The 72,089-nt window shown below is 38.7% G+C and overlaps 1 protein-coding gene across 1 annotated transcript; it reads left to right on the top strand.

Moving 5' to 3' along the window:
• The first annotated feature begins 13,418 nt into the window (after positions 1-13,418).
• On the top strand, positions 13,419-59,519 carry ITGB1 (integrin subunit beta 1). Its single transcript, XM_044228851.1, has 16 exons — positions 13,419-13,536; positions 31,363-31,429; positions 33,891-33,976; positions 36,407-36,629; positions 38,218-38,388; positions 38,945-39,183; positions 41,934-42,089; positions 42,850-42,945; positions 43,200-43,289; positions 46,359-46,499; positions 46,664-46,863; positions 48,634-48,872; positions 49,096-49,318; positions 49,940-50,172; positions 52,093-52,259; positions 58,295-59,519. Exons 2-16 carry the CDS (start codon positions 31,363-31,365, stop codon positions 58,358-58,360), a joined length of 2,397 nt encoding a protein of 798 aa, XP_044084786.1. The 5' UTR covers positions 13,419-13,536; the 3' UTR covers positions 58,361-59,519.
• The last annotated feature ends 12,570 nt before the right edge of the window (positions 59,520-72,089 follow it).

Genomic DNA, 72,089 nt, shown 5'->3' on the forward strand with positions numbered 1-72,089 from the left:
AACAATTTGAACTCTACATTTATTAACATACACAAAAGCAGAGCCAATATTATGAATAAAATATGTACCACCTCAGTTCAATAATTACTAATCTCTCATACTTATTTCATCCATCTTTTTCTTTTTTTCTTTATTTTAAAACAAATCCCTGAGATATCCTAGTATTTCACCATTTTTTCATGTCGCATCACTCTTAAATATTTCTCTAAAATACAAGAATATGTTCTTACATAATCACAACACCCGTATCATGCCACCAAAAGAAATCTTAATTTCTTAAAATAGTCCTCAGTCCATATTCAAACTTCCCCCAATCATCTCATAAATATCCTTCTATACTTTGTTCAAATCAGGATCTAATTAAGTTCCACTCTGCGTTTGATACTCATGCCTCTTAAATCCCTTCTCTTCTTCAGGTTTTCTTTCCAGGATCTTCACTTACAAAAGTGAGGTCAGTCGTTCTGTCGATTATCCCACATTCTGGCTTTTCGATGCTTTCTTACGGTGTCATTTCAATCGTTCTCTTCCTGTACTTTCTAGGAACTGAAGGCAAGATCTAAATGGGATGAGATTCTGCTTCATTTTCTTTGTCTTCCTTCTTTTCTGCATAAATCTTGTTCAGGTAGTGCTTTGTACTTCACAGCGCATCACATCAAGGAGCAGGTGTCTGGCTGATAACTGTTAGGGCCACGAAGATGGACCTCAAGTTCAGATGAAAGCACTCTGCCCTTCTATTGTGTAGCTCTCCATCAAACTTCACCCTGATGGTTCTTGGAAGACTCAATTATTTCCATAGAGATCGCCAAGTAGTAATTTCTACTTTTATCTTTCCTCTTGTCTGTTCTACTTTTATCATTCTTTTGGCTGTAATTCTTCTTTTTTTTTTTAATTTTTATTTATTTATTTGACAGAGAGAGACACAGCGAGAGCGGGGACACAAGCAGGGGGAGTGGGAGAGGGGAAGCAAGCTTCCTGCCAAGCAAGGAGCCTGATGTGGGGCTCGACCCCAGGACCCTGGGATCATGACCTGAGCCAAAGGCAGACGCTTAACGATTGAGCAACCCAGGTGCCCCTGTATTCTTCTTTAAAAAAGAGTTTTGCATAATCAAATGCATCAATTTAGATACTTTCCCAATTAATCGAAACAGGAAAAGCAAGATAAATGCTGAACTCTTCCCTAATTACCAGTTTCCAACCCAAGAAGTGAGTTCTGGCCATCTCCAGTGGTGATAAAAGATGGTTTCTTGGGGCACCTGGGTGGCTCAGTGGGTTAAGCCGCTGCCTTCGGCTCGGGTCATGATCAGGGTCCAGGGATCGAGTTCCATATCGGGCTCTCTGCTCAGCAGGGAGCCTGCTTCCCTTCCTCTCTCTCTCTGCCTGCCTCTCTGCCTACTTGTGATATCTCTCTCTCTCTCTCTCTCTGTCAAATAAATAAATAAATAAATCTTTAAAAAAAAAAGATGGTTTCTTTTTTTCTTTTCCTTTTTAAAAAAACTGTTGTTTGTTCATTTTTTAAATTTAACTTTCCTGTTTTATCTTTCTTGAAAATCATGAATTTATAAACTTTTATAAATTCAATGTGTTTGAATAAAGTGTAGTCACTTTTCCTTTTAGATATTCAAGCTGTCCCATCTTGGACAGTTGGAAGGATCTTTTCTTCTGGCTATGTCCTTTTGATATAACCTAATTAACCATTGATGGTTTCTTTGGTTTCTGGTGCATGTGCATGCACACACACACACAGTCCCAATACATCTCATATATTTCCTATTTCAGGCTTGTAATCACTCACTTTCCTATCATTTTCCAATTAGAGAACTAGTGGGGAATTTCCAGTAGACTACAATTTGGACACCAGAAGTATTCATTGCTTCTAAGTTATTACTGTTTCTAGGTCTTTCCAGTGTATTGAACTGGGAGATATACCTTTTTTTAAAAAAATTGTGGCAAAATACACGTAAAATGGACCATTTTAACTGTTTTTAAGTGTATAGTTCAACCATATTAAGCACATTCACATTGTTGCATAACCAATCTCCAGAACACTCTTTCTCTTGCAAAACTGAAACTCTATACTCATTTGTGGTTGTTTACAACTCTCCATTCTCCCAGCATCCTAGCCTCTGGCAACCACATTTCTACTTTCTGCCTCATAAATCTGACTACTCTAGGTACATCCAAAAAGTGGAATCATACAATAGTTGTCTCTTTTGTGACTGGCTTATTTTATTTAGCATGATATTCCTCAGGTTCTCTATGTTTAGTATGTGTCAGAATTCCCTTCTTAAGAGTGAATAACATTCCCACTGTATTATATACCATATTTTGTATATTGAATCATTCACCAATGGACGGTTGTGATGCTTCCCCATTTGCCTGTTGTGATAATGCTGCTTTTAACATAGGTGTACAAATGTCTTTTGGAGACTCTGCTGTCAGTTCCTTTAGGTATGTAGGTATACCCAGAAGTGGAATTGCTGAATCGTGGTAATTCTATTTTCCATAGTTTTAGGAACTGCCATCTTTTTCCATAGCACCATTTTACATTCCTGTCAATAGTCACAAAGTTTCCAAATTCTTCACATCCTTGCCAAAACTTTTCTTTTCCCGTTTTAATAGCAGACATTCCAGTGGCATCTCATTGTGGTCTTGATTTACATTTCCCCAATGATTATGACATTGAACATTTTTTCATATATTTTTTGGCCATTTGTATAACTTCTTTGAAGAAATGTCTGTTTGAGTTCTTTGCCCATTTTTTATTGGTTTGTTTTTATTGTTGTTGAGTTGTGGAAGTTCTTTATATATTCCAGATATTATTCCCTTATTAGATATATGATTTACAAATATTTTCTTTCATTCTATAGGTTGCTTTTTATTCCACTGATTGCATCCTTTGATGCATATAAGTTTTTAATATTGAAGTATATTTTTTTACTCTTATTGCCTATGGTTTTTGGTTTTTCTTTGGTTTTTGTCCAAACAGTACTTGCCAAATCCAATGTCATGAAGCTTTCCCCCTAAGTTTTTTTCTTAGAATTTTATAGTTTTGGGTCTTATGTTTATGGGTCTTTGATCCATTTATTTTTTTTATTTTTTTTATTTTTTTTTTAAGATTTTATTCATTTATTTGACAGAGAGAGATTACAAGTAGGCAGAGAGGCAGGCAGAAAGAGAGAGGAGGCAGGCTCCCTGCTGAGCAGAGAGCCCGATGCGGGACTCGATCCCAGGACCCTGAGATCATGACCCGAGCTGAAGGCAGCGGCTTAACCCACTGAGCCACCCAGACGCCCTCTTTGATCCATTTTGAGGGGTTTTTGTTTATTGGGTTTTTTTCTTAGTTCTTTTTTTTTTTTTTTCAAGATTTTATTTATTTATTTAAGAGAGAGAGTGCGAGCTGGGGTTGGGGGGATAAAGGGAGAGGGAGAGGAGAAAGTAGACTCTGCACTGAGCACAGAGGCTGATATGGGGCTTGATCCCAAGACTCTGAGATCTGACCTGAGCTGAAACCAAGAGTCGGACAATTAACAGCTGAGCCACCCAGGAACCCCTTGAATTATTTTTCTATACAGTGTAAAGTAAGGATCCAACTTCATTCTTTTGCATGTGGATACCCAATTTTCCAAATACTGTTTGTTGAAGATACTGTTCCATTCTCCAAGAAGAGTCTTGGCAACTTTGTCAAAAATTATTTGACCATGTATGTTAGGACTTAGGGGCTCTCTAGTCTGTTCCATTGGTCTGTATGTCTGTCTCTATGCCAGTACCACATTGTTTTGATTACTACAGCTTTGAAATCAGGAAGTTTGAGACCTCCAACTTTGTTCTCTTTTTCAAGGTTGTTTTGGCTATTCAGAGTCCCTTGAGATTCAATATGATTTTAGGATGAATTTTTCTCTATTCATAAGAAATGCCATTGGGGTTTTGATAGAGATTGCTTTGAATCTACAGATTGTTTTGCATTGACATCTTAGCAATATTATGTCTTGCACTCCATGAACATGGGATGTTTTTAAATTTATTTGTGTCTTGCTTAATTTCTTTCAGCAATCTTTTATAGTTGTGAGTGTATAAGTCTTTCACCTCCTTGATTAAGTTTACTCTTAAGTAGTTCATTTTTTTTTTAATGGTACCATAAATGGAATTGATTTCTTAATTTCCTTTTTTGGATTGATGTATGCACTACAGCTGATTTTTGTGTATTAATTTTGTATTCCACAACTTTGCTGAAATTTTTTGTAGCTCTAACAGGTTTTGCATGTGTGTGTATGTGTGTGTGTGTGTGTGTGTGTGTGTGTGTATAGGTAATCCTTAGAGTTGTCTACAAATTGGATCATGTCTTCTTCAAACAATCATAATTTCACTTCTTTCATTTGTTTCAGATGCATTTGTTTCTTTCTCTTGCTTAATTACACTGTCTAGGACTTCCAATTCTGTGTTGAATGAAGTGGTGGAAATGGGTATCCTTATCTTGTGATCTTAGAGGAAAAGCTTTGTCTTTCACCATTGAGTATGATGTTGGCTGTGGGTTTTTCATAAATTGCCTTCATTTTGAGGTAATTTCCTTCCATTCCTAGTTTGCTACATGTTTTTATGAATTAAATGAAATGTTTTAAAGAGCAAGATTAAGAATAAAAGCTACACTAAATAATTGTTTTCTGAGATGTTACTTTAATGTTACTTTGTAATCTTCGCAAGGTATTGAAATAACCATCATATTTGTTGTTAAGTAAATAGTGAACAAATATTTACTTATTCATTCAATAACTATTGTTTTCTCTCCCTCATGAGTCAGGTACTTCTGGAAACTGGGCGAGGCAGACAAATTAGCTGCTCTCATGGAGTTTGCACTTCAGTGGAGAAAGTTAGAAAATAAACAAAGAGAAAATGGGTAGAAAAATATCAGATAGTAATTGGCGCCTTGCATAGAATTTAAATATGGTAATGTGATGGAGAGGATCTGGGGAAATATTTTAGATTGGAAGGTAGGGAAGACCTTCTAAAGAGGTCATAGTGAAGCTAAGATCTGATCGGTAAGAAGGAAGTAGACATATGAAGAACAAGCATTTCAGGGAGAGAGAATGACAAGGACAAAAACTCCAAGATAGGGAAACACCTAGTGAAGTCATGGAAAAGAGCAAAGATCAACATGATTAAAGCAGAGTGGGCAAAGGGGAGATGGATTAGATGAGGTCAAAGAAGAGGGGTGGTTATTTTACCCTAATTGTAAAGAGAAGCAGTATAATCATATATGTAAAGCTCTGTGTTAGATACATAAATACTTGAATATTGATATGCTCACTCCCCTTAAGAAAGGTAGAATCTTTAAAGTCTCTAAAAAAAAAAAAATAACTGACCAAATTTGGAATGATGTGCTTGAACAATCTTAGCTACACTTGTATGCTTATTTACATTGATATATAACCATCAGAATCTCATGTCACCCTTTCTTTTTAGATATATTTATTTATATATATTCATTATGTGTTAAACTATTTATATAAATATAATATAGTCATATATATTAAATTATTTGTATTTTTATATATAAGTGAAGAGATAGACAAGAAGTAACATAGAGGGAGGTGAAAGGTCACCTTTTTTTTTAATTGAAAATGCTGGTATTAGAGAACATGGCTAATGACAGACTTACCTGCCTAGCCACAGTGGAGGTGTAACAGGGCGGACAATGTGTCTATAAAATTACACAAGGGATCAGAGATAGCAAAGTGCAATGAACAAACATCTGGATCCAGAGCCAGACTGCCTGGGCTCCAATCTCAGTGCTGTAACTTCCTAGTTTTTCAATATAACCTTTCAATTCTGTTTCTTCACTGCTAAAATGTGGAAACCACTACTACTACTACTACTACTTCATAGTGGGGATTATGCCATAATATGTTCTGCAACTTGTTCATGATGCACCCATTATATATAACCGAGATCTTTCCATAGCCATACACTCAGGTCCAATGCATTATTGTTTAAAGTTGCTGGTTGTTATATTCCATGGATGCATTAGAATTTATTTAATCAGTTTCCCCTGGATGTCATATACCTGGAGTCATATGGGATGATACCTTTTTAGACTGGCTTCTTTCTCTTAGTAATATGCATATAAATTTCCTCCATGTCTTTTCATGGCTTAATAGCTCATTTTTTTTTTTCTTTTTTAGCATTGAATAATATTGCAACATCCAGAAGTACAGTTTATTTATCCATAATTCACCTATTGAGGACATCTTCATTACTTCCAGCTTTTAGCAATTATGAATGGAGCTACTATAAATATTTCTGTGCAGATTTTTGTCTTGACACAGTTTTTACCTCCTCTGGGTAGCTACCGAGGAATGTGATTGTTGGATCATATGTTAAGAGTATGTGTAGCTTTGTAGGAACCTGCCAACCTGTTTTTCTAAAGTGCCCATACCACCTTGCATTCCCACTAGCAGTGAAAGAGAGTTCTTGTTCCATTGCCTTGCCAGTGCTTGGTGTCATCAGTGTTGGGATTTTGGCTATTCTAATAGGTGTAGAGTTGGGTCTCATGGTTGTGATTTGCAATTTCCCAATGACCTATGATGTGGAACATCTTTTCATTTGCTTATTTGCCTTCTATATATCTCCCTGGGTTAGATATCTGTTAAGGTTTTTGGCCTATTTTTACTTAGGTTGTTTGTATTTTCACTGTTAAGTTTTAAGAGTTTTTTATATGTTCTGGATAACAGTCCTTTATCAGATATGTCTTTTTTTTTTTTAAGATTTTTATTTATTTATTTAACAGACAGAGATCACAAGTAGGCAGAGAGGCAGACAGAGAGAGAAGAGGAAGCAGGCTCCTTGCCGAGCAGAGAGCCCGATGGGGCCTCAATCCCAAGACCCTGAGATCATAACCTGAGCTGAAGGCAGAGGCTTTAACCCACTGAGCCACCCAGGCGCCCCAGATATGTCTCTTGTATATATTTTTCTCCCTACTGGTGAAACTGAAGTATCTCATTTCCATAGCCGCTGAGCTGATTGTACAAGAAAAACAGTTTGGTTGACATTTTAGGCATGTGGCAGCCATAAGCAGTTCTAAATAGGGAATTCTTGTGATCATAGAGCAAAAGCCTATGACATCAGCCAACAACAATGCAGAAATCCTAAAGTAGAAAAACCACAGGACTTGTTCTTCTGAATGCTATATGGAAAATATCCCTAGGAAATAGAATTAAAATTTGTTTAGGAATTGTTCTCAGTCTAATTAAAAATATACATTTTTTAAAAAGATTTTATTTATTTATTTGACAGACAGAGATCACAAGTAGGCAGAGAGGCAGGCGGAGACAGAGAGAGGGGGAAGCAGGCTCCTTGCTGAGCAGAGGCAGAGAGCCCAGGACCCTGGGATCATGACCTGGCTGAAGGCAGAGGCTTTAACCCACTGAGCCACTCAGGAGCCCTGACATTTTTTTTACCAAGAAAATTTTTAGATATAAGTGAAGGCACTTAAATCCCAGTGTGTAAATTGGAGATTTGAAATAAACAGCTCTAGGGGCTCCTGGGTGGCTCAGTTAGTTCAACATCTGCCTTCAGTCTTAGGTCATGGTCCTGGAGTTCTGGGATTGAGGGGCAGAACCCTGAATTGGGCTTCCAGTCAGCGGGAAGCCTGCTTCTCCTTCTCCCTCTGCTGTCCACACACATTCTCTCTCTCTCAAATAAATAAAATCTTTTTTAAAAATTAAAATTAAAAAAAAAATAAAAAGTTCTAGTTTCTCTTTGAAGTTTATTTTACCTTGAAAATGAAACACATACACTCTAGTTGTGAGGTTTGATTACAAATTATTGTACTTTTTCTGTTTTACTTCCTACAGTTTAGATAGCATTGCAGTGAATATCTTGTTATAACAAAATATTGGACCTTTATTTGATGTTTAAAAATATGTTTTAGGGGCACCCGGGTGGTTCAGTTATTAAGCATCTGCCTTTGGCTCGGGTCATGATCCCAGCGTCCTGGGATTGAGCCCCACATCGGGCTCCCTGCTTGGCAGGAAGCCTGCTTCTCCCTCTCCCACTTCCCCTGCCTGTGTTCCTTTCTCGCTGTATCTCTGTGTCAAATAAATAAATAAAATCTTAAAAAAAAAAAAGTTTTAGATAAGACTAATCAGTATTCAACTCAAAAATCCAGGGCAACAACAGAAAGTTCTTGTTTAAGCTCTTGGTCTATAAAAGGGACTGATCATATCTGGGCTTAAAATACTGATTCTTAATGTTTTGGGATTACGATTCCATTAAAACCAGAAATACCTGCAAAAATACAGATCAATATGTATAAGGGAAATCCTGTCTACAACTTTAGGGGTTCATGTATTTGCGGTTTCCCATACAGAAGTGCACAAGCCTATCTCTGGCGGTTTGTTATGGGGGTTCATCTGGAGGAGGAGGGCACTTTTACTACCCAAACAAACATACCTTCTGCCTAAACTGGCCTTCCCCACTCCCTAATGAATCCAGCCTAAATCAAGCTACTCTTAACCCAAACTAGCAAATTTTCTCAATACTCGAAAGAAGTTAAGTGAGAAAAAGAGATAATGTTTTCTAATCACTTGCCATAGCTCATGGGTAGCACCATCATTTCCCGAACTGAATGACCCTGGTTCCCAAAAATAACTCCAGGGCTATTCAACTGCTTATACTTGGCATAGTCTTCATTCTTATTTGGGAAAGCACATTCCCTTCTCCAGCTGAAGAAACTCAGTGTCTGAAAAGAGCTGCCTAAAAACACTTCTCCCTCTGGGTTCTTAAAAATGTTCAGCATCTGAATGCTGGCAGGGAGAGCTCACACCCAGTGGAGGCCATACTCTGTGGACTGAGCAACAGAAAAATGGGGATGCTATATATGGAAAACAGGAAGCAGAACTCTTTGAGGCAGCCTCACTTATAAGTGACCCTTATTTAAAGCCATAATCTAGCAACTGTTATCTAGAAAAGGGAAAGACTTATTAGCTTAGCCTGAGTTATAAGGGACACAGTGCAAATCAGGCCAGACCGTTCTGACATTTTCTACCTTACTTTTAAATAAGCAAAAGAGTGAAGTTCCAACTAAAGCCCTAGGACAAGCTAGTCAAATACATGGACACATACGATGTATACAGAGTTGGTAGCTGCCTTGCAGCAAACTGAATTTTTCACGGTGGCTCTGGCAATTAGGGTATTGAGGGTTGTTCATGAAATCAAAGTCTCCAAGCCAAAAAAACAAGTTGCAAAATAAAAGCACTTCCAGTTTCTCTGCATTATAGAATTATTTGCATGGTATTTGTCTATTTGGAGACAGAAAAAGAAGGAACTGGAAGGTCTGTCTCACTCTTTCTTGTTTTTCTAAAAGTCAGTTAATTCCCAGGGCCACTGCTATTTCTTTAACCAAAACACACAGATTCACATTTTAATAGAGGGATTTTAGTTTCTTTTTTTCTTTTCTTAGAAAAAGTTTCTTTTCTTAGGAAAGAAGGAGGGTTATTTATGATTAAGAAGCTCTTCATAAGATTCATAAGATTTATGATTAAGAAGCTCTTCTACATTAGTATTATAAGACATCCATCAGTGACTTTTATTCCTTCTCTCCCTGTCTGCTCATCTTTGTCCCTTTTTTAATATTTAAAGAGGAATTATCTTCTAATTCACTGGAGGTGGCAGGTGAGGAAAACATATCTAGGTCTCTCTGCAGAAATAGTTCTTAGAAAAGTTGCTGTTGACTTAGCCACTGTCAATCAATTTGTTCCAAAACCCATCACATACATTTATAATGATATTTAAAACACAAGTCTTGGGAAGCCTGAGTGGCTCAGTCAGTTAAGCATCTGCCTTCAGTTCCTGTCATGATCCCAGGGTCCTGCAATCTAGCCCCGTGCTGGCTTTCCCTCCTCTCCCCCCACCCCACGCTCACTTTCACTATCTCTGTCTCTCTCTTTCTCTCTCAAATAAATAAACAAATAAAATCTTAAAAATAAATAAAACACAAGTCTTGTTGACCGACCAGCCTACTTTTCAAAGATTTTCCTCAATTAAAACTCCACTGGGGCATTTTCATTATTAGGAACTCCTTCATTTAGCACACTCGTCCCCACAGTTTTTCCCCATCATTGATGTTAGAATTGGTTTTCACCTGTAAATCTGGAACTTGATTTTTAATGTGTCCCCATGGATTCCCTATGAGTTTGTACAATTATTTCCTCATTCCTTATTATCTGGACGCTCTTATGCATTGGATGACCATAGAATCTACCATTCATATCCGGATGTAATTTTGGGAATGCTATTAATAATTATGGATGCTATTAATAATTATGCTTGGACAACAAACTCTGGGTATCTTGGGCATACCAGGACAGATAGTCTCCCTGCTTATTTAAAAGCGGTCTGGTGTGGATTGTGCCAGAGTGTGCCAGTCAACAGCCAACACCAAGAAACATTTGGTCTTAGGTATACTCCTGTTCTTACGATGCAAGTATTTATCCTTTGTTCTAACCACACAGGATCCTCTGATGCTTATTGCAGTTTGAAAATGATTTATAACTAAAAAAAAAAAGATTTATAACTGAACACGTACTAAACTATTTGCCCATAAATGTTTATACTGTTTAAGGTTGTTTCCACTGCCAAAGATTGAAAAGCCTTCAAGTAATCATGGGGTGATTTGTGGCTTACTGAACAGGGTCATGTTGAGAGGGTAAGTCCCAAGACTGCTCAAAGTGCGAAAGAAACACAGCTATCCACTCTTGAAGCCAAAATCGACTTACTCACTCCCCATCTTGGATTTCATAATCATGGGATTAAATATAACCTGCTAGATCTAAAGGTCAGTAATCAAACTGTGATCCCACTGTTTAAAAGAGATAATTGAGCTCCTAAGCACCTTTAGTTTGTTTTGTGCCTCACTAAATATTAGTGGTTCCTTTCATTTTGTAAGCCTATCCTTTAATCATACATGGAAGTAGGGATTAAAGGTAGATTGAAGGGAAGCTTTGTATCCAACTGTCTTTGCCGGAGAGCAACATTGAAACTTCGCTTTGGAAAACAGTAGGTGAATAAAGATAATAAAGATACATGGCTTTCCTTTTAAGATTTATTTATTCTAGAGGGAGAGAGAGAGGGGTAGGTGAAGAGAAGAGGGTGTAGGAGGGAGAAACCCAAGCACACCTGACACTGAGTGCGGAGCCCAACATGGGGCTCAATCTCATGACCCTGACATCAGGACCTGAGCTGAAACCAAGAGTCGGATCCTTAACCCAACTGTGCCACCCAGGTGTCCCGAATAGAGAGGTACATTTCAAGGAACATATAGTAGTATGGTGACAAAACTAAAGGAAATTATCAGACATAACAACTTATGAGATGGAAGAAGACAACTGATAACTGGGAGACAGTATAGGTACAATGTAATTTGTTTGAAAGTTATGGTACTAATAGATATCCTATCATGATACGATCTAGCAGTGTGACTTACACTATTCCTACTTACTAGGACTTCCTGTTCAGCATAGTAAAACAGACCAATCCTTTTTTTTTAAGTAGTCATAAATTTCATAGTTAGCCAACTATTCATGAATAGTTATATGAAATCACCTGTACAGCATACTCCTGACCAATTACTGTTTTTCTCAGATAACATTTTTTTAAAAATTTCTCTTTTTTTCAAGGCTCACTACTCACTCTTCAGTTTAGCCAAATGTTCTAACCTGGCCCCAAGGGAGCAAAAGGACCTTTTATGCATTTATCAAATATTAGCTGAGCCCTTACCATGTGCCCTGGAACAGTGTTTGATACTGGGATTAGAGAGATGATTCAACTGCCCTTGAACTAATTTAGTTTAGGGTTGTACAAATCTAAACCTCATAATATTGTTTTGGCAAAGATTGCCTCCTCAAATCACACATAGGGAAAAAAATTCTGGTAAATGTAGAGCAAATCAATTCTGTTTTATCTTTGAACTTCAGTCTCCCATGTTGAGACCAGGCTACTTCTGATTAATTTTGAACAGTGGTGTAACCAACAATCCAAGAATCCCAGATTCTTTAAATCCAAGAATGTTGAGGTCTTGTGGCAGCTTTACTATTGGAATAGTAATACAGAAACATCATTTACCCTCAAGTCCTCCATTAAGTGGGAAAAATCATGTTCATTTCTTCTTTAATTGCTTTAGAGATTATCTAACAGATTTGTTTTTCTGATGAGCAAAATGCAAACTTTCCATAGGCAAGATTATTTTATTTTCTCTTATTTAAAATTGGCAGCCAAATGGGCATCTCAGCTTCTAATTTCCTCCACGTGAAACACTACTTCTCGGTTTCACAAATCTTATTTGAACTCTATTCCCAGCAGGGTGCTGCAAGCTGGCCAGGTGGCAGGGCACAACATTTTCTGTTCAGGGCATGGCAGCTTGCCAGCAGCATATTCTGAATTACTGGGTTTCAGTATGATGTTGGGTGGTACAAGTTTCAATCCTCTTATCAAAATGTGTCCAGCCTGTCTCATAATGAATGTTTCCCTTCTCTTTCAACTGTTCCTTCTCCCGTACTCATCTCCACCTACTTAAAAAAAAAAAAAAAAAAAAAAAAGAGAGAGAGAAACAGACACTCCATTCTTATGGAAGAAACTTTTCCTCCTATCGCTGTTCCCCATAAATGGACCTCCAGATTAATCCAACAAAAGCAGATCCCTCACTCACCAGTTTTTTTTTTTCTCTAAAACTTTCCTAAAAACCCATCTTCCTTGGCATCGCCCTCCTTCCTGTCTTCACCACTTCATAGACTCAAGTCAAGCAAACGATCGCTCCAGAACACAGGGTTAACTTTAGCGAATTCCCTTCCGGAAGTGAAACGTTTTGGGCCCCACGAAGCCCTGTAGGGTAGGTGGCTGTCTCGGCTCCCGGGACAATCCCGGGCTAAAGGGACCTTTGGGTGTGGCTTTGGGGAAGAAGAATGTAAGCCCGGAAAGGAGACCGGCCCCAGGTTCCCTGCGGCCCATCCAGTCTTCCCTCACGGGGGCCTGAGAGCTTGCCGGGGCCGTGCGGAGCCCTGCGGCTCACGCCGACGCTTCCGTCCCTTGGCAGGAAAGGAAACTGAGGCACGGCAAAGGCCGGCCCAGTCCCACGCCCCGCCCCCCGCGACTCCCCCAGGCCCTCTCGCCCCACTCCTTTGTCCAGGCCTCGGTCTTCCTGCCTCCTCCTCCGCCCCGCCGCCACCTCCTCGCCTCCGGCGCGGCTGACGCGTCCAGGCAGGAATGCGTTTCCGGAGGGAGAGCGCGGCGGCAGCGGCCTGAGGAGCAGGATCGGCCGCGCGGAGGAGGCGGTGCCGCGGGGGTCGTTTCCTGCCGGGAGGCGGCTCCGGGCCGCCGAGTCTCCTCCTCCCACCCCCGAGGAGGAGGAGGAGGAGGAGGAGCTGCCGCAGCAGCCCGCCGCGCCCGAGAGCCTGGAGGCCGCGCCTGCCCACGGGAGAGAGCGAGCGGGAGCCGCGGAGCAGCAGGCCCGGACCGAGCGCACCGGGGCCTGGACGCCGCCCGGAGAAAGTAGGCGCCTTGGGGGGGCGGGGCGGGCGGCGGCCGCGGGGCTCCGGAGTGCCGCGGGACCTCGGGCGGTCAGCCGCGGGCCCGGCCCCGCGTGCGGGGAACGTCGGGGCCGGGTGGGCCGCCGGGGCCGGGGCGTGGGTGGGGGCGGAATGCTTGCCCTGGGGCGGCAGAGGAAGTCCGGGCGGGCGGCCGCGCTCCCGGCTTCTCCCGCGGCCCCTCTTGCCCTCCCCAGGCGCGGGCGGCCCGAAGGCGCGGAGCCAGCCCCGCCGCGTTGCGAGGGGGGAGGGCCGCGGGCCTGGGCGCTGTCACGTCGGGGCCGGGGTCGGCGGGGGACCCGGGCGCGCGAGCAGCCCCTCGGACACCTGCCATTCGCAGCGAGCCTTCCCGGCTGGTGGCCTGGGCTCCGCGGCGCGAGCTGACCCCGCGCGGCGCCCAGGTTTTCGTCCTCGCCTCCGCCGCGCGCAGGTGAGAAGGCTAGTGGAGGCCTCCCCGGGACTCGACGCTATAGGACTTTGAACGAAGCTTGACGGTTTCCCTTTGTTTCCATTCCTGTCGCCGGCTGCTTTTCTCTGAGCGCTGTGGAGTTGAGCAATTCGCTTCCAACTTCCAGAAGTTGGGCCCAGCCTTCAGGGCCTGTGGCCTGGGACGAATTGTAGGGTGGGCCCTGACAAAAGTTAGCACCGTGGAGCCGCTAGGCAAGGAAGGCGCGGTGTTGGCATATGTGTGTGTGTGTGTGTGTGTGTGTGTGTGTGTGTGTATTCCCCCCCCCCCCACTTAATGTTTATGAGGCTGCACTTGAGTGTGAGGTCCCTCAGCACTGCGAGTCCCAGGCGCTCCGCAAGATTCAGTGCCCGACCCGCTCCTGGTGCCATCTTACTACGTGTCAATTCTTGGGCTTCCTAACAAGTTGTGGTTTTAAGAACACTAGTATTTTATGCCGAAGTCATTTTTACTTCACCAGATTTGTGCTTGGGAGTCGAAATCTTGCACAGTAAACTACCCTCTTGAGGCTTCCATTTCCTCATCTGTAAAATGGGAACAAGAATATCCACACTAATAATAAAAGTAGCTATTATAGTAAGGGCAGTGTGGGCTATGCTTAGCTCTAGGCACTTTACCTGTATTTTCTCATTTTATCCTGGAACCGATACAATGAGGTAGGTGCCATTTTTATCCCTATTTTACAAATGAAGAAACTGAGGCACAGGAAGCCTAAGTAATTTGCCTGTGATCGTCCAGCTAGCGAGTAGAGAACCCATGGGGTCTAGCGGCTGAGCCCAGGTTTGAACCTTCCATAACTACAGTATACTTGTGAAAATCCAATGTAATACATAAAACAGTTCAGAGTCGAGTAGGTGTTCAATAAATATGACTTCTTTTCATCTCTTCTTGATATATTAAAAAGATTTTTAGAAAAAATCTCAGGATGTAATTGATAACATCATTAGCAAGCTTTCTTTGGGGCTCAGTCCACATAGATATTATGTGGGTAGAATTACTGGGTGGTTATTTTTTGTTGTTTTGATGGTGCAAAAATAATGTGAAATGAATTTTGATTAGGCATCATTTTTAATGTATACCCTTAGGTTATATTAATAGACCACATTTAGAAATGATTAAGAAATTTTAGATGAAGTTTAGCTTATTCTATATTTGGGGACATCTACATCCAGAGGGGATAGGACACAAGAATTCCACTACAGTGTTCATATTTTTAAATAGTTTTTGTTCATTGATCAATATTAAATGAGTGACTTAAGATAATGAAGTGATACACAGGAAATGGCAGAAACAAATCAGTAGTTTGGAGACAGGTCTCTGAGGAAAGAGCCATTAATTTATCCTAAAATTCGGTATAAAATGGAAGATGTTCTGAGAATGTTAGCTAAAAAGACAGGGGATGTGGTTAATACTTCTGTAAATACAAAGCAAGTCAGCTCCAAATTAAGGCATCTGTTGGCTTCACACACCTGAAATATTGTTTTTGTAATGTTAACGCTTTTTAAAAGAATGCTAAATTCTATATTATGACTATTTTATGTTATTATAATACCCTCAATAATCTGTATATGAAAAAGTATAGAATCAACAATATTGAAAACTGCTACATTTAGTAGTTTTAACAATCATGTAGTTTTCCCTTAACTTTCTAGTCAGTATAATTAAAATCTGGCCCCAGTTTCCATCACTGAATGAAAATGGAGTTCTTTATTGTTAACCTAACTCCGGGAGCTTCTCTGGGGACATCTGGTCACTTTGTAATAGAATTAATCAGTTTAATGTGCTAGTTTTAATGGGATGCTTGCCACATAATAGCTTTATTGTTCGGATTCTTGCCAAATAAATAGTGGCGTACAGCATGGGGGGAGTAGTATAATAGTCTACCTCAGAAAAATATTTTTCTTTAATATTCGGTTGGTGCACTGGTCTGCTCTTAACTACACTCCTGGAAAGATGAGATGAAACATCTTCTGCCTGTTCAAAGTTGCAGAACTTCTTAGTGCTGAGATTTTCAGTTTCTGAATGTGTAACAAGCCGAAAGTGTCTGAGGATTTATATGGACTCTTGTTAAATTTAGAAGATTTCCCCACTATGCATGGAAAGTTAGGATGCATTAGGTTGTAGGTAGAACTCTATAGGACTGTATTGTGCAAATGTGTAAATGTCTCTTGTATTAGCAGGTCTGTTCTAACTTTGGTTGTATATTTTTGTCTTTTTTTGTTGCAGTGGGAGTCTTGGGGAAGGGCGATGGGTTGACAGGGATAGGAGTAAGGAAGAGTACATTAGTCTTCAGCATCCTGAAATGGTAGCAGTATTTATGGATATAGAAAGCTGAAAAAATACTATGGTATGTACTTGGGTTAAAGGAGGTGCAGTCCACAAAACCCAGAAGATTAGCAACCTTAGTGGGTAGGTGAAAAAAATGTGGTATCTCTTCTTTAGGAGCCGTGTGCAAAAGGAGCCAAACTGTACTCTTAAATTTCTCTTCTTCACAGGGATGGCTAATTGTAAGATTTACAGAGTTAGGTTTATAAAATAATATAGAGTGAGTTTTTAGAAGTCAGCTACCTTTAAACTTAATTTTTGGTTTGTGGACTTTGATGGTAACGTTAACTGTATTTAGCAATATGCTAAATTGTGTATATCATCTTGAAATATGTGTGTATGAGTAAAAAGAAATGGCTTCAAATATCCATGCTACATACCTAAATAAACACCCCCCCCCATATAGATGTATATGTATATATGTTTTACTGACTGGACTAGTGTCATTATACATCTCTAAAGTACAGGTTCCTAGACCCCAGGGATGTATAAAATGACTGAAATATAGGAAGAAAATACAAGGCTTAATATCATATATACATATATATACACACACACATATATATACATATACATACATATATATACACATATATATACATTTTTAATCTTATTTAAAGCTTAAAATTTTTCTTATTTTTAATATCTTACTATATTGCTATAAAAATACATGTATTTTAACTTATAAATAAACATAAACTTTGGGTATATATTAGCTCAGAAATTTTTTCAATGATACAAGTGAGTGATCAAAAAGCTTTGGAAATCATTGGTGTAGGGGGTGCTGTGGGTGTGGATCCAAGCACTACTGTATTCAGGAGGGAGAACTGATGAGACTTGATGTCTCAAGTAAGAGAGGCAAAAGATACCCAGAGTGACACAGGTTTCTGGTTAGGTGGTGTCATTTCCCAGGACAGGCAGTATGATCGCAACGGGGTGGGGTACTGGTTGACTCGAAGGAAGGGAAATGATGTATTTATTTATAACGCCGAGTGTTTTTTAAAAGTGACATTGGTAGAGATGTCCAGGAGCTCAGTTGAATACACAGATAATGAGCTCAGAACAAGAAGCCTGGTTGGGAGATTCAGATTCTGGGATTCTTAATCTGTAAGTGCTAGTTGAAGCTCTGGGCTGCTGCTGAAAACACCAAAGGAGAGTATGCAGAATGAAAGGGGGCCAGGCAGAAAGCCTGGGAACACTTATAAACAGTCTAGGGCTGGTTGGAGGAAAAGGAATCCAGGAAAGCATTTCCTGCCCCCGTTTCTTTGAATTACTAATTCCTTTGTGTGACAGTCTAGTGAGTGACTTGGGTCTTTGGGAGTTTTTTCTGTGATTGACATGTTTGAGGTAAAGACAAAAAGACTTACTAGTCATTTTAGACTCATCATTAGAAGAGCCGTTTGATGTACTTAAAGGCTTTGTGATTGGGAGGTGGTAAACCTGGGTTTCGGTGTAAGCTGTGCAGCTGAGTTCCTCTGTGACCTTGGCTGGAATACTTTGCCTTCTGGGGCTTTGGTTTCTGCCCCTACACCATCAAGAAGTGGTCTGTAGGTTTCCTTCTGTCATTCTGTGAGTTCAAGGATAGCTACCACTCACCCCAGGCAGTGTGGAGCGCCCCTCTTCTCCCACGAGCATCCATTTTCTTGTGTCACCAGAGAGGAGGGGTGCTGTGGCAGATTATTGCTTTAAGAAAACCTGCCCGCGTTGACCAGCCACATCTATTATTGTGAGCTCTCGTCCGATGTAACTCTGCTGTGTGTTACCTTTTAATCCGTCAGTGTACTGAGTGCCAGTTATTTGAAAAATGCTGTGCTCAGTGGTTGTAGATCAAGCGGTTGACAGGGTCTTTGCTGTTGAGTATGTCATCTAGTTAGGACAAGTTGTGTTTAATCTAGGAAAACATAACAAGTACCAAAGAATATTTTACAGAAGGTACTATACCAGATAATTTTCTGTAGTACATTTTGAGAAAAAGATCAGCCTTTGGCTTAAGTGGTTTTGGAATGCTTTATAAAGGAGCCTGGAATGGTATGAACAAAGATATGCACAATAGATGGGTGACTTATTCCAAGGACAGTATAAGTAGAAGACAGAATTCAGTCTAATTTAGCAAATACTGTTTGACAACTCGACGTGTGTGTGCTCATGCACACATGTGTACGTGTGCACACAACTATCTGTTGAAGGCCTGGATTTTGTCCTCCCTCTAGTCTTGACGTGGTTCACAGACATGAGTACAATTAGTTATGATAGAAGTTTGTATTATTGAGCATCACCGAAACTGAGGGTTTGTCATTTACTATCCTAGACACTCAAGAAGATGTTTTAGTACCGTAAAGAAAGGAGTAGTTAATTCTGCTTATTGTGGTTGGTAAAGAGATGAAGAAGAAGAAGAAAAGTTAGCATTTTTATTTTATGGTAGGGAATGTAGTTTCAGTGGATGAGGAAGGTATTTACATGAAAAATTTATTAGGAACATTCAGTGTATAAATGTTTACTGGGTGAATATATGAGTAAACTTTCTTACTCATTGTGAAACTCAGAATAGTAATTTAGTGGTGCTCAAATATTTTATAGTTAATGTATGATTTTTTTCATATTATTATAGTGCTTCTCAGGAGGGGGTTATGGTAGGGCATACTTCATTGCTGGAGGAGGAGGTTTTAGTTTGAAAAAGTACATTGTTATATTAAGGAAAAAAAACCAAAAAATAGAATAGGGAATAGATTTGTACTTGTTAAAGGAGCACGGGTTTAAAATGATTGAAAACCGTTTATTAAGTAGTCACTCAGGTTCTTACCATTGGAAGCCTGTGACTAGTGAATGAGTTGGAAAGCAGGAAGCAAATTCAGTAATTAAGTAAAGTGTGACCAACAGATCACCATAAAAATATGTATTGCTAAGAGCTTTTACATTGATGATCATATTTTACTTTTACAACAGTTCTGAGGTAGGTATTATTTCCAGCTTTGTGCTGACTACAATGAGAAATTTGTTTCTCCCTATGTTTAGTTTTTAAAACATTTGTTATATATTTAAAATAGACCTAGCACTGTGCTTATTCCACTCTACAGGGCAGAGAGGAGATGTGGCAAAAGGTATAGTCAAATGTTATTAAGCTTTTGATCAAGTAAGAATTTTGGAGTGATCCACCTAAAAGTAGGTAAAATCACACAATTTGGGAACATACTTTACAGTTCTCCTTAATTAAAATAATGTAGAACAGATGGTAAACAAGTGCTTTTTTGATACCATTACCAGGATGGTTAACGTGTTTTGCTAGCTCCATTTACAATTATCTTTATAAACTTAACCCAAAGTAAAATTTCTCAAACAAAACCATTACTAACCTACTCTTTTCTCCATTCAGGGAAGGGCAAAATCTGTAGCTGTAGCAGGTATAGAGAAGAACAGCTCACTAGGCTGGTTTGAAAAATACCAGTTGCTAGGTAATGTCCAGCGCAAGGGAGCTTGGAAAAATTAATTTCAGGCAACTTTCCATGCTCATTTTGAATCAGGCTTTAAAATATTATGTATGGCTTGATAGTTTTGTTTCAAATGTCTTCTTGTATTTTAAGTCTGTCCTTTAGATTTGAGTTTATTAATGCCCCCTCACTGAGTTTTTAGTTTAATACTTTTTTTAAAAAAAAAAAAACCAGGTTAGCAGTTTATTATAAAAGGATGTATTTCATAAACAGCCAGATGGAGGGGATGCATAGGGCAGCCACCGGAAGTGCCACTCTCCCCAAATCTCCTCAGTTCACTGGCTGGAAAGCTCCCAATTCTTTTTTTTCCTCCCATTTTTCATGTAGGTTCTCCTTTTTGAGGGGTGGTGGTCGTATACCAATTACCTGCTTATGAGATCACTGTTGGCTCCATCGTGTTTCTGACTGGCCTGAATTACTTTGAGTTCTGTGTGTTTTTTCTCGTTGTGTTGTGTTGTTCCTTTTCCTGGTATTTATGAGTTCTGTAAAGGATTTCAACTTAAGTTTCCTCCCTGAGTTCTGTACGCTTTTCCTCTAGTTCTATGATCTTACTGTTTTTGACTGATCCCTGTGAGACCTATTTGAGATTTTCTAAATTCCTTCAAGAGTATAATACATTCATCTCAGTTTTCTCCTATTTGCAGATAAGATTCTTCACTTCCTTTCATTTTTTCTTCTGTAGAAGTTTTTCCTAATTAAGTTCTGCACCCTCCCCCCCAACCGATTTATCTTTGAGGCGTTTTATGTGCCAACATGCAGTATATCCGTTCTTTATCTTTCCTGTGCACTTGTGGGCTGGATGGTGGGTGACGGTGATTGATCTTCCATATTCATGTTTCCTTGGAGAAGGTGGGTAGACCAGTTCCTAGTGATGAATTTTGCTTCAGTCTGTTATTGTCATTTTCTTAAAGTATCTAGTCCTGTTATGGGCTGTTCTCAGGTTTCAGATTGTTTTGTGAGCCTGTTGCTTTGGAGCAGCTTAATCTTTGCCTTTGAGTTCATTAGCTTCAGGTGGAGGTTGCTGTTGGGTAAGAAAGAGTTGGTGCTCTTAAAAAGCACGTTTTTTTCTTCTGGCAGGAGTAGTGAATTGTTGAAAGGTTTCTAGTTCAGACTGCTGTTCTAGAGGTTGTATGTATCTTTGCCTTGGAGAACTTGGCCACTTTCTTATTTCCTCTTGTTTCTTCTTCTTCTTCCTTTCTAAGTTTTGTTAATCATTAATTCTGCCTTCATATTTGGGTCATAAACACTTTCATGGTCACCAGCGCATACCTCTTCCTGCCAGAGAGAGGGAAATAAAATGCTGAGTTCTAATTGTTTTCCTCTAGGGGAAAGATGCTCTTGCCCTAGAGGAATGCATCCCCACACTCACCCTCAAATTTGATGGATTAGAGATAAGTGGGATTTCTGAGCACCTTCCATTTGGGCTCCCCCATCTGACTGCCCTCTGTATGGGGAGAAGTGGGAAATGCTGCATGTAAATTCTCTGAGGCTTTCAGTTTGGTTCTGTGTTGTTTTTATGCTCTGTATTGATTTTTTTTTTTTAAAGATTTTATTATGTATTTGAGAGAGAATGAGTGAGAGAGAGCATGAGGGAGGAGAAGGTCAGAGGGAGAAGCAGACTCCCCAAGGAGCTGGGAGCCCAATGCGGGACTCGATCCTAGAAGTTCGGGATCATGACCTGAGCCGAAGGCAGTTGCTCAACCAACTGAGCTACCCAGGCGCCTTGTATTGATTTTTAAATGTTATTCTTTTATAGGACCGTTTTTTTCCCTTTTAAGAGCAGATAAAGAAAATAATGATGGTGGGACAGGCTTGGGATAAATACAGCTGTGTTATATTTTTAGGAGAGATTTATGATATACCTCAATGTAGTTATCCTAATCTTTTCTACTTTTAGGTGAAAAGATTTTAAAATGTGATGACATAAAAAAGGAAGCAAATTCTGTTGTCTAAAAGAGAGTATTTGAAAGGTAAAAACCATTAACCTTTTTTATTAGAAACCTACTTCTATTGAAAGCTTGAGCTCAGACCTAGGTTCATATCCCAGCTTTGTCACTTAATCTGGCTTTGTCTGCACAGTAGATTTGCGATAGGTATTTGCTGACTTAAATTTAATAAGTTGTGTTAAAATATACCGTTTTGCAAGGATTCGATAGGAAGAAATTTTTTGTGGATGACTTCTTTTTATACTGGTTGGGTTTTGGGGACCTTATTTTAAAACTTGAAATAAATTTAACTCACCACATCTTTTAAAGTAATTTTTCTCTAAACTGTAATTGTTCAATTTCTACAAATACAGTACTTTAAAGTTTGTAAAGATTTTATCTGTAAATGTAAAAGGAAATGCCATGTGAGTTACTTGTGGCAGTGTTAAAAATATTAAATACGTGTGTATTTAGAAGTTTGAATAGGACATAAAACCACACTTTGGTGAATAAAGGTGGGTTTAGAGTGGAGATTAAAATAATTCTGTACAGTTTTTGACAATGGGAACAATGCACACAGTTCAGGCTGTTAACCACTAAAACGAAATTGTTTGGAGGAGGTGCTTAAGATGATTTATTGTTTAAGGAATGAATTATGACCCTGTAGGTAAACTTGAATATGGTAAAAAGTAATACTAGGGTAAAACGCCTCTGTAGAAATCGAGGCACAAAACCTATGGGTACACTCAATATTGTACTCAGTATTGAAGCTAAATTAACTTTTCTTGGCCTCCATTCAGTTTGAAGGACTAAGAAATAAACTCACAGAACATTATAAACCCTTTCTACTTTTATGCTGTGAGTCTATTCTCACACTGGAAGGATGTTCTTTTTTTTTTTTTAAATAGTGACTTGAATAGGCCTTCAAAAAATTAGAGTTTAATGAAGCACAGACCAGGTGATAGCTTGTATGTAATTCAGATGGTCTCATTTCCCTTCCACCAGTGTGACCCTGGAGAGGTTATTTTACCTCTCTGTAATTTGGTTTCCTCATCTATAAGCCAAAGGTAATATCATTCCTAACCGCACAGATAATTATTTTTATCATTATTGCTACTATTGTAGTCATTTGAAAGTGTTGAAATAAAAATGAGATAACTTTTTGTTACAAATGACCCTAAATCCTCAAAACTCAGTGTATTGTGTTATATTTGTCTGTGCCCACTGTATGCCTACCCTGGATCTTTAAGCATACCACTCTTCCTCTTTTTCTTTGTAGTCTTCAGTGGGCAGCCACCCATGGCTGGAATCCCACTGGTACACAGTATTGGGATTCACCTTTTTACTAGTGAGAGGTCTTTTCAGTGAAGTTTCCTTTCTTTTAGCCTCTCCTCTTTACTTCCCCTAGCAGAAGAAGCCTCGAGTCATTCTCCTATATTTCTATTAGGTATGTCATCTCCTACCGTGATCTCTTTTTTTAAGGTAGTCTCTGATACTCATGTTCAGAATTATCTGTATTTTGTCTAATGTAGTAATAGAAAACACTGAGATTCTGCTGTTCTTATTATTTTACATACAAATTGTTAGAAAGAACATTAATTAGAATAATCCTTCCTAGACGTAGAACCTAAAATAAGACTCTAATTATATTATTAATATAATTGGTGTCTAATATGATAGCATCTCATTAAACCTTATTGTCATACAGTATAATGACGTTTTGATACTGTATCCAGATAAGTTTCTGAGTGGCTATAACAATGAATGTTAATCTTGTTTACAGTTATTTTATTTCTAACGCATATCCTTTCTTCTAGATCTTGTTTCTCCCCGAAGTGCATGAATCCAAAATTTTCTGGTTACGATTATAGTTGAAAAAAAGCAAAACCTTCAAATTAAGTTACTTCAGTGATTTGCATCCAGGCATTCTGGCTCCAAGTTGGTGCCCTTGGCTCTATGCTACCATGTTATGGTATACTGCTTGCCCTCCTTAAGCTTCCTGTTTTTGTTTTTTTGGGATACCTTGGAATATTTTTAGTCATCTTTATCTTTTTTTTTTTTTTAAGATTTTATTTATTTATTTGACAGACAGAGATTACAAGTAGGCAGAGAGGCAGGCAGAGAGAGGAGGAAGCAGGTTCCCTGCTGAGCAGAGAGCCCGATGTGGGGCTTGATCCCAGGACCCTGGGATCATGACCTGAGCCGAAGGCAGAGGCTTTAACCCACTGAGCCACCCAGGCGCCCCAGTCATCTTTATCTTTAGTGTATTTATTAAATAGTAAGATAATGTGCTCAATATAGAGAGAACACCGAGCACTGACTTCTAGGGGAGATGGCAATTCATAAGACAAGTCAGCCTCATGCATCTGTAGTCGATGGATAAGCGCTCCTTGTATCTTAAACACTAAATTTTGAAAACAAAGATTGTTTATATTTGATTTAGTGTATGTATCTGACTTAAATCACCTCCCCAGTTCTTGCCATCATTAGGAGTCTTCAAGAATACAGGCAGGTAATACCTCTCATATTCTGGTCTAGCAGTTTTCTTGACTTTTTCAACTCTGGTTGCCTTCGAGCACTGCGCTAGAGACCTCTGCTGTCCTTCGCACGTCCTCCTGGCCTCTTCTCTGATTCCCGCCACTGCCGCTGGGAGCAGTTAGTGTTATGACTCACTTTGGCTAACTGCATCTTGCCTCAGGCTCCTCCTGGGCATTCTCTTGGGTGATGGTGAGGCGAGAAGCTGGTGCAGACTTCTGGGCAGTTGCCCCGTAGTTCTTGGAAGTGTGGGGGAAGTGAGTGACCCTCGGGCAGACTTTCCTGTGGGGACTGGAATTAGTAAATGTACTTCTCCACATTGACCCTTCTCTGGACAGACTCTCTGGGCACTTCTCAAAACTTCTCAGCCAGGTCAAGCCCCCAGGCACCCCCATGGCAAAGAAGTCTCCTGAATTGACAGTCATGGTTCACTCTCTTCAGTATCTCTGTCTTTCCCTGGGTTCACCTTTGTATAAAAATCGCCTTCAGGCCTGTTTTTGTCTCAGCCTCTGCTTTCAGAAGGAACTCTGACTCAAGTAATTGCCCATAGCTTATCCTCGCTTAGAACTTTTTACCTGTCTCTGCAATGTTAAATCTGTTCTTCCTTTTTGGCTCTGCCCTCCCCTGTGTGCAGGAGCCCCTTTTTCTCTCACCTACCTCTCCTGATCTCTAGTCCTTTGCCTTTGTCCTCTTCTGTGCTGTTAGCACAGCCTGTCCTCCTCCCCGCCCACCCGCACTTGCCTTGGAAACCAATGGATTAATTCAGTGAGTTCCAGTGGGAGTCTGAGGATCTGTGGGAGGTGTCTCAGCGATTTGAGCTACAGAACTGATAAAAAATGTTGTGCTTTTGTGCTAATAATTATGGTTATAAGCGGCCAACATCTGGATTATCTGGTTGACTACCTTGTAACTGAGTTGTCATTATTTTGGTGCCGAGTTTTATTTGTATGTGTAAGTTAATCTTGGTTCATAATGTATAAGAGCCAGGACCATGAAGCATTTTACGTCTGGTTTTAAGTTGGCTGTATATACCTAAATTAATTGAAAATTGGTATTACTAGGGTGTCTATAGTAACTGTTTTCTATTTAAAGAGAGTCTGCAAAATAATTCTGAGAAACTCTTCTTTGCTGGGCTTCTGAGTAATGTTGGAAAAAAACATCATACAGTTTAATATAGTTCAGCAAAAATTTCTGAACATTGACTTTGTGCCAAGTGGTTCTGGTGCTTGCTGTCTCAGAACAAGACACACCAAGGCCCTGTCTTCTTGAAGCCTGGAACCCATCAGGAAAGATGGGGGTGAACAAGTCATTCCCAGTCAGAGGAGTGGTGCCTTTGTTAAGTCCGGGCCCTGAGTGCTGCTCTGCAATGCCGCCACCTGTACCCAGGACCTCCCCGCTGGAACCCTACCTCCTCCCCGCCCTGCAGTCATCCTGGCTCTGTGTTCAGAACTAACCTAGGCTGTTTCGGCCTGCACCGACTGAGAGAAGCACCTCTCTTCAGGCTCACGCACTCCCTTGCGGGCTGGATGCAGTCCTCTCTGCTCCGAGGATGCCCCGGGCTCCATCAAGGTACCCTCTCCTGGGTCCTCACCTCGTGAGCTCGCCTCTTTTCCCGAGTATTCTTTCCTTCACGGCCTCCTACTTTCATAGTTTCAGTTGCTGCCTCTGTGGCAGCCGTTCTGGGGTAATCTGTCATCTCTAACCCTGACTTATCTCCTGAGATCAAGACCTATGTCTTACCTTCCTGTAGGTAACCTTCCTAGAAGTCCCTCAAGCATCTCACCTTCCTGGGTTCTAAAACAGAGGCATTATATGCTCCTCTGACATCATTCTCCTTCTGCCTTCTTTGTTTGAAAGGGGTGATTCCTTTTCCAAGCTGTGCTGCCTCCTAATCCCACAGTTGTCTTCTCATCCTCGTCCGTTGCTGCTCTGTGCCTTCGGTGTTTGCTGAGCCCCGGCAGGGAAAGCAGGCCTTGTTTTGCAGCTCTTAGCTTGATGCTCATCCTCTGCCTTGCAGAGTTCTGTCATGTCTGTATCGTGTGCTACCCTGGCCCATTTGTTCCCCTGGTTTCCTTGCTATTTACAAAGTAGAATCTAAACCCTTTGAGCAGGGGTGGCCTTGAAGGCTCTCTGTGACCCAACTCCTCCTACTTTGCTTACAATTTTAGTCTCAGAAATGCTTAAGTATGTTAAGATTCTTTTCAGCCTTCATGATTTTAAGATTCTTAAAATTTATTTTAAGATTATAATGTAATTTTTACTTACCATAGAAAATTACAGGGACAGGGGCGCCTGGGTGGCTCAGTGGGTTAAAGCCTCTGCCTTTGGCTCAGGTCATGATCCCAGGGTCCTGGGATGGAGCCCTGCATCCGGCTCTCTGCTCAGCAGGGAGCCTGCTTCCTCCTCTCTCTCTGCCCGCCTCTCTGTCTACTTGTGATCTCTGTCTGTCAAATAAATAAATAAAATCTTTAAAAAAAAAAAAAAGAAAAAAGAAAATTACAGGGAGAAAATAATCATCCCACAGACCAGCTTAAACTATAACGTGTGTGTGTGTATAATATAGATACATTTTTTTAAAAAGATTTTATTTATTTATTTATTTGACAGAGAGAGAGATCACAAGTAGACAGAGAGGCAGGCAGAGTGGGCGGTGGGGGGGGGGAGCAGGCTCCCCGCTGAGCAGAGAGCCCCATGTGGGGCTCAATCCCAGGACCCTGGGATCATGACCTGAGCCGAAGGCAGAGGCTTTAACCCACTGAGCCACCCAGGCGCCCCATACATACATATTTTTAAAAGTATTTACTTATTTGACAGAAAGGAGACAGTGAGGGAGCACAAGCAGGCGGAGGGGGTGAGGGAGTGGGAGAAGCAGGCTTTCCACTGAGCCACGAGCTTAACGTGTAGCTCCATCCCAGGAGCCTGAGATCATGACCTGAGGCAAAGGCAGACGCCCGACCGACTGAGCCACCCAACGCCCTTAAATATATTTTTTCTAACCTTTTTTTCTGTGCAGATAAAGTGAGACAGTCCCAGTTGGGTTGGGGGTGGGAGTGGGGGTCACCAAGCATGTATGTTTAGAAATGAGATTGGAAAGAAGTTACTGTAATTCTTCCTAGGACTCCACGGCTTTGCATTTTACAAACCTCTTGCCTGGAACATTTCTCTTCATCTGCCTGCCTGTTTTGCCAAATCCATGAAGCCACTGAACTTGGCCAGGCCGATTTTGGTGTCCTCAGTGCACTTTTTCCTTATTTTCATTACAGAAACCATCACATCATATTGTAATCATTTGTATTTTTGCCTGAATGGAAAATTCCTTGAGACTGATTTTTGTTTCTCCAGATTGGGCACAGAACCTGACAAAGTTGGCTGAGGAAGGACTTCCAGAGAGGTGGGGGAGAAACCAGGAAAGCCTGAGAGAACAGAGTGGGTTAAGAAAGAATGGTGAAATGGATTAAGTGCTGTGTGTAGATTCTGTGCATGGGAAATGGATGTATCTCTCCAGGCGACCTATTGTAGGCAGTCACGGCATTTTTGCCTGAATGAATGAATGCAGAGAGTAGTGGAAGGCCTGGAATGTTATTTTTTTTGCACGAGCAGGAGCAGTTTCACATGCATGGTAGGAAGTGGACGTCAATTACAGCCAGTTGGGGAGGGAGTAGGAGATTACAAAGTGGAGAATAGTGTAGATAACTACAACAGTGTAGACAACCTTTGAAGATAGGATCAGGATAATGCCTTGGAGGCATCTCTCTCTGCCAGCCCCTCAGGTTCTTCGAGGAATGCCCATGGTAGGAAACTGCTAAGCTGGGGAATCAGAGAAGAACAGATTCTGCCTACTGAGCCTGTGGGTTTTAGGTGCCCGGATAGATCTGGCATCCAGGTAGATCTGAAGCACATGTTGCCTAGATCACGCTTGGAGAAGAGCTGCCATAGGAGGAAAGGCTGCAGGGAGCTCTTGGTGCATCCTTCTTCCCGCCCCACATGCAGGAGGAATGTCCAGTACCTTCAGGGACTGTCCCCGTTGTCTTGGAGGCTGCTGTCTCCTGTGCCGCGTCTTCTGCACAGCCTGCTGTCCTCTCCTCAGCCACTGCTAACCCAGTTTTTTCCCAGCCTCGTCCTCGCTGCTCTTTATTCTTCTTTGCTGTCTTCTTCTGTCTCCAGTGGCCTCTCTGCTTCCCAGAGGGAAAGCCTGGCCTTTTATAGGCGTCACCAGCCAATGACGGTGCCTGTCTGTCTCTTGCCAGTGTGCTGACCAGTCCTAGGAGAGTTGACAAGTATCTTTGAACTGTTCTTAGCGGCCGTCCTGTTCTTTCAGCTGCTCTTCCACACTAAAGCCTTGTTTTGCCTGCCTCTGGGTTTGGGGCCTTCCAGAGCAAGGGAGTTTCAGAAGGCTAATCTTCGACTTGTCAAGGTTTACAGGAGGAGGAGAAGACGGGGCATTTAAAGTCTGTTTTAAAGGTGGGTGGCCTAAGGTTGTGAGGCTGCCTGAAACAGTGCTGCTCTTATCTCCTAACTCTGTCTTCATGGTAATTCTCTGAGTTGTGTAATATTTTAAAACGTTTTTCAGAGCAGTCTAGGGCCCTTGAAGTAGCCCGAGGAGTGTCCTGAAGAACCGTACCAGCCCATATATGGGACGAATATTTATTCTGTTTTTTTGTGTGTGAAACTGCCCGGATGATTAATTCATCACAGTCTTCATGTTCCAGGACCTTTTTGTCATAACTTTGGAATTGGTAATGTTATTTGAATTGCTTAGAATTTGAGTCTAATGGATTTATTGCATATAAACCTGTTGGAGAGGCCATACAAGGCAAACTGTAGGCATGTCCCACTTCTGTGACACTCTGCACAGTTACGGTCTTTTGGGTGCAGTTATAAGTGGTGCGTAAACAAAACTGTAGGCTTGCTGCATAGCGGGACTTGCTGCTCTGAGCAAGTGTAGAGCGTGTGGTTACGTAAGTTTTTCTCACTCCCCTTCTCGGGGAAGCCCCCAGAGAAAGCTTTAACATTTGACAGCAGAAGAGGCACAGGAATCTGGGGTGCTCTGAGCACAGCTTTGAAGCACTCTTTGGGAGTTGTGGGAATGGCATCTTAGAATGGAAGTTTTTTTTTTTTATGGTTTTTTTTTTTTTTTTTTGACAGAGAGCACAGGCAGGCAGAGCAACAGGGAGAGGGAGAAGCAGGCTCCCCGCTGAGCAAGGAGCCTGATGTGGGTCTCGATCCATCGCAGAATCCTGGGCTCATGATCTGAGTGGGAAGGAAGCCACTAAACCACTGAGCCACCCATGCGTCCCTGTCTTCCTCTTCTTCTTTTTTTTTTTTCTAAATTTAGTGAGAGAGCAGTGGGGAAGGGCAGAGGGAGAGTGACCGCAGATTCCCTGCTGAGCATGGAGCCCCACCCATGCAGGGCTGAATCCCGGGACCCTGAGATCAGGACCTGAGCTGAAATTGTCAGATTCTTCAGTGACTGAGCCACCCGGGCACCCCCACCATTGTCTTTATATTATTATGCATATAAGTCTCTGTCATCTCTAGGACTCCTTGGTTACTTTATATGTTCATGTACTGTTATTTTCACATACTTGTCATCTAAATATGTACTTTGCATTCAAAATTATTCTAACAACCTTTTGTTGTTACTACATTTTATTTGTATGACTCTACTAGTCCCATCTGGTTGATGCAGTTAGCTGTTTTCTTGTTACTGGGTAGAAGACATTTGTGTTTATGCCTGTTGTAAATAAATGAGTTGTGTGTGTCTATCACCTTTTACATTTTTAACTATTTCCTTAGGATGAATAATAGCTAGATTGCGAGGTCAGAAGGTAGAAACATTTTTTTTTATCGCTTTTGATACGGGTTAAATTATTTCCCAAAAAATTATACCAGTTTATAGAGCCATCTCTGGTTTCTGTCAGCTATCTGCAGTAGTTTTGTTGGGTTAAAACTCCTCCCCCGCCTTTTTCTCTTGCTGGTTTACCTCGTATTGCTTTAATTTATATGTCTTTGATAACTAGTAAGCTAACTTTTGGGGATTTTACCATATTTCTCTTTGTTTTTATGTGTTCTTGTGGGGGAGGCAGATATTTATACGTGACTGGCTGCTAGTCCAAGAACAGTAAACAGTGAAAGGATAGGGTTCGTGAGCTGTGGCTGGAGCCGTAGCTGAAGTAAGTATAGATCAATATTGTGAAAAACTGATTCACAGGAAATTGTCCTATACCTAATGCTGCAGGTTGGGGTGATTCTCGATAATAGACAGATTACTTAATTTTTCTTTAGAGATTCTAGAAGACAACTCAAACCCCTGTCAGTCTTTTTAGGCGTGTCGGTCTTTTTAGGCTCCCCTCCTGTACTTTTTCTTTTTCCTTCTTTCTTTCTTTTCTTTTTAGTCTAGTTTGTAGATCTAGAGATGACAGGGAATTGAACTAAATATTTTACTAATCTCATGCATAGACGCTATTTTATTAAAAAAAGATAACTAATTACAGGAGCTCAACCTCAAAAATTAAGTCAGGCCTTGGGCAGGATGTTGGCCTTAGCCCGAGGAGAAATAGACATTATTGAAAAGTTGTAAGCAGGGGGTTGAGCCATCTGGATTTTGACAAGTTCACTCAGACTGACCTGCAGTATTTAATGTGACTGCAGCATCTGGATATGGCTGTTACCTCCTGGGAGCCACAGGAGGTAATAGACATAGCGATTCCATGGCACAAAGACTGTTTACAGGCTCTTATAGTGTTTGGGAATACGTGACACGTTTTGAGCATTGTTAATTAGACATTAAAATCTATTTGATATGGAGAAAGGTGAGAATGGATTCTAGGGATCTGGTGTGGACATTAATTTAATGTAATTGACAGGTGAGGTAACTGGGGAGGGGAGGGGGAGGATGAAAGAGTTATAGAGAGGGATTGGAGAAGAAATGGTTTGAGAGGGATTATATTTATAAAATCAACAGAAGATAAGGTGAGTAGGAATGTTTTGTGTTTAATGTATTACTGTTTTTTGTTATTTTCTTAATATTTAGCAATGTACATTTTGTATTTCAGATGAATTTACAGCTGATTTTCTGGATTGGGCTGATTGGTTCAGTTTGCTGTGTGTTTGGCCAAGCAGGTAAAAAAAAAAAAGTTTTCAGTTGTCTTTTCATTTTAGTGTTTTGTATTACTTTTTGACCAATTAGATTCTTGAGCAAGTCTAAACTGCAAAATACTGCTCCTTCTGAAAGCTGTGCCAAGGGCCGAATTTCACTTGGGGTAAAGGTTCTTAGAGTGGCCTGAGAGACCCTTCAACATCCAGCCCCTCACTGCTGCCACCCAGAACAGCGACAGGGCAACAGGGCGGGCCGGCTAAGGAAATGCTGAAGTGGTAGAAATACAGAACACAACAGAAAGGTCTTTTGAGACTGTAATAGAGTGTTGAAGTGAGCATAGAGAAAGCAAAGGTGTGTAACACATTTAGAAGAAAATAAAGTGAGTGTGTAAAATGGTGGATTATAAATAAACCCATTATTATCTAAAAAACTGAAACCAGGAACAACTCACTTTCTAGAAGATGTTCTTACTCTTGATCAAAAAGTCTTGCAAAGGGGTGCCTGGGTGGCTCAGTCATTAAGTGTCTGCCTTCGGCTCAGGTCAGAATCACAGGGTCCTGGGATCACCGGCATTGGGCTCCTTGCTCAGTGGGAAGCCTGCTTCTCCTCCCACTCCCCCTGCGTGTGTTCCCTCTCTTGCTATATCTCTCTCTGTCAAATAAGTATAAAATCTTTAAAGAAAAAGTCTTGCCAAATGTTGGCGTGATCTAGAAGAGGAATGAAACAAAGCCAAAAAATATATTTAATCCTCTTACAAACCATGGTGCATCCACATCTGGAATAATGGATTTGCAGTTCTCTTCTCCAAATTTCAGAAAATACATTGCATAGAACACTTATTTAATCTTAGAATAAGAAGGACTTAACTACATGGAAAAGTGAAGAAAAACCTTAAAGGAAATTATTGATAAAGTTGATGATCTAAAACCAACAACATAAAAACCCAAAGTGTCTGGATGTCAGAATACCGTCAACAAGATGAGAAACTAAGCAGAGGTTTAATTTGATTAGCATGTGTTGATATCCAGTAAAAATAGATGAACATGATAAAAAAAATTTGCTAAAGATACAAACAAAATGTATAAAAGATATGGTCAGTAAAATCTGATAAAAATGAAACTTAAATAACTGACAATAGAATTGATATTCTAACTTATTCATTAAATGAGCAAAAGATTTTTTATATTAAAAAAGTACTTTGTGTTTGTCGAAGGTTTGGTGAAAATGGTATTTGTATACTGCTTGTAGGATTATAAATTTGAATATTTCTTCTGGATAGAAATTAGTGTATACTGAGAATATTAAAAACATGAATACTCTCCAACTCAAGTATTCTCCTTTTTAGTTTGTGCTAAGGAAAGGATCAGAGTTTTCCACTGTGAGAATGGTCCTCAGAAGGGTGCATGTATGTGCACATATGTATATACATGTATTTGGAATGTTCATGCGTGCATTGTGAGCAAATGTGTGGAAACCACGCATGCATACAATGGAAACAATCTAAATTTGTCCAACATCAAATAGGACACATTAAGATAATGAAATATATAATCATCAAGAGCCATTTTTTAAAGAATTTGTAATGAAACACTTAGGATTAAGTATAAAAATAGTATGCAAAATGTATATTCTCAATTTATTTAAATAATGTCTATATGTGTACTTTCTTGCTATTTTTTTTTTTAAATCTACATAGAAAAAGGACTGGAAAGAAATATACAAAAATGTTAGCAGTAGTTATCCCTTAGTGAGTAGATGATGGGTGATTTTGAGTTTGTTCTTTCTGCTTTTATGTATTTTGCAAATTTTCTTATTTTGAATATATGTTAGATTTATAATCAGAGCAGACACATTGGAGACAGTCCATGTTAGTGCTTTTACCACATGAAAGGCATGCTGATCCTTAGGTGGATTCAAAGAAATGTGAGACATTCTTACCACATAGAGCCTGAAAAATCATGGGATTGTGGACTGGATGAATATGGGCTCTTTAAGTATTTACCTTCTTAAAAATGAAGGGAAATCTTTTGCAGATGCTTTTGTGGGTATGGGTGTGGTAGTATGACTTAAAGGAAATAGTATTTTACGCAATTGTAAGAAAACTCCAGATAGTTATGACTGTCCAACATAGTAGATCCTAAAATTATGCCTTTGAAGAAAGGAAGAGTGTATAGATTACTAGTACCAGTACCTAGCCTTTGCTATAGAAGACAAGAAAGCTAACTATCTTTTCATGGCTCTCTATGCCAAGGTAATATAACATCACCTCTTTGGGGTAGGTCTGGATCAGTGTATTAACAATTTTTAAACGTTATTAATATAATGTAATACATATTTATAATATATAATGTGTAACAATACATGACATATGTTGTGTTATTCATACTTAAGGTTTATATGTGTTGTATTTTGTCATTTTAATCATTTTTTATTGTTTTCTTTCTTGAAACTTCAAGTAAAGTTGTCTATTCTTCGTCCTAACAGATGAAAATAGATGTTTAAAAGCAAATGCCAAATCATGTGGAGAATGTATACAAGCAGGGCCAAATTGTGGATGGTGTACAAATTCAGTAAGTAAAATTGTTCAAGGCCTTTCCATTTATTCTCTAGTCATTTACTATGATCCAATATTGTATCCTTGGGAAATGTTAGATAAGAATTTTCACTGAATGTTTATTGAGTAGGTATCAACTATGTGATGGTGTAGAGGTGTGCTGTTTAATTCAGTAGCCGCTAGGCCCATGTCGCAGTCGGGCACTTGAAACGTGTTCCACGTTGGTCCAAATTGAGAACTGCTATAAGCCTCAGATGTATCCTGGAGTTTGAAGACTTAATGATGAAAAAACAATCATTAATAATGTCGAAATGGTAATATTTTATATATATTGTTAAAATTAATTTCCTGTTTCTTTTTTCTTTTAATGTGGCTACTAGATAATTTTAAAATACATATATAGCTCACCCTTGTGGCATGCGTTATGTTTCTATTATAAATGCATTATATTTCTATTATAATAGCTTCTCCAAATCCCTAGCCATTTAATTTGATTGTTTTTAGAGGTGTTTTTTTTTTTTTTTTTTTTGGGAGAGGTGTAAGCTAATCTTACTAATTATATCTGAGTTAGAACTAATATAGGATTGATTTGCATCCCAAATAAAAACCTGTTCAGGTTATGGTTTAAATTTTACTCACTCTCGTCATCTGTGTACATTGCTTGATTCCTTTCACAAAGTCTACCAAATGTTAGATAAATAAACGTGTGCATGAGTGTCAGAACAGGAAGTACTGGGAAGTCATTCGAGGAAATGTAATTTATTCTTAGAGTGAATAATATCGGAAGCTCAAAGGTTTATTGTTGATTTTTACTCAGACATTGGACTTTATACATTTCAGCTGTTTTGTAGGTGTAACTAAACTGGTTAAATACCAGATACTTAGTATGGTTTGACCATACAAAAGACAAAATCAGAGGTTTTTCATTTGTTACTTCAAAATTTTTCCAGTGATACTTTTGTTTTCCTAAAAATGGTATTCTGGAATTCAGTTTGTCTCAGGAAGGGCTTAACTTGCCAAACTGTTCTTTAAATAATTTAGTCTTTGAAATTTGTGGCATGATTTTGGAATGTGTTTAGTGAAATTTTATTTGAGTTACGGTCTTGAAAGTTTCTATGCTAGGCTCCTGTGCTTTGGTGTTATATTTTGGGTTTGATGATATGTAAAAGTTGTTCAGCTTTGAACAATCTGACCCTTTGTATTCCCTTCTAGTTGTTTTTCTAATTCCATAAATGCTCTCATTAGTGTTGTGTCCCTTCAAAATAACTGATTCAACTAATCCTCACTTAGGCATGAAAAAATAGCATATAAGGCATTTCCTCATTTTCCCAATGTCAAGATTAAAAAGAAAAAAAAAAAAAGAAATCTTTGGCTTAGTATAACTACATACAAAATTTGTAGGGATCTTTGTGAAATAATCACATGTCTATTATAATAATTGATTACTATAGGTACACGTCTAAAAGTGACATATACCCACACACTAATGCCATTGTTTTTCTCCACTCCTTCATTTCATGAAAAACTTTAATTCAAAGGTTTTGCATCCATCTTAACAGCAGTGTTTTTGCTTTCACTAAGATACTTCTTCAGTCATCTGATAAAATTTTTATTTCCATCTAAGTTGGAGCTATAACACATTTTGAAATCGTATCACTACTGGAAGTTTTACCCCAAGCCACAAGTAGCATTTATATAGCACTCAGACTTTTTTATTTTTATACTTTAAAATGCACTCTATGGAAATATACTCATGACCTTATCATGTGATCAGATTTTATTGATTACTGTTTCATATTGTCATGTAATCACCACTGTGATTATTGTTTTTCAAAATGAATTTTAAAAGCCTTATTTAAAGTAATAACCAACATTTGAAATTTTTTCATGTCTCCAGGAATACTTACTACCTCTGTGTTAAATTTCTCAGTCTCCTTTATAAAAATTGCATCATTCACTGAAACACCTTCAGGCTAATATGTTTTCCCTAAACACTGAGTTGTTCAAAATAATGTGAGGAGAATGCTACATAATATGAGAGAATTATATAGGACTTTTTGGGTATATACATTATTTATTAGTGGCCATTAAGCATGCTGACTGTGTGATTTTCACTGAAGAATTTCTTTGATTTAGATACTTTGAATTTGAAGGTGGGACAGTTAAAATGTACACTTAGGTCAACCCTATAGTACTAAAGTAATTCATTACTAGTAATATAGTAATTATAAAGGAATTACTCTTCTAGAGAATGAGTTCATTTTTTTTTAAATAAGAGCATGTGATTGGGGTGAAGGGAGCATTTTGTTTAAAAACCAGAAATGAAGTATGTTAGTTGTGTCACTTGATTTTTTTTGCATTCTAATTGCACATATGCAATTATGATTACTCAGAATGTTTGACCGTTATTCTTATTGTTTATATCTATATTTTGTGTGTCACTTAGACATTTTTACAAGAAGGAATGCCTACTTCTGCACGGTGTGATGATTTAGAAGCTTTAAAAAAGAAGGGTTGCCATCCAGATGACATAGAAAATCCCAGAGGCTCCAAAGATATAAAGAAAAATAAAAATGTAACCAACCGTAGCAAAGGAACAGCAGAGAAGCTCCAGCCAGAAGATATTACTCAGATCCAACCTCAGCAGTTGGTTTTGCAATTACGATCAGGTACAGAAATCAAGTTGTATGACAACTTTTATTTCAGCTTGAGATTTTGACGACTATGTAAGCCTCTTTTGAGTTTTCCTTATAGGGCTCATTTTCACATATGGACCAGCACTCAAACAGAAATGTGGAATATGTCAAATTTTGGAAGTTTTTTGCAGATATAACAATTTGTTAGACACATATACTTGAAATAATGAAGGTTGCCTAATGTCTGAAGGAAATTCTGTGAAAGAGAAAGTATTATATTTAATGGGTTTTAAAAATAAAAGTGTCCATCCCGTGGTACAGTTACCTAATATAAACACACTGTTCTAACTCGTGTTTTTTCTTTGTATATGTTTAATGTCATTAACATATTAAACTATTATAAGAGTCTCTGACAGTCTTGCATTGAAAAAAGAAAAAAGAAAACAAGCTCTTTTCCTACTCTTTCCAGTGTCTGTCCCTTTTCTCTGAAAAGAATGGTACACAGTCATTGTCTCCATGAGTTCCCCTCTTGACCACTGTTCAGCCTGCTTCTCAACCTCTTCTGACAAAGCTCTGCCTTCACCTTGAACCACCAAACCTCATAGACTCTTGTCAGGCCCTTCCCCCCTGCCCTTCCCTTAACCTTCTTGTACCAAGTAACACCTTTGAACTTCTTGAAATGCTCCCTCTTGGCTCATCACTCCTCTTGGCTCATCACTCCTGGTTTTTCTTCTTCTTCTTCCTGGTTCTTTTCTCCCTGGTTTTTCTTTTCTCCTTGGCTCATCATTCCTGGTTTTTCTTCTTCTCTTTTAACATTGCTTTCCAGTCTCCTTTTGGTGTCTTTCTACTTCCTTCTTCTTTGCATTCCACTTCATTGTTGGTTTTTCTCTCATGGCATTAAAACCATCTGTGTGCTGTAACATAGCCTTTTCTCTTAAGCCCCAAACCCATTCACCCAGCTGCATACTAGAAATCTGTATAGAAAATATCTGTAAGTAACATGCAATGATTTTTTCACCCAAACATCCTCTTTCTCCTCTGTTTCCTGAGCAAATTCTACCTTAACGCCTCTTGTGTCTCTCTCCCCTTCTTATTCCTTATGGTTTTGGTTCGGATCTTCCTGTCTTCCCCTAAGAGTTTTGCAGTAGTTTCTCAACAAATCTCTTGTCTCTGTCATTCATTTTTAAAACTTTTTTTTTTGCCATGTTTTTGAAAGTAAAAATCAGATGATCTTGTTCACTTACGTATATAAACAGGGAACAGACTGTTTTTAGAACTTTTGGTCTCTAAAAGCTCAGGTGCACGCTGTAGTGTGCCCTGTCTCACCCAGCCCAGTCTGATGCATGCTCTCCCATCTATTTGTTGTCCTTGGTCATAGTTCTAAGTCAGCTCTCTGTCTGTCTTGCCCATGTGGAGTGTTGTCCTTTTCATCTTGCATGCCCAGGGTTGGCGTGGTAAGTGTTTGTTGAGATTGAGTACACACCCGTTTAGTTAGCCAGCGGACTTCCCAGGGTCTTATAAAAATTATGGCAATAATACAGTTTGTAAATCCAGTTTGCTTTTCCTCATTTGTTTTTGATTGCTGGCAACTAACTTCATTTTCTAATCTCTGCTTAATTAGGGGAGCCACAGATATTTACGTTAAAATTTAAGAGAGCTGAAGACTATCCTATTGATCTCTACTACCTTATGGACCTCTCCTACTCTATGAAAGATGATTTGGAGAATGTTAAAAGTCTCGGAACAGATCTCATGAATGAAATGAGAAGGATTACTTCAGACTTCCGAATTGGTAGGATTATTGGGAACATTCGTAATTTTCATTTGTATAAGTCCTGGCAGTTTTGTTCTTCATTGTATACTTGTGAAATAAATAGGCCAGTTTTTAGCCTTTTCTTTCAGAGGGGAAACTGATATTCCTGTCACATATCTGCAATTTTTGTGCCTCCTTGTTCCTCTTTTACTTTATGCTGTTATATTACTTAACACAGATTATATCACGTAGATAATGAAATGCATGCTTGTTTTCATAGGAGCGTATTCATTCATTTGTTGAATTACTTTTTAAGCATGTTGAGTATTCCAGTTCTGTTCCATTACTAATTAATATGGCCACACCTGTCTGTACAGCCTAATAATAATCTAATAATCTCTAATAATAATGTAATAATCTCTCTTCAGCCCTGGATTTTTCGTATTATAATGATCTCTTTTCCAAACTTTATTATTAAAGTCTTATTTCTTATGGAAGATTGATGTACATGTGGTAACATAACTTTATTCTTTTTAATGCAAGTTTGTCTGCCCATCCATCTATCCATCTCTCTGTATGCATTTTTTCTTCACAGGATTTGGCTCATTTGTGGAGAAAACTGTGATGCCTTATATTAGTACAACACCAGCCAAGCTGAGGAACCCTTGCACAAGCGAACAGAACTGCACCAGCCCATTTAGCTACAAAAATGTGCTCAGTCTTACTGATAAAGGGGAAGTATTTAATGAACTTGTTGGTAAACAGCACATATCTGGAAATTTGGATTCTCCCGAAGGTGGCTTTGATGCCATCATGCAAGTTGCGGTTTGTGGAGTAAGTGCATTCATTTCCTACAAAGGAACATTACTTGTATGAATTATAAGTGTGGTTTTACTATCAGTGAGGATGGAAGAACTTACCTGCTTACCAAATCATGCTTCATGATCTCAGAGGAGTACAGAATTTGATCCCTTAAATTCCTTCAAGCTACACAGGTGCTTTGTAAAAGCTTATTTAATCATTATGTCCCCTATTTCAGCTGGGCAGCTACTTCATTTCCATAGGATCTTGAAAGCCAGCATGCTCACCATTTGAAACAGTGCGGCGGTGTAGTTGTACTTTGGCTGGTGTTCTAGGTTTTTAGAAGAGGCGCAGGTGTCCTGACTCCAGCTTGTGCCAGACAAAGGTGGAGCTATGCTTGGCCAAGCACCAAGATAGCCCAGCTAGAACAGCGTCTCAGGTGCCATTTCCTTTCAGTGGGCTCTGCTCTGCCTGTCACCTCTGAAGGATGTCTTCCCTGTGTCTTAGTGACTCAAAAAGCAGGAACTTTTTGCATCCTAGTTTATAAACTATATGAGAACTAGATTTTGAGAAGTCCTAGCTTAGTAATCATTTTAATTGGAAGATTTTTAGTAGTGGCATGTTCATCTCCATTAGACTAGTGGTAGTATTTTATGACACATTTAGCAGCTGAAGATTTTGAGGTGACGTTTTCATGACACAGCTGCAGCTCAAACTAGAGAGCACTGTGAGGTAAATAAGGTTTGTCTTAAGTACCTACTTCTGTCTCATTCCCCCCCTTTTTTTTCCTTGTGGTATCCCTGTTCCCTAGAAGACCTTCCCTGATTCTAGGTGCTTTTTAGTGATTATTCCTCAACCAGTTTTTGCTAAGGTACAGCTACATCCAAGATAATGATGTGGTTTAACAATACGGTTGTGGTGGTTGAGAGAACCATTTTTAGACTGTTACGACACTGTTTCACATTGTCCCATTGCCGCCGAGTCTGGACAATGTACTTAGTCCCACTGGAGGGCGGTTTCCTTCTCCATGAGAAGGGATAGTTTTAGCTAGACCTGATGGGACTGTTAGGAAGCTTAAATACTAATTAATATGCAGAGCTTAAATACGGTATTTGCAGAGTGCCAGGAGGCTCTCTGCAAATATTAAGTACTGTATTAGTTAATTTTTTTTTTTTTAAAGATTTTATTTGACAGACAGAGATCACAAATAGGCAGAGGGCAGGCAGAGAGAGAGGAGGAAGCAGGCTCCCTGCTGAGCAGAGAGCCTGATGTGGGGCTCCATCCCAGGCCCTGGGATCATGACCCGAACTGAAGGTAGAGGCTTTAACCCACTGAGGGTTAACCCACCCAGGCGCCCCTGTATTAGTTAATTTTGATTTCTCCCTGGGACAGTTGTCAAAGGGTAGCCTCTGCTTTTAATGGTGAAGAAAGACTAATATTCCAGGTAGTGCCTTGCCTGCCACCCTTCTCTTGGAGCTATTGATTCATGATCCTGTTAGCAGCTCAGTGTGGAGAGAACATTGTCTGGGCTGCTCCATCTGTGCCTCAGTCTGTGGGATTAAAACAAGCCATAGCACCCACGGCCGCTGCCGTCCTTCTGTGTTTACCATGCTGATGAGAGCAACCGTTGCGCCTGCTTCTCTAGATGCAGCGTCCTAATGCTTGCATCGCCGGCATCAGTGCCCTCCATTCTTGCCTTCAAGGAATTTACAGTATTACGGGGCTATACACAGATGTATTGAGTAAATTTAGACAAATACAATTATAAATTTACCATAGAGAGAGAAGGATTTTTTGCTACTTTATTGGGTTTTTTTAAGATTTTATTTTTTAAGTAATCTCAACACCCAAAGTGGGGCTTACAACCCCTACATCAGGAGATACATGTTCCACCAGCTGAGACAGCCAGGTGCCCCTTTATTAAAGGTGCCCCTTAAATCCTTTGTTGAATGCGGAGGAGAATAAAGTACAAGAACAAATAAATAGTACCGAGGAGGCATGGTGGGTGGAATTAAGCAGGGCAGGTCTTGGGAGAAGATCATTTCTTCTTAGTTAAAAAAGAAGGCCTAATGTGGAGCCTTGATAAAGGAGGTATGTACTTTTGAAGCTAAAAGCAGGGTGAAGGATGGATGGGAACATGAGAGGAGTAGTAAGGTGAAGTACGGAATGGGCTGAGACGTTTTTATGCACCCATTAAACACCTGCTGTGTGTGAAGAAGCCCTATGCTGGCCCCTGGAGGTATGATGATGAGCAGAGCCAGATGTGGTCCCTGCCGCACATGCAGTGAGCTTACCCTGTGCTCGGGGAGGGAGATACTGATTTTAAAAGATACAGTTTTTTGGGGCGCCTGGGTGGCTCAGTGGGTTAAGCCGCTGCCTTCGGCTCAGGTCATGATCCCAGGGTCCTGGGATCGAGCCCCGCATCGGGCTCTTTGCTCAGCAGGGAGCCTGCTTCCTCCTCTCTCTCTGCCTGCTTGTGATCTCTCTCTGTCAAATAAATAAATGAAATCTTTAAAAAAAAAAAAAATAAAAGATACAGTTTTTTAAAAAGAGCTGAGAGAAGTGGACAAACAGGCAAGACACAGTTTTCCTGGGGGATGGAGGAGCCCTCTGCCATGGTCTCTGTGCAGGTGTCAGTACGAATGTTAGCACCGCAAAAAGACAAGCTACGGGGAAGGTCTAGAATGAGGTTAAAAGTGCAGTGGGAGCCTATGTGAGGATGAAAGCTTCATGCCCAGTGATTGTGGGTAGGATATATAAACTGAAATCTTTTTCTTTTCAAGTCCTTGATCGGCTGGAGGAATGTTACACGGCTGCTGGTGTTTTCCACGGATGCTGGGTTTCACTTTGCCGGAGATGGCAAACTTGGTGGCATTGTTTTACCAAATGATGGACAGTGTCACCTGGAAAATGATATGTACACAATGAGCCATTATTATGTGAGTGCTGAATTCCTTACATATTAAATGGATTTATGTGGGATTTTGGTGTTTAATACTAAATACAGTGTGGACGACTGGCTTGTGGGTTTGTTATTTTGGTAAGTACAGGCCCTAACCTAATGTGCAAGGAAGCTAGTGTCTGTGTCTGAAGATGTGGTTTTGTGCTTGTTTCCTGCTGCGTAGACAAGGGCCTCATTAGGTGAAAGCAGCTGCTTGGACACTCTCACTCCATGCCTCCGCTCATCGCTGTGTGTCTTCTCCCTTGCACACATCATTTCATAGCAAATTTGGTACTATTTCCATACAGATGATTTGTATAGTCCAGTACTCCTCCTCTTACTTATATAAGATTTTTGGAAGTAGGCACTCTGCTTTTACCAAAAACAAAGATTGGCAAATTATTCAAATTCTAGAAGAAGTCTAAACCTGGTGAATTTTGGTGATTCATGATATAACCTATAGTTATTGGCAGTTCTTTAATTTTATTGTTCTAACACTTAATAAGCATAGATCTTGCTTCTTAACACCTTTTTATTGTGGAAGTTGATTTATGTGTGTATGTGTGTGTGTATATATGAAGATAGAAGATTAGAAACCCACATGCACACACCTCCCACTTCAGCAATTATTTGTGTTATTTCAAGCAGCCTTGTATAAGCAATGCAGTTAAATATGCAAATCATCACTTTGAAAAAGTATTGAAAAACTTGGAATACATTGGATGTAATTACATACTAAACTTTATTTCATTTTGTAGGATTATCCTTCTATTGCTCACCTTGTCCAGAAATTAAGTGAAAATAACATTCAGACAATTTTTGCAGTTACAGAAGAATTTCAGCCTGTTTACAAGGTAAGTATATGTGTGTGGAAGCAAAATATGTCTGATTGAAATATGGGAAAGTGTTACTAGCCAGACAGACTGGATTTTACAGTAGTGCTTTCTATTTTTAATTACATCGAAGACTAGTTTTTTTCAGGTTTGACTCCTTACGTTATTTAGAGACTGTCTAGGGTGCTTGTACTTCAGTATTTAACATATTCAGTCAGTGCTCATCGGTTGAATGAATAGTGTTTGTATTCACAGTTTTTATCTTTTAATTTCAGGAGCTGAAAAATTTGATCCCTAAGTCAGCAGTAGGAACATTATCTGCAAATTCCAGCAACGTAATTCAGTTGATTATTGATGCCTACAATGTAAGTACATTCTGCATAAGATCTCTTTTAAACAATACCCTGTTGAATGTACGTTGCCCAGAGAAAGTAAATGTCCCTTCATACACGATTTAGCAACCCAGAGGACAACGTAAAACTAACATGTTGTGTATCTGGAGCAAAAACCACTTATATTTTCTTATAGAAGCAGAATTATGTACGTAACCTAAACAAAGCAAAAATACATTAAAGGCATGTTGGGGAGGTTTCTAAATGTCTGTTTGATGTTATTAAGTAGGTTTCCTTGTTGGAAAACAAGTGAAACATAACTTATATTTAGACTTAGAAGATTACCTCTGTCTCCTCCCCCCTCCCCCCAGTTTAGATTCATCTCTTTTGAGGAATTGTTCTGGAAAAGCTTTTTTGCCAGTTCTTCTCTTGCCATAGATTCAGAGAAACAGTTTTCTATTCTTAAGAAATACGGAGGCACTCCTATATACATTTGCCATAAAATATGTACATAGCTAAATATATATATGTGTGTGTGTGTGTGTGTGAGAGAGAGAGAGAGAGAGAGACTTGGCAATTTTAGAAAGATTGATACAATTTTTTTTTCTTCCCTCACACACGGAAGGAAGTTGAATTATCTAGAGCTCTAATCCAGAGTACGTTTAGTGATTCTCGTTAAGCATTGGTGAATAATCATTTTAAGTAGTCAAAAGACATTTGTAATATTGTACCCATTATGTTTCTACCCCACAACCTTTTGACAGGTTGAATTTTAGATACTTTTTACTTTATGCTGAGGACGGTTTCCCAAAATGTTTTGGAAAGAACCTACTCAAAGAGATCCTACTCAGAGAGGGTTTTTTATTACAAAGATTTTCAAGACTCTAAATTGTTCCATGTCTTCCCTATAGTTGTTCTCCATCTCAACAGAATATCGCAATATTTTCCCAAGTCACATGCATGTAGGTGTGTGAATGAGAGACAGCTTGCTGCTAACCCTGTTCCATTTGTCTTGAGCTTTCTGATATTCTAAAAAAAAAAAAAAAATGTGCTGGCTTGAATCCTTTGTACTTGGGGTTTTGGGTTTGTGTGAATTTTGTTGTTGTTTTGTTGTTAATTTATGTGTGTAGTTTCTTGGCTGGGGGGATGGGGAGCCTGGTCTGTAATGGCTCCTAAACAGATTTGTTCCTAGACTATATAGTCAGTTGTTTACCTGTGTCCTTAGTTGGCTGGAAGTGGTAGGGCCAGAGGAGAACCATATTGCCAATGGGGCAATATGTTCTGAGTTCTTAGGACTCCTCATATTTAATATGAAGACTTTTCTGTACTGTATGATCAGCAATAATTAAGCACAAATATTCCTTTTTTAAAAAGATTTTATTTAAGAGTGAGAGAGCACAAGCAGGGGTGAGGGGCTGAAGGAGAGGAAGAAGCAGACTTCTCGCTGAGCAGGGAGCCTGATGCAGGGCTTGATCCCAGGACCCCGAGGTCATGACCCGAGTAGAAGGCAGACACTTACAGTTAAGGGTCTGAGCCTTCGAGTTAAGATTGAGCCACCCAAGCCCTCCATCTTACTTTCTTTTCTTTTTTTCTTTCTTTCTTTTTTTTTTTTTTTTTTAATTGTCAGAGAGAGGGAGAGCACAAGCAGGGAGAGTAGCAGGTGGAGGGAGAAGCAGGTTCTCCATTGTGCAAGAAGCCCAATGCTGGATTGGATTCCAGGATTCTGGGATCATTACTGGATCCCAAGTCAGATACCCAACATCTGAGCCACCCAGACATCCTGAAGTGTAGTTTTTATGTGGATACGTTTTCATGCGTTGTGGGCTGCTGGATTGCATGGTTAAGATAAGTTTATTTTATTAAGAAACTGTCAAAGTATCTTCCAAAGTGGTTGTGTCATTTTGCAATCCTGCCAGTAAAAAATGATCACTTCTGCTGTGCCACATCATCAGCAGCATTTAGTCCTGTTGTTGCCTGGACTTTGACCATTCAATAGATACATAGTAATATCTTATTCATGTTTTAAATTGCATAGAACTGATGACATGTCATGTGAAACATTGTATGCTATGCTTATTTGCCCGTCTGTCTTCTTTAGTGATGGGTTTTTGGGACTCCTTTGTTTTCTTTTTTTTTTTTTTTGTCCTAGTGTTTAAATTGCTTGATCTTTTGTAAAAACACAAATGACATAAGAGTTGACATAAAACTTACACTTGTTAGCACAATCTATGACTATTGGACTTATCTAGCCCTGATACCTTAATGCAGTATCCAAATTAAAAGAGGCAACTGTCCTTGTGCTTAAGGCTCAAGAGAAAGACAGCTGTCTAAAGGAGACCCTCCAAAGAAGTTTCATAAGAACAAAAGTCTTAACCTAAAGGAACGTATTACATTTTGCCTTTACTACTGAATTTTAAAATTTTGGTTTCCAAGGTAATATATATTTTAAAGAAATGACAAAATGAATATGTGTGTTACAAGGGGATTCTTTTTTTTTTTTTTCATGAAATGGTATTTTTTTTAAATTTATTTTTTATTTTCAGCATAACAGTATTCATTATTTTTGCACCACATCCAGTGCTCCATGCAATCCATGCCCTCTATAATACCCACCACCTGGTACCCCAACCACCCCCTGCCCCTTCAAAACCCTCAGATTGTTTTTCAGAGTCCATAGTCTCTCATGGTTCACCTCCCCTTCCAATTTCCCCCAACTCCCTTCTCCTCTCTGTCTCCCCATGTCCCCCATGCTATTTGTTACGCTCCACAAATAAGTGAAACCATACGATAATTGACTCTCTCTGCTTGACTTATTTCACTCAGCATAATCTCTTCCAGTCCCGTCCATGTTGCTACAAAAGTTGGGTATTCATCCTTTCTGATGGAGGCATAATACTCCATAGTGTATATGGACCATCATGTACAGTATTTTGAAGAATTTTGATTTGAGCCTGTTTCTCTGTAGTCATGGGTTTTCTGGTCATTCAGGATTTGGCTCCAAATCTTTTATTTAAATAATAACATTTCTTAGTAGTTCATTTTGCCCGTTGGTTTTATGCATTCAGTATACTTTATAGTAGCATTTTGTTGTCTTTCTTTCAGTCCCTATCCTCAGAAGTCATTTTGGAAAATAGCAAGTTACCAGAAGGAGTAACAATAAATTACAAATCTTACTGTAAGAATGGGGTGAACGGAACTGGGGAGAATGGAAGAAAATGTTCCAATATTTCCATTGGAGATGAGGTAAGTTATATAAGCATTTTTCTGAAGAAAAGAAAAAAAATTGCTTGTTTATAAGCAAATCTAGTTTATAATTTGAGATATAGTAAAAGAAATGAGCATTTTGAAATATTTTTTAGCAGATTTAAATTGCCTAGTGGTTAATTTAATTGTTTTTTTCCTTCAAGGTTCAATTTGAAATTAGCATAACTTCAAATAAGTGTCCAAATAAGAATTCTGAAACCATTAAAATTAAGCCTCTAGGCTTTACTGAAGAAGTAGAAGTTATTCTTGAGTTCATCTGTGAATGTGAATGCCAAAGCGAAGGCATCCCTAGCAGTCCAAAGTGTCATGAAGGAAATGGGACGTTCGAGTGTGGAGCTTGCAGGTGAGCTGAGGTTGATGGAGAATGACAGAGAGAGAGCTACATTAGGTTTAGAAAGTTGTGGGTAGGCTCTTTTGAGAAATCCAGAAAAAAGTCTGTTTAGAGCAACTAAATTCTTTGTTTCAACCAGTGCTGCTCACCATGAGGTCAGTTTGAGGATCTTGTGTGGTATTTATAGAAAGTTCTTTCTTCCCTGCCTTCTTTTTTGTCAAGAAGATGTTCTTTGAAATAAAAGATTTTATAGCCATCTAAGATATACATTTAACAAATTGTTAAGGTAGCTTTTGGGTTTTTCCCCTCATATAGTAGCAATCTGAATTTTCTAGAGCTAAATAAGCTTATATAAAATACATTTACAGAAAGGGTTTTAAGAAGATATATCAAACTTCCAGTGGTTTTATCTGGGAAGTGGAACCAGGAAGCAGTAAAGGTTGTTTACCTTGTGCATGTACTTCTGCGTTGTTGGAATAATTTTTTAAAAACAAATATATTTTGTGCAAGTAAAAAGAAAAACTATTTTCTGAACATGGAATCTACTAATAAAACTATAATCGAATCATTAAAAAAATTTTTTTTTACACTGTGGTGGTTACCTTTTAATTAAAAATTAAAATTGAATAGATTCTGAATATAGCTTTCTCCTTGAAAGATAGGAGGAAGAGGAGAGTATTTTGATCTAAATGTCAGCCCCAAATGACTAGGCGTTGAAGGGTTTTTAATCATGAGAAAAATAAATGGCTGGATTTCACCATCTGTTACTAGTTGTCTATTCTAAATAACAATTTAAATATTACATTTTACTTTTTTATGTTATATGTGTCCTGATGGAGTCATGTAGATTCATTTTTAGTAAAATTCATTAACTAAAAAATCTTAAAAATGTCTTGTCTTCCTGGGAGGCCTGATGGTTCAGTCAGTTAAGTGGCTAGCTAGCTCTTGAGTTCAACTCCCGTCATGGTCTCAGGTTGTGGGATTGAGGCCTAGGGGCATGGATCCAAACTCAGTGGGGAGTCTGCTTAAGGATTCCCTATTTCTCTCTCTCTTCCCCCATCCCCAGCCTGCCGGCCTGCGTCCATGCTCGCTCTCTCTAAAATAAATAAATCTTTAAAAAAACAATAGTTTGCCTTCCTCCCCTTTACATATTCTCTAGATACAGAATTAGTATATTTCCAGTGTCTATAACCCTTGGATGTTCAAAAAATACAGTGTGTCCGAAAAGTCTGGACCCATAGGATGTACCTGTTTTTAAATAGTATATTTTTAAATGCTATGATCAGTATGTTTTTCTATAACTTCTATGCACTTTTTGGGGCGTGTTTATTGTACTTATTTAGATTAATGGTTGGACCATTGCTTTAAATTTAGAGATGCTTCATCTATAATACCAAATGTGATAGCATATCATTTGAGAACAGAACTAACATACTCTTAAAGTAAGTTGATCCTATATTTCCAAATGTTTTGTTTACCTGTTCAGTGCTAGATGATATTTTCATCTTGATCAAAATGGTTATTTTCCTGAATACATTTTTTCCCCTAGTCTCTTTCCTATATTCCATGTGAACTTAGCTGGTGCATGCACACACACATGTATGCACATATGAACACTTTCATACATGTCTGTGACATGTGGTGTGAACACTCCCATGTAATATAATTGTATTTTGAAGATACCATTCACAGTCTTGTTTCCTCTCCCCATCTTTCTCACAGTATGACTTGTTATTTTAAATTTTTATTTTATGTGATTGAAATTTTGGTTTCTTTCTTTAGGTGCAACGAGGGCCGAGTTGGTAGACATTGCGAATGTAGCACAGATGAAGTAAACAGTGAAGATATGGATGCTTACTGCAGGAAAGAAAACAGTTCGGAAATCTGTAGCAACAATGGAGAGTGTGTCTGTGGACAGTGTGTTTGTAGGAAGAGGGATAATACAAATGAAATTTATTCTGGAAAATTCTGCGAGTGTGATAATTTCAACTGCGATAGATCCAATGGCTTAATTTGTGGAGGTGAGAAAAGGGTCTGAAAATCGTTCTAAAGTGTGATTTCATCTAATACAGTAAAAAAGCATTAGGAGTTTTCTTGGTGAATAAGTAGAAAAAGGGCAGCACTGTAGGGTCCGTGTATCCTTAGCTACGTATTCTTCTACATCACTGCTTATTTTGACTTTGAAGTCAGTGCCATGGTTGATATCTTTACCACTGTTGTGAGAAATGATATTCTTAATCCCAGGAAATGGTGTTTGCAAGTGTCGCGTGTGTGAGTGCAACCCCAACTACACTGGCAGTGCCTGTGACTGTTCTCTGGACACGACTTCGTGCCTGGCCACGAACGGACAGATCTGCAACGGCCGGGGCGTCTGCGAATGTGGCGCCTGTAAGTGCACCGACCCCAAGTTCCAAGGGCCGACCTGTGAGATGTGTCAGACCTGCCTCGGTGTCTGTGCGGAACATAAGTAAGTTTTTCCCAGGTGCCAGAAACAGTTGGTATTTGCTGTCTGTTGGCCTGTGTAGTATTAGACTAGATCCAGAATAGTACTGATACTCGGTCACACTGGAAATAAAATCTCTGACACACGGTGGCCCGCTCTGCGTCTTAAAAATCCTTTCTCAGTTGCTGGTGTTTGTTGTATGATACTTAAGTTTGTTATAGGAGAGTGTTGGTGCCATTGTTTTGGTCCGAATTGGCTATGTCGTTGACTCCACATGGTAACCTTTGTGAATTAGTATTACCACTTGTTTAATTACTGTCTCTTGACTAAGCTAAGCAAAATTGAACGTTTTGCCTTTTGAAGAACTGTTGTATCCACAACGCATTGTTTAAATCATTTTGGTTTTGTGCTATGCATTTATAATGTCTGTTAAGGCTAGTCTTATTTTACTACTTTTTTACTTCTCTTTTTGGATTTTAGTTTGAACTGTACTATGTAATTTCGCAGGGGAAATGAGCATTTTTATATTTAATTTTTCCATCTAGAAGTGTCCTGTGCCTCTCCTTTATTCACAGGAAATAGTCTTTCAGCAAATACTCATTTTAAATTTTAAATACTTTTTTAATGTCATTTGTATTTTCACAGAGAATGTGTTCAGTGCAGAGCCTTCAATAAAGGAGAAAAGAAAGACACATGTGCACAGGAATGTTCACATTTCAACATCACCAAGGTTGAAAATCGGGACAAATTACCGCAGCCAGGCCAGGTTGATCCCCTGTCGCACTGTAAGGAGAAGGATGTTGACGACTGCTGGTTCTATTTCACGTACTCGGTCAATGGGAACAATGAGGCCATCGTTCATGTTGTAGAGACTCCGGGTAAAAATCTGATCATTTTACATTCTTTTCTTTTTCTTTTTTCTTCTTTCTGCTACTACTTAGGCCTCTTGGCATTTTCCCTAACACCCAATGATAGCCTCCAGCTGGATTATTTTAGGTTCAAGTTAAGGCAGTTTAAATCTCAAAGCTTAAAATAGTATTGTTAACTATATAAGAAATAAGGAAAAGAGAAAGCAGGTCTTAAGTGTTATGAGTGGAGAGTTTGAAGACTAAATGCGTGAATCCACATAAAACACTCGGCATACACTCAGCATACTACCGGACTCTTCTTTAACCAGGAACTTACTAGGACTTACATCATTATTGATGACGCTTAAGTTTGAGGTTGATTTAGGTTTAGGTACTACTGGGAAAGATAATTTGTTAAAGGATATTGTAAAGCATGAATTTTTTCAGCTTCTCAGAAGATGAAACATTTTTTATTTTGATTTTTATAGACACTTTTATTGTATATTCTTTCTACATTTGTATACAAGTTTTTGTGAAATGTAAATTTTCATTTCTTTTGGAAGTGTAGTAGGAATGGATTTCAGAGCATATGGTGAGCATATGTTTAACTTTGTAAGAAATAGGTAAACTGTGTTTTTGGAAGTTTCTGTATTGTTTTGCATTTCCAGGTATGTGTTTGACTGACAAATATTGTTTACCAGTTAATGCTTCCTTCTCTTTTCACCTTTTTAACAGTGTTTTTTTAAAGAAGCTTTAATTTTGATGAACTACCGTTTGTCAAGTTTTTCTTTATGGATCTTGCTTTTACTGTTACTTAGCACTCTGCCTAACTCAGGATCAAAAGGACTTCTCTCCTGTGTTTTCTTCTAGAAGGTTTATAGTTTCTGGTTTTCCATTTAGGTCTATAACTCATTTTGAGTTATTCTTAGTATATGGAGTGAGATTCAGTTTTTTGCATGTGGATGTCTAGTATTTCTAGCACTGTGTGTTGGAAAGATTGACCCTTCTCTACCTTTGTTGAAAAATCAGATGATCTTATTATGTATGTTGGCCTATTTCTAATTATTTATTCTGTTCCATTAATCTGAGCATCTGACCTTTAGCCAATATACCACACTATCTCAATTACTGTTACTTCATAGTTAGTCTTGTAATCTGGTGATAGGAGATATCCAACTTTGTTCTTTTCCAGAGTGTTTTTGAAACACTTTTGTAGTTCTCTGCCTTCCTTGTGCATGTAGAATTAACTTGCTAATATCTATAAAACTCCTGCCAGGATTTTGATTGGGATTGCACTGAGTTTATGTAGATCAAATTGGGGGAGAATTGACATCTTAGCATTTATTCAGGTCTTTGATTTCTTTCATTGGTGCTTAGTAATTTTTGCATGCAAATCTTGCCCATATTTTGTTGGATGTGTACATAAGTACTTCATGATTTTCGATGCTATTGTAGAACATATAATTTTCTAAATTTCAATTTCCAGTATGTAGAAATGAACTTCTGTATAATATAAATTCATACAGTTTTTATTTATTGATCATGTATCCTATGGCTTTATAAAGTCACTTGTTAGTTCTAGAATCTTTTTTATAGATTCTTCAGAATTCTTTTCATTTACTTATTTTGGGTTTCTTTTTTTTTTTTTAAGATTTTATTTATTTATTTGACAGAGAGAGATCACAAGCAGGCAGAGAGGCAGGCAGAGAGAGAGGAGGAAGCAGGCTCCCTGCTGAGCAGAGAGTCTGATGCGGGGCTCGATCCCAGGACCCTGAGATCATGACCTGAGCCGAAGGCAGTGGCTTAACCACTGAGCCACCCAGGCGCCCCTTATTTTGGGTTTTTATTCCTATATGTTTTGGATACGAGACAAATGAGGTCTTTGTAGTTTGGGCCGTACTTTACCTATATCATCCCTTGTGGGCTCACTCTTTCCTTTTGATTTTACAGAGTGTCCTACTGGTCCAGACATCATTCCGATTGTAGCTGGCGTGGTTGCTGGCATTGTTCTTATTGGGCTTGCATTGCTGCTGATTTGGAAGCTTTTAATGATAATTCATGACAGAAGGGAATTTGCTAAATTCGAAAAGGAGAAAATGAATGCCAAATGGGACACGGTAAGTTGCAGAACATCTAAAATGTAAGGAGGTTTACAAAGTAAATGTAACACTTCTAAGGCTTGTCTGTTAACTCTAAAACTGATTATTAAAGTCTTCTTTAAGTATTTTTATTTCTCCGGAAGTTCGTCCCTCAGAGAACTTGTATTTAGTGAAAAGCAGAAAACATCTTAAATATATCCCCTTAAAACATGACATTTTAAGAAAGGATCTTCTGAATACTGTGGTCATTGTTTTTATTTCCTAATTGTGATCTTAAATCTGCTCTTCTGCCTTTTCTCGTCTCATGTAAAGTAGAGTTCTAAATAATGTTACCTGTGTAAAAAGATAATCAGTGGAAAGTTTCTCTCTCTCTCCTTTCTAATGAAGAACCTTAATTGAAAGCAGCCAGACTCAAAAGGCTACACATTTTATGATTCTACTTATATGACATTGTAGAAAAGGCAGAACTATAGGGGCAGCACTAAATCAGTGGTTTCCAGAGGCTGGAGTGGTGGGGAGAGGGCACGAGGGATCTTCTTGGGATGATCTTGATTGTGGGTATGTATGTACAACTCTGTACTTAAAAGGGGTATATTTAACATATAACATATTTAACTTTCTGCAAATTGTAACTTAATAAACTTTGTAAAAATTTTTAAAAGCTGTAAGTGAGTGGAATGATGTGCTAGCATATAATGTATTTTGAAATATGAAGTCCAAGGGTGGGGTGGCCAAATGTTGGCCTTCATGTATTTATCTTTTGACACAAGAAGGCAGTCTTTGGTAATTTTAAAGTATAAATGAATTTTAATCATTTGCATTTTACTGCAGTTTGTGTTTTTTTTTTTTAATATAATGATATTTGGAAGCATAAAAGTAAAATTTATAACATAGTGAAAATTCTCTTATAGTGGTTAAACACTATACATGTCAATTTTTTTTTCTGATGAAATCATTAGAAACTATTTCTTTTACTTTAGCAAGAAAATCCGATTTACAAGAGTCCTATTAATAATTTCAAGAATCCAAACTATGGACGTAAAGCTGGTCTCTAAGTTGCCGTTCGTATTTTCTTTCATTTTCTGTCTTTGCATGTGAACTCGTATTATTTTTTACTGCACTGTGTGTGCTTTATCACTGGTGCTGTTTTTTTAAAGTCTGGCTTTATTTATACGGCTATATTGTGGCTTTTTTTGGTGTGTGTGTTCATTTAGAGTTAGTGTTTCAAAGGGCTTTAAAATCAGCTCTCTGGTGCAGGAGCAGCAGCTGGGTTGTAGTAAAAAGAGGACGTGCTTTGTGGTCAGACCGACCGGGGGTCAGAGCCCAGCCCTTTGACAGCATTGAGCCGCGTGGCTGTTCAGAGCTTAGCTGTCACATCTTTAACGGGGAGCTGTTAATAACCTCTGTTGTGTGGGTGTGGGTGTCCGGCTAATGAACTGCGTTATGTGATACCAGCCTGTCACTTATAATCTTCACGATGCTTCTGCGCTTCAGGTGGCATTATCCTTACATATGAGTCACTATATGGAGATTTCAGGATGAAATAGTGAAAAGTAAAAGTGAAATCTAAATTGCAAGATAGAAAAATAAATGTAACCTGGTGAAACTTTGGTATAATATGCAACGACAGTATCATTGGTTTTAGAACTATTTGGAGATTCTCTAGTTCTTGATTTAAGTTGAAATTCCATTAAAAACCAGAAGACCTTTTATTTATGTATTTTTTTTTCCTGGTTATTGAATGGTTCTAATATTCAAATCTAACACTGAACTTCTTAAAAAAAAAAAAAACAAGACTTTAAAGAGAAAGTCCCATTTACAGTTTTAAATAAAAATTTAGTTGAAAATTAAAAGTTGTAATAAGGCTTGCTTTTCCTATTCACTGAGCTAGGGTCATCTATTTTGGTAAATGTACATTTTACATGAATGACAAATTTATTATTTTTTCTTTTATTGTTTTATTATTTTATTTTATAAAAATATTATTAAATATTATTAAAATTTTATTTTATTTTATTATTTTTTCTTTTATTTTCTTTTAGTGGTCAGGATTTCCTTATATCTGAATTTTCATGAAATGCTTCTAGCATATTTTGTTACAATTATGTAAGTCCCTAAAACTGATTTAAAAGGTTATAATAAGAACAGATTCTCCTGGCTGGTGATCCAGAATTCCTCTTTGCTTTCCCAAGAACTTTTTTTTAAATTTCACACATTAGAAAATGGAGACACAGAAGGGTTAGGTAAATTGACCAGGCTCACACAAGACTGGTAAGTGGAAGAGCTCAGAATCAGACCCAGGCAGTTTGGACTCCAGGGTCTGTGTTTTTACCCACTACAATGTATTAGCAGCAGTCACTCACCTTCAGGAGACTCTGTTACCTGGTAAGAAGAGGTAGATCATTCTTTATAGAGAATTTCAGCTTTTTAACATTTGTAGTAACTTAGAGTAACATTGTAACATTAATGCATTGGACAACATTGTAACAGACATACCACTTAAAGACACTTTTTTTGCTTATTTACTGAGAGTATACTTTAAATACAGGATTGCTCAGTGTTTTTAAGACTGTTGGAAACCATTACTTATCAGATTTTTCTTTTATTTCTAAGCAGATTTTAAGACTTATTCAATGGCAAAATTAAATTTGATGGCAGAAGATTACTGTCACATTCATATATGGGCAGGCTGGTACATTTTTGTATTAGTCTAGACTTGGTGTGTTCTCTTTCCTTAATCCTTTCCATGGAGTATTTTTAGAAGGAAACAGATTTACTCAATTTTCTTCCTTCCTTCCGTCCATCCTTCCTTCCTTCCTATCCTCCTTCCCTCCATCCTTCCTTTTTTTTTTTTTTTTTTTTTTGTAGGTCAAATACAGTCAAATATTGACAATTCTATATGATTCCTTCACAAATGAGTTAAATTTCTGTGTATTCTATTAAAAGGTGTAATTTCTACCTTTACTACACATGAAATTGTACATTGAAGGAAATTAATCAATAATAGTGAAACTCAATGTTTATATCATTAATTTTGGCTAAAATTACTTCTTCAGCCAAAATAAGCCTTTTGGATAACTCAAGGAGTAAAAGTTTCATTAAAATTTTATTATTCATTATTGAAATCCAGTAAATTAATGGCTACAGGTTATTCTAAGATGTTTTCTCACAAAAAATTAAAGTAGAAATAAACAATAGAAATTAATGTGCATTAAGAAATGAAAATAAATTATGATTGTGAAACACTTTTCTGATATGGGACCAGCGTTTACCAATCAATGAATTATGTCATTAACATATTTCAGGTAATGAACAGACATTGTAATTACTTTATGTCGTAAGACTATTATGTAGGTAAAGTCAAATTTATTAACTTTATAATTTTAAAGTGGATTAAAAAATTGTCTATCCTCCTTGCTGTTATACAAATTTAAATGCAGCTTCCGAATCTCTCACAGTTGTGTGTTGTCTATCTAGTATGTTGTGTTATAATCCGTGGTGATTCTGCAGCCACTGCTCTCAGTCATTCCAGTATAAACGTAAAGATGACCTTTTACTGAGTGCAGAAAACTTCACTGCTGAATATGACCCTTTTCTCTTGATTTAAATATGCTTTTAATTTTTTTTTTTCAAGATAGGGGTGGGGTTGCACTCTGAACGATGGAAACTAATCTGGTTTACTTTAGTTTACCTCCATTTAAAAATGATGCCTAACACAGATAGTTTAATTTTACCTCTAACCTTGCATGTTAAACTTTTGTTTGGATGTAACAATAAATATATAAACATTTGTGTATATGAAAAGGCACTTTTCTCCAAAGGTAAGTTTCTGCCTTATGTACTTTGGACTCATCAGTAATTTGGGTGTTTTTTTATTTTGTTTTGTTTTCTGGGTTTTTTTTTATTTTTGGGTTTTTTTGTTTGTTTGGTTTGGTTTATATATGAGTTTACCTCCCTTACAATTCTTAAGTATGAAATATTTGATCTAATGTATTGTTTTAAAGGAAAACCTTGATTTGTTTTTGTCAGTATATTTGTAAGAATCTAGTTTTAGCATCGTGGAAATAGAATGGAAATAGTTTAACTTATTTGTACTATATAACTTGCTAAGAATGTAGTTGCCAGGATCCAGTTTCCTGTCTCCGTTATGAAGTGTCAGCTGTAATGTCTGTATAATAATGTATTAGCTTCAGTTGGATAAGAGATAAGAAGTTGATATCCTCCTGTATTTTTTTTAATCATCCAGATTATATAATGTTTGTCTCTGAGGGATCCTGAGTTCCATGCTTCTGAAATGACTGGTCAAGTTGTATTTTGTGGGGTGGGATTGGGGTTGGGCTAAAACATAGTGTCCTGTCTTAATAGGAATTCAGACTAACTGCTGAGCTGCAGTGGTAGTGGTTTATTTGGTGGGTTTCAGGACCACCCAACTTTACACGCTATACTTTTCCTCAGTGATTTCCTATCTATGCAATAAAATTCAGTCTTTTCAGCATGGCCTACAGGACCTTTAGGATTTGGCACTGTCCTTCTCTCTTGTCTCTTCTCCCTTGCTGACACCTCCGGACATACACTCACACGCACACTGTTAAAAACTTCTAAACTGTATGTATTTCTACACAAATGTGTCATTCTTTTCCCGAGACCTTGACTTTGCCTATGAACTTTGATTTTCCTTGTGTTTCTATTTATCTTTTAATATTTTATCTATAATCAATTTCTCTGAAAATACCTTTAATCTTCTCTAAGTCCCATTTTTTTTTTTACGGCTCCCATATTGTGTATGTAGTTGTATTTTGTACTGTATCAAAGTGCCTTAACTTATTTGCATGTGTGTCATCCACCAGATTGTACCCTACTAGAGGGCAAAAATTGCAGCAATAAAAGCCATATCCAAATATAATCTGCAGTGGAGTATAAATAAATTTTAAAAGCAAAAATCACTATTTAGGTGCTTTCTACAAATATTTTAAAAAGTCACCACAAATGGCTCTGGTACAATACAAAACCAAACAGCATTTCAAAGTCTTAATTTTTACCGAAAAATTAATACCTTAAGTTTTTATTTAACATTTATTGATTTGTGCTCACTGTAATTTCCTCTGATAGAGAATTATTGGCCATACTTCTCAGTTGGCATTTAAGGATAGGAGAAAGAAACTGCTCTAGTAGATATTGAAATGTATCACTCTTAGCATAAGGGTTTTGTAAGGGTTTTGTTCTTTTTTGTTTTTGTTTTTTAAGAAAATGGTAGTGTGGAAGTGTATGTTGTTTGCCTGCTTAAAACATCAGTGCCTGCATATTTTTGGATCTTGGAAGAGCTCTTGTATTGATGGCTTGGAGTCATTCGCTGGGCTTGATTTCAGTACTCTTTAACACAATTTAGTATTGCAATAAAGATAAAATATTTTACCAGTGTGATACCAAAGGACAGCAATTATTTCATGAAGAATGGTATTATTCGTGTTAACGTTTTAAGCAAATTTGGCAATGTGACGACTTGTGGAGGCACAGGACCCTCAGCAATCCTGTGACAGACAGCCTTGTCGCAGGACTGTCTCTGTCAGTAAGCTCTGTGGTGGAAGAGCCTCAGGAGAACGCTTCCCTCACAGAGACGACAGTACAGGATTCCCAGGAGTTACCAAGAACCTTCTTACCCGCAATGAAGGGTTAAGAATCAGGCAGTTAATGGCAGAGGGGTTAATTCTTCTTTAAGACAGGCATTCAAAACTATAGTTGAGAGGAGAGAAGCCTTAATAAATAGCACATTCTCTGCCATGGAGGACATTCTTAATCCTGCCGTGTAGGAAGGACTCTGGAATGAAATGATGCCAGATTATGGGGTCACCTTTCCCCTTGAAGAGCCAAGCTTTCAGGTTTCATTTCTGTGTAAACTTTTATGAATGCCTTTTTAAAAATTGAGTGTGATATCTGGACAGATAAGAATGGAAAGAATGTCCCAAAATGACCATTCACTTTCAATACTGTCTAATAATACTACACGGTTTTAGTAAACCGATCATTTTTCTCACTTATTTTTTTCTTTTTTTTAGGGTGAAAATCCAATTTATAAGAGTGCTGTGACAACTGTTGTCAATCCAAAGTACGAGGGCAAATGAGCGTGACCTGTGCAGACTGACGACCCTGAGTGCAGAGTGGTAATTTTCACAGTCACAGTGAGGTAGCTTTAGGGCAGTCGCACTATGATTTCTCTCATGTGCAGTTTTTGAAAATGTACAATATGTATAATTTAAAAAGGTTTTTATTATTTTGAAAATAATGTTATAACCAATGCCAGGGACTGACAAAAAAAACTTGAGACAGGATGCTTATCCTCCTCAGCGAAGGTCACTTTGTGCCTTTTTGACCTTTTCCTCCTGGACTGTTGAAATCAGGCTCTTACTGGGGATTAAGTGATATTGCTAGAGTGATTGAAAGGACAGTAGTTAAAGTAACGAGTATGCTGAGAGTTTCCATTAATCAAGTATTAAAATTGATTTTTAGCTTTACAGATATGTCAGGTTTTAGTTTTACAGAATCCAAAGTAAATGTCTGACGTAGCTAGTTTAGAATTGTTTTAAATTTGTTATTTTGCTCTTTGCCTAGTAGACAAGACTGATAACATATCTGAAAGACTGAGCATATTGGGAATTACTGGTGTAAAATAGTTGAAATATTTGATCTACAGAGGCCACGGGAGAAAGAGAGTTAGGAAGGGAATACATAGCTTTAAAACCTGTGTGCCATTTTAAGAGTTACTTAATCTTGGTAACTCTTTGCCTTTACTTTAGAAAGTCAAGCCTTGGATACAAGTAATGGGAAATTTTCTGCAAAAAAGTCCTTAATTTAGCATCATTTACATAATGGCCTTAATTTACAAAATATTTGCTGAATTGAGGATCTTTGGGTGAATTTATTTTATTCATTGTATTTCTTTTAAAGCCTGGTGCTTTTTATCACCTCACCTCTTCTAATCATTTAATGTATTTGTTTGCAATTTGGGGGTTAGACTTTTTTTTTACCAGTACTTTTTCTTTGACATTTCAGCTGTAAATTTGCCTTTTTAATGAACATGTGAAGTCCTCAGTCCTCACTTACTCACGTCCCCCCTTCGGCCCACGCTGTAACAGACCACTGTATATTTCCTTCTCACCATTTGCCCGTTTTGTTTCATCCTAGTCACATTCTTGTGTTAAGTGCCTTTTAATTTTAACAGTTCACTTTTTACATGCTGTTTACTGAAGTTATTTATTAAATAAATATGCCTAAAATAAGTAATAAGTTGGATGTTTTGCTGTTTTGTCAGTTTCTGTGCATGACATTTTTATAGCTTAGGCTGACAAAAAGTATTTCTGGTTAATGGATATTTCACTTAAGAAGATAAAATATATTTCTTAAAAAAAGAAAAGATGTGCCAGCGACACAAGGAAAGTGGTGTGATCAAAGAGATTTTTCAGACTCTCTCTGGGCTCTTTAAATAATAGTGGTTGGGGCGCCTGGGTGGCTCAGTGGCTTGAGCCACTGCCTTCGGCTCAGGTCATGATCTCAGGGTCCTGGGATCGAGTCCCGCATCGGGCTCTCTGCTCAGCAGGGAGCCTGCTTCCTCCTCTCTCTCTGCCTGCCTCTCTGCCTACTTGTGACCTCTCTCTGTCAAATAAATAAAATCTTAAAATAAATAAATAAATAAATAAATAAAATAATAGTGGTTAAATCCCCAGCCCTCTCTGTGCCACTCGCTCCCTGCTCCCTGCACCCTGCGGCGGGACATTGCTTTCATCCCTGCATCAAGCAGGATGAACTCTGTGAGCGTCTTAGAACTGGTAACTTAGAAGCTGGAAATCGTTGTTTAAGATCCAGACAGGATTGTTACTTTTCTTCCTTTTTTTTTTTAAAAAAAAATATTTATTTATTTATTTAAGGGGAGAGGAAGAAAGAGTAGAGCAAGAGGGGCAGAGGGGAGAGAGTCTCAAGCGGACTCCTGGCCAAGCCCAGGGCTCAGTCCCACAAGTCAGTTCACGACCGAGTTGAAACCAAGAGCGGAGCCCTCAACTGACAGCACCATAGGCGTCCCTGTTACTTTTCTGATAAGGAGATTTTATTTTCATTTGGTTTTGCTTTATTTGTGAGAAAGTACACCTATAAAACATACTTGTGTAAAGTATATTAGAAGACATAATTCTTCCTAGAGCATGCGACAAGTGTCAGAAACACTTTGGGGGAGGACTGTGTTAAAACTTTCAACTTTACATTTGTGGTATCCTCCCATTTTTAAAAACTGGTGTCCTTTTGTACTTATTCCACTTAATTGCATTTCCTAGCTTAGACTAAGTCATTTTTAATATTATAGGAACAAAGGCACTGTTGTATACATACATGTTTTTTTTCCTGACATATATGTCCTTGAGGCTGAAATATGGTGAATATTTAGATTTTATATTACAACTTACAAAGATGGAAATTCTTTTATTTGGAAGCTGTTGGAACTGTATAGAGTTTATTTCTCATACTGACTGTAAGAGCATTGACATTTGAATAATTTTAGGTTGTAAAACTTGTAATTCCAAAATACAATTTCAAGAGATGGGAAATTAGCTTTGATTGAAGTCACATAGAACTTTCTCACTGAAATATTTATTTTCCTAGTGACAGTATATTTTGACCTCCAATGAAACACTTTCTAAAAAATAAGTATCCTGAAATTAAAAAACAGTTGAAAGTTTTTTGTTTTTATTCAAACTCTGTTATGAAAATTTACAAAATGTAAGTATCATTAATGAATGCTTTGGTGAATGTCAAATGTCAGTAGTGGCATTTGTTGCAGAGGTGCCCAGATAAAACCTAGAGTCACAGGAGCGGATCATCATACTACTTTAAAAAGTCACTATGGTCAACTTTTTAAACCTGAAATTGGCCCTTTTTCCTTCTGTTGCTACTAGAATTTGAGGGACAACCTTGACTGGAGGCCATTTGTCTTTTGTTTATTGCCTGTCTCCTTGAAGCCTTGGATGTTTCTGACCTAATGTACTCAAAGGAGTTCAGAGACAGTATCTTCAGGACCCTTTCTGAGCCCATGAGACTGGGTCTTTAGAATCTCTCTCATGTTCTAGGATTCTTCTGAGAATTTAGGGATAGGTAGAAGTGGCTTTTGACTGATCAGACTGATCAGCAGGAGCAGATTTAGGGGCTGGATTAGATCAAGACTGAAGAGCCCATTAAGCCTTTACCACTGTAAGGATGACCTTTCTTCTCAGCTAGAACCTCTGGGGCACAAAAATGCTAGGATGATGCATGAAACAAATACTCCCTTAAGCCTGTGATAAAGACAATGCTTATGTTCATTCCCTTCCGTAATATCTCTAAGTGTTCATTGGGTTTATCTTCTGTGAATTTTTAAAGGGTATAGAGTTCCCATAAAAGGTTACTAGTGATATTTTCATATAATTTTATTGGATTTTTTATTTACTCTGGGTTTATTATTGAGACTAATTCTAAAATGGACTGGTATATTAAGCAGAGTTAATTATGAATCACTGAGTGAAAACACTATTCAGAATATTTAAATTCCATTATTTAACCCATCTTTATTGTAATAATTTATAGAAGACAAAGTTGCCTTTGTTTTATGTGTAGTATTTGATATGTTCCTGAATTTACTTACAGGTAGCAATGTTATATTAATATTGCTTGCTGACCAAGATTATTCCTGGGAGATAATCAGCATCCAGGTCTCCTTAAATAGCTAAGTGGCCTCTCAGCAACCATTTAAAATGTACTGTCTCAGTGTCCCCATTTCAACTCCACTTTCAGATCCTCAAGCTTTTCTACATGTCCCTTGTACTTTATGTTTCTGTCTTATCCCTAGATTTACTAGGTCTCCATCTCACACCATGTACAAAAACTATCTCACAATGGATCAGCAATCTAGGAGCTAAAGCCATAAAACTCTTAAAGGAAAACATGGTAGTTCTTCATGATCTTGGATTTATCCATGTCTTCTTAGACATGACACAAAAGCATGAGCAACAGAAGAAAAAATATGATTTGGAGTTCATCAGAATTGAAAACTTCATTAAACGACGTTATCAAGAAAGTGACAAGGGGCATCTGGCTCACTCAGTTGGAAGAGCATCCAACCCTTGATCTCAGGGTTGTGAATTCAAGTTGGATGTGGAGTCTACTTATAAAGAAAGTAATAAGAACAGGAGAAAGTATTTGTAAATCACATATCTGATAAAGGGTGAATATATAAAGTTACAACAGAAAGACAACCAAATTAAAGATGATGGACAAAGGACTTGAATAAACATTTCTCCAAAGAAGAAACAAATGGTCAATAATCACATGAAAAGATGTACGACAGAGAAATGCAAATTAAAACCACAGTTATATATCACATCACACCTACTCAGATGGCAATAATGTAAAAAAGTGGAGAGGAGAAGGCAGTTGGGGGAAGTTGGAAGGGGAGGTGAACCATGAGAGACTATGGACTCTGAAAAACAATCTGAGGGTTTTGAAGGGGCAGGGGGTGGTCAGGGTACCAGGTGGTAGGCATTAGAGAGGGCACGGATTGCATGGAGCACTGGGTGTGGTGCAAAAACAATGAATACTGTAACACTGAAAAGAAATTAAAAATTTAAAAAAGTGGAAAAGAGCAAGTGTTGGTTGATGATGTGGAAAATTTTAGAAACCTTGTGTGCTTTGCTGGGAGGAATGTAAAATGGTGCAACAGCTCTGGGAAATAGACTGGCAGTTTCTGAAAAAGCTAAACCTAAAATTATCATAGGACCCAACAATTCTAGTTTAATAGAAGAATTGAAAGCAGTCACTCAGATGCTTGTGTGCCAGTATTCGCTGCAGCAGCATTTATAACGGCCAAAAGGCAGAAACAATCCGAGTGGTTTTGCTAATAGCTAAACAACCAGATAAGGAGTTAGGTTGCCCCCACCCATGAAGATCCCTCTCGCAGAAAGCCCTGGGCAACCTAGATAACTGTTCCGGGAACCCCACCTTGACCTTCCTGAGCCACAGCTCCCTACTCTGGTGCTTTAGATTGGCCAATAAAGAGCAAATGCAGAAAACATGAGACCCTGATGATGGCAGGGACCCAACTCGCTGTGCTTTGTCTCTTTTTACCCTACCTCGCTGTGTGACCCTTAGGCATTTCATGTACCCAGAGAACTGTAAGAAATCTTGTTTTTTCAAGTTCCCTGATGGTTTCTTGCTTATGTGTTTCCTGCCCTCATAGTGAGAACCATGATGGTCCATCCAGCCACAGCATTGGCCCTGGTGGGGGACAAGTCTGGGGGCTCACAAGGAGTTCTATGGGGCTGGGCGTGTGCACTAGCCCACAGTGTCAGTATCAACAGGTTGGGGCCCACCCAACAAAGAACCAGACCAGTGTTTAATCCAGGGCTTAGCCACTACATCCTTGGATTTAGTGAAGCAAGAGCCTTCTGGGTAGTCTACGCAAGGCTTTTGGAATTAAGGAGGTTTTCCAATCTGGTAGGAACAGTCATTATTCCTGGCTATTTGCAAGCTTCTGACCATTTAGGTAGATAACTTTTCTCAACCTTAGGTCGTTTCCTCACACAAACGCAGTTGCCAGTGTTCTCAATACTTACGGAGACCCTCAGCAGGGGTTTTTCCTTTCACTCTGCCCTGCATCTTCTACCCTGCTTGCTGTCCTTAGACTCCATGGAGCTGAGGTTGCCAGACTGTGCCTTGGTGCACCTTCCCTGAGTCCTGTCCTGGCAAGGCTTTAAAGACTGTAACTTGGGATGATTCTAGAGATCACTTCTATTTCCCATCTCTCGGGGATGTCCCAAGTGCTGAAAACTGTCTCATTTGATTTGTTTTAAATCTGGTATCTTGGCTTGGAACAGAATTATTGGGAAGATGAAATTAAAAATTTTTTGAGGTCTAAATGATTAACTTTTATGAAGTTAAAAATTTTATGAAGTCAGTTTATCAACATAAAATTATAAATCAAGAGATTTATGCCTACTTGAAAACAAAACAAAAATAAAAGGCTTTTTTCTATGTTTTACTTTACTTTTTTTGGTTTTTGTTTTTATATTTATGAGTTGGAATTTATTTTTTGGAATTTAAATTTTTGATTTTTTTTTTGCATATGTACATTGGTATTTCCAGTACTAGTTGTTGAAAAATTCATTTTTCATTTAATTGCCTTTGCATTTTTAAAGAAAAGTCAATTGAACAAGTATGTGAGGATGCATTTCTTGATTTTTCATCCTGCTCTTATAATCTGTTTCTACTTTTTCATCAATACCACACTTCTTTATTACTGCATATATTACAGTAAAACCTAAAACCAGATAAAGTGTATCCTGTAATTCTTTTTCAAAATCACTTTGTTTTTCCAGTTCCTTTGTCATTGCATGTAAATACATCTGCTTGAAAATTTCTACAAAAATCATGACTTTTTTTTGACAGATTTTATTTGACAAGTAGGCAGAGAGGCAGGTGGGGTGGGGATGAGCAGGCTCCCTGCTGAGCAGAGAGCCTGATGTGGGGCTCAATCCTGGGAACCTGAGATCATGACCTGAGCCGAAGGCACTGAGCGACCCGGGTACCCCATTTACATGTGATGGCTAGATCTATAGATCAGTTTGGGGAGAACTGAAATCCTAACAACTTTGAGTCTTTTTTTTTTTTTCATGGTCATGATATCTTTACCTATTAACATCATCTTGGATTTCTTTTATCAGTGTTTTGTAATTCTCAGCATACACACAGCATAAATTCCACTATTTTTAAAGATTTAAGCCCATGTTTTAAAATTTTTTTTAGTGCTTCTTTAAATGGTACTATTTTTAAATACCAGTTTTCGGGGGGGGGATTGCTAGTATATAGAACACAAATGGTGTTTTGAAATATTTTATGAATTTGTTAATCTCACTTATTTGTTCTGTAGCTTTTTATGTATTTGTTGGGATTTACTATGTTTACACTACGTGGTCTATGAATCTAAGCAGGCTTATTTCTTCGCAATCATCTGCCTTTCCACTTTTTTCCTTGCCTTACTATAGTGGCAGGACTTCCATTATGATATTGAGTAGGAGTGCTGTTATCAATATGCATTTAGTAGATGCCATTTATCGGGGGTGGGGGGGGGAGTTCCTTACCATTCCTAGTTTGCTCTGTGTGTGTGTGTGTGTGTGTTTATTTTAATCATGACTGCATGTTGAATTTTGTCACAGATTTTTCCCTGTATCTGTTGAGATGGTTCTTCTTACTTAACGAATGGTGCTTTATTATAATTGATTTTCAAGTATTTGACCATCCCTGCGTTTTTGGCAAAAATCCACTTTTGGTTATAATGTAATACATTTTCTATCTGTTGTTGGATTCAGTATTTTGGAGAGGATTTCTGTGTCTGTGTTCATGAGGAGATATTGACTGTAGTTTTCTTATAATGTACTTGTCAGGTTTGGTATTAGTATAATTTTTGTTTCATTAAATAATTATCAAATGTACCTTCTATTTCTTTTAGAAAATGTTTGTTTAGAACTGGTATTATTTTTTCCTTAATGTTTATTAGAATTTATCATTAAAGCCATCTGTGCCTGGATTTTTCTTTGGGAGATGTTCTTTCCTCTGAATTCATTTTCTTTAATAGAGCTAGGACAATCCAGATTATTATTTCTTGCATGATCTTTGGTAGCTTGTGTTTTTTTTTTCTTTTTCCAATTTATTTATTTTCAGAAAAACAGTATTCATTATTTTTTCACCACACCCAGTGCTCCATGCAAGCCGTGCCCTCTATAATACCCACCACCTGGTACCCCAACCTCCCACCCCTCCGCCACTTCAAACCCCTCAGATTGTTTTTCAGAGTCCATAGTCTCTCATGGTTCACCACCCCTTCCAATTTACCCAAAAGCACATACCCTCCCCAATGTCCATAACCCTACCCCCCTGGTAGCTTGTGTTTTTTATTTTATTTTTATATTTATTTTTTTGAATTCTACCGTTTTTAAAAATTTTTTAAAAATTTTCAGTGTTTTAAGATTGTTTATGCACCACACCCACAGCTCCATGCAATATCTGCTCACCCATCCCTCTACCTCTCTCCCCTCCAGAACCCTCCATTTGTTTCTCAGAGTCCATAGTCTCTCATGCTTCATCTCCCCCTCTGATTTACCCCAATTCACATTTCCTTTCCTTCTCCTAATGTCCTTCATGTTATTCCTTATGTTCCACAGGTAAGTGAAACCATATGATAATGGATTTTTTTCTGCTTGACTTATTTCACTCTGCATAATCTCTTCCAGTCCCATCCATGTTGAGACAAAAGTTGGGTATTCATCCATTCTGATAGCTGCATAATATTCCATTGTATATATGAACCGTATCTTTATCCATTCGTCTATTGAAGGGCATCTTGGCTCTTTCAACAGTTTGGTGACTGTGGCCGTTGCTGCTATGAACTTTGAGGTACATATGGCCCTTCTTTTCATTGCATCTGTGTCTTTGGGGTTAATATCCAATAGTGGTAGCTCGTTGTTTTTTTTTTTTCCCAATTTATTTATTTTCAGAAAAACAGTATTCATTATTTTTTCACCACACCCAGTGCTCCATGCAAGCCGTGCCCTCTATAATACCCACCACCTGGTACCCCAACCTCCCATCCCCCCCCCCGCCACTTCAAACCCCTCAGATTGTTTTTCAGAGTCCATAGTCTCTCATGGTTCACCTCCCCTTCCAATTTACCCAAATTCCCTACTCCTCTCTAACGCCCCTTGTCCTCCATGCTATTTGTTATGCTCCACAAATAAGTGAAACCATATGATAATTGACTCTCTCTGCTTGACTGATTTCACTCAGCATAATCTCTTCCAGTCCCGTCCATGTTGCTACGAAAGTTGGGTATTCATCCTTTCTGATGGAGGCATGATACTCCATAGTGTATATGGACCACATCTTCCTTATCCATTCATCCGTTGAAGGGCATCTTGGTTCTTTCCGTAGTTTGGCGACTGTGGCCATTGCTGCTATAAACATTGGGGTACAGATGGCCCTTCTTTTCACGACATCTGTATCTTTGGGGTAAATACCCAGGAGTGCAATGGCAGGGTCATAGGGAAGCTCTATTTTTAATTTCTTGAGGAATCTCCACACTGTTCTCCAAAGAGGCTGCACCAACTTGCATTCCCACCAACAGTGTAAGAGAGTTCCCCTTTCTCCACATCCTCTCCAACACATGTTGTTTCCTGTTTTGTTAATTTTGGCCATTCTAACTGGTGTAAGGTGATATCTCAATGCAGCGTTCATGTACTAGAGGCTGAACGGTCTCCACCCAAGATTATACACTCCAAAAAAACATCACGACACCTGATAATCAAATTGAGAAATTATAATTGTAGGTATAATCTCTTGAAAGCCGCCAGGGCAAAGAGGCTCCTTACTTACAGAGGGAAGCCCATCAGAATAACGTCAGACCTGTCCACAGAGACCTTGCAAGCCAGAAGAGGCTGGCAAGATATATTCAGGGCACTAAATGAGAAGAACATGCAGCCAAGAATACTTTATCCAGCAAGACTGACATTCAAAATGGATGGAGAGCTCGTTTTTTTTTAAGACATTGTCCAGTATATCTGATTTGTCAAATTTATTGGCATATAGTAGTTTGTAAGATTTCTGATTATTTGCATTATTTGTGGGACATGTAGAGCTGTCCACTCTTTCAGTCCTAATCTTTGTCTGTCTTCTTGGTCTAGCTGGAGTTTTATTGATTTTACTGGTGTTTTCAAATATGGGTACCAGCTTTCAAATTTTTTAAAAAATATTTTATTTATTTGAGAGAGAGCACAAGCTGGAATGGGGGGAGAAGCAGAGGGAGAGGGAGAAGCAGACTCCCTGCTAAGCAGGGAGCCCAATGTGGGGCTTAATTCCAGGACCCTAGGATCATGACCTGAGCCACCCAAGAGCCCTTGTATTTTTGCCTTCATTTCATTGATTTCTGCTTTTTATTGTTTCAGTCCTTTACCTTGCCCTGAGTTTGATTTGTTCTTATTTTACTATTCTCTTAAGTTAGAAGTTTATGCCATTGACTTTAGACCTCTTTCCCTGCTAATATAAGCATTTAATTGTATAATTTTCCCTCTTACTAGTGTTTTGGCTGAAACTAAATGTTTTGATACATTTTTTAAGTTCTTTGAATTTTTTTGAGGAGATAAAAATTTGTCTGGTATTATGTTCCTTCTTTCTGAATAACTTCCCTTAACATTTCTTATATAGTGCAGGTCTTTCATTTTTTGCTTGAAAATGACTTCGTCTTCTCCATTTTCTTCTCTTACATAGTGTCCAAATCGTTTGCCCATTTTAAAATTGATTTTGCTTATTATGAATTGCTTATAATGTTTGCTTATTTTGAACTGTAGTACTTGTTTATATATCCTAGATAGAAGTTCTGTGTTAGATATATGTATTATGTATTATGCATTTTCTTCAGTGTCTGGGTTGCCTTTTTTTTTTTTTTTTTGGTAGTGGTTCTTTCAAAGATCAGAAGACATATATTGATGAAACCTATTTTATTATATTTTTAAAATTTTATATCTAGTGTTTCTTGAGTGTAAGAAATTTTTGCCCTACCCTAAGGTTATCAAGATTTTTTTTTTTCTGTTCTGATTTAGAAGTTTTATAATTGTTCCACTTTTATGTTTGGATGTATAATTCATTTTCAGTTTTTTTTTTTTTTTAAATTTTAACTGTAAGAAGGAAAGGCAAGATAGCAGAGGAGTAGGGGGACCCTGTTTCAGCCAATTGCCTGATTTAGCTGGATATCTACCAAACCATTCTTAACACCCATGAAATCAGCCTGAGATATAAGAATATAGATCTAGATTTTTACAAGCAGAAAATCTCTGGCAGTATTGAGGTATGAAGGGCGGAGCCATGATTTTGCAGTCAGATATTGGAAGATAAACAGAAAGGGGAGGGAGCCACCATAAGGTGGTGCTGAGAAGGTGATTTAACACCAGAGCATAAACGCATCCAGAGCTGGGGACCAGGCACAGACTAGCAGACCACTTAGCAGTGGTGAAAGGGCTTTAGAGCAGACCCCAGCCAGGATCCAGGAGCTGCGGGAGCAGAGGTGCAAACTCGAGGTAGTTTGAAGTTTTAGAAGCACAAAGGTCAGAAACATACCCAGCCCTAGGATCAAACTCTGGGATCCCAGGGTTGCTGTGGGCTATACCACTGTGGGAGGCTGTGGTTTTTAGGGTACAGACAGAGACTTTGTACCCTGGAGAGCTCAGTGAAGAGCAGATTTGTCTGCTCTGGGCCTGAGGTTTGGGTGTGGTTATTTCTGCTCTGACTTGGAGCAGAGATGTGGAAAGCCGCCAGAGAACAAAAGCTCAAAAAACTGGATTCCATTGAGCCCACCACCTCACAGGGGGCAGGGCAACTCTGCCTAAGCAGGGTTGCCTGAGTGACAGCCTAGTAGGCCTCTCCCCCAGAAGAAGTCTGAAGAAACAATACGTAATTTCAAGAAGGAAATAAGCATTCATGTCGAAGAGGTAGAGAGGTAGAGGTATGATCAATAAAAATAGATCAAAACCCCAACATATGAAAGTAAAGATTACAAATTTCAGAGATAGAAAATCCTGAAAGCAGCTCACAATGGGGTACCTAACCAAGAGAGGTAGAAATATTAGATTTACATCAGACCTATCCACAGAGCCCAGGGAGGCTAGAAAGGGCTGGCACGATATATTCAGGGCACTAAATGAGAACAACATGCAGCCAAGAATACTTTATCCAGCAAAGCTGTCATTCAGAATGGAAGGGAGAGAGAAAGAATTCCAGGACAGACAGAAACTGAAAGAATATGTGACCACCACACCAGTCCTTCAAGATATATTAAAGGGGATCCTATAAACGCAGAGAGAGCCCAAGGGTAATATAAACCAGGTAGAAACAGAGACAATCTACAGAAACAGGTATTTCACAGGTAATATAGTGGCACTAAATTCATATCTTTGAATAGTTACTCTGAATGTAAGTGGGTTAAATATTCCAATCTAAGGACACAGGGTATCAGATTGGATAAAAAAGCAGGAACCATCCATTGGCTGTCTATAAGAGACTCATTTTTGACCTAGAGACCCCTCCAGACTGAAAGTGAGGGGATGGAGAATTTATTATGCTAACGGAGCTCAAAAGAAAGCTGGGGTAGCAATTCTCATATCAGACAAGTTAGATTTTAAAACAAAGACTAGTAAGGGAGGAAGAGGGACACTGTATCGTCTTTAAAGTGTCCACCCAATAAGATCTAACAATTTTAAGTATGCCCCTAATTTGGGAGCAGTCAATTATATCAACAAATTTATACCCAAATTAAAGGAACATAGATAATATTACAATTAGTAGGAGACTTCAACATCTCACTGCAGCAATAGACAGATCATCTAAGCAGAAGATCAACAAAGAAACAATAGTTATGAGTGACACTTTGGACCAGATGGACTTCGTAGATATATACAGAACATTCTACCCGAAAACAACAGAATACTCATTCTTCTTGAGTGCACATGGAGCTTTCTCCAGAATAGATCACATACTGGGTTGCAAATCAAGTCTCAATACCAAAAGATTGAGATCATTCCCTGCATATTTTTAGATCACAGTGTTTTGAAACTGGAAGTCAACCACAAGAAAAAATTTGGAAGGAACTCAAATACTTGGAAGTTAAAGAGCATCCTGCTAAAGAATGATTAGGTCAACAAGGAAATTAAAACTTAATTCACTGAAACCTTGAGAATGAAAATATATGGGATCAAAACCTATGGGATTCTGCAAAGGCAGTCCTAAGAGAGAAATACATAGCCATCTAAGCCTCTCTCAAAAATTTAGAAAAATACCAAGTGCACAAGCTAACCTTATATCTAAAGGACCTGGAGAAAGGACAGCAAACAGAGCTGAAACCAAGCAGGGGAAGAGAAATAATAAAGATTAGAGTAGAAAGCAATGAAATAAAACCCATAAAAACAGAATAGATCAACAAACTAGAAGGTGGTTCTTTGAAAGAATAAGATTAATAAACATCTGGCCACACTTAACCAAAAGAAAAGAGAAAGGACCCAAATTAATAAAATCATGAAGGAAGGGAAGAGTCAAGATGACGGGGGAGTAGCAGGCTGAGATGACATCAGGTAGCAGGAGGTCAGCTAGATATTTATCAAACCATTCCAAACACCTACAAATCCAACAGGAGATCAAAGAGAAGAAGAGCAGCAATTCTAGAAACAAAATCGACCACTTTCTGAAAGGTAGGACCTGCGGAGAAGTGAATCCAAGCGACAGGAAGATAGACCACAGGGAGAGAGGCCGGCTCTCAGCAAGTGATGGAGCAACAGAGCACAAAATCAGAACTTTTAAAAGTATGCTCCACTGAGGGACATCACGCCAGAGGCTAAGCCGGGGTGAAGCCTGTGTGGGGACAGCGTGGTCTCAGGTCCCACGGGGTCACAGAAGGATCGGGGTTGTCTGAGTGTCACGGAGCTCACATGTATTAGAGTGGAGAAGCCAGCTACAGAGACGGAGCCAAGGAATGAGCTCTCAACTCAAAGTTACCTTAAACTGTGCTCCATGGCATAGCCAGGTCACTGCTCTTTGAGCAGGGACCCCACAGGATCCGGGGAGACACCCCCTGGAAGAGCACAGGGATCTTCTGGGTTTGGAGACTCCAGGCAGGGCTATGTGCCAGAGACAGAGACACTTGGTCACAGGCTGGGTGAGCTCGGAGTGTGGCCAGAGGCCAAGGAGACGGGAGTGATTAGCGCTTTTCTCCAAGTGTGCACTGAAGAGTGGGGCCCCAAGCTC

The sequence above is a fragment of the Neovison vison genome, chromosome 12 (assembly GCF_020171115.1).
Source record: "Neovison vison isolate M4711 chromosome 12, ASM_NN_V1, whole genome shotgun sequence".
Classification (NCBI taxonomy): domain Eukaryota; kingdom Metazoa; phylum Chordata; class Mammalia; order Carnivora; family Mustelidae; genus Neogale; species Neogale vison.

Coding starts and splice junctions, on each gene's coding strand:
- ITGB1 (XM_044228851.1), top strand. CDS start 31,363: ATGAATTTACAGCTGATTTTCTGGATTGGGCTGATTGGTTCAGTTTGC. Junction 38,389..38,944: donor TACTTCAGACTTCCGAATTG/GTAGGATTATTG, acceptor TTTTCTTCACAG/GATTTGGCTCATTTGTGGAG. Junction 43,290..46,358: donor TGATTATTGATGCCTACAAT/GTAAGTACATTC, acceptor TCTTTCTTTCAG/TCCCTATCCTCAGAAGTCAT.